General features: G+C 38.3%; 1 protein-coding gene and 1 long non-coding RNA gene across 5 annotated transcripts; one reads left to right on the top strand and one right to left on the bottom strand.

The window, feature by feature from the left end:
* The first annotated feature begins 10,029 nt into the window (after positions 1–10,029).
* LOC310738339 (uncharacterized protein) lies at positions 10,030–49,085 on the top strand. Of its 4 annotated transcripts, none has more exons than XM_083563263.1 (2): positions 10,030–10,329; positions 30,863–32,642. In XM_083563263.1, the coding sequence occupies exons 1-2, from the start codon at positions 10,210–10,212 to the stop codon at positions 32,276–32,278; spliced, it is 1,536 nt and encodes a 511-aa protein (XP_083419389.1). In that variant the 5' UTR covers positions 10,030–10,209; the 3' UTR covers positions 32,279–32,642. The 4 variants fall into 4 exon arrangements, with proteins under 4 accessions (XP_083419389.1, XP_083419387.1, XP_083419388.1 ...); XM_083563261.1 differs by lacking the exon at positions 30,863–32,642 and adding an exon at positions 47,101–49,085 and having other exon boundaries at positions 10,059–10,329; XM_083563262.1 differs by lacking the exon at positions 30,863–32,642 and adding an exon at positions 14,039–18,113 and having other exon boundaries at positions 10,139–10,329.
* Positions 49,086–51,571: 2,486 nt separating this feature from the next.
* On the bottom strand, positions 51,572–51,828 carry LOC310739322. Its single transcript, XR_014537347.1, has 2 exons — positions 51,721–51,828; positions 51,572–51,655 (listed from the first exon to the last, which is right to left on the bottom strand). It is a non-coding gene; the product is annotated as an uncharacterized lncRNA (long non-coding RNA).
* Between the last annotated feature and the right edge of the window lie 18,934 nt (positions 51,829–70,762).

The following is a 70,762-nucleotide window of genomic DNA, read 5'->3' as shown; positions in this document are numbered from 1 at the left end:
CCGGCTTTTTTTGATGCTGCTTGTTCTGGTATTTTATGTTTTACATTATGGTTTCCACAGAATAAGGATGTAAACACACCCTGATCCATCTAGTGGTTCTGTTCGAGCATGGAGGAAATGTTGGGCTCTATGACCCTCTACTGGTCAGAAACTGTTCTTACATCTACAGCTTTCTCAGCTTTCCATAACTAATTCCTGATATACAGCATCCTATGTCCAGTATGTACAGGATATACATGTGTATACTATTGTATATTAATATACAGGATATTACTGAAATTATATAATTTTAGATTTACATCTTTATTTTTTGGCCTCTTGCGTGCAGATGCAATAATATACTTTTTATTATTATTTGTTTGATAATTATTTGAATTCCCTACAGAATTAATGCTGGCTGAGTGTACTTGAGATAAATGTCATTAAAAATAAATAGTTTGTTGTTAATACTAAAAGGTGTGAGCAGTTTATCAAAACAATCGATACTACAGATATTCATAACAGTTTTTATGGGAATATATATGAGGTTTATAAAAAGACTGCATCTTATCAAGTTAATCTTTTAGAGGATTCGTCCCATCCCATGCAAATCCCACTCTCAATTCAAGTAGCTGCCTTTAAGGAGACGCTTTAAACAAATAAATGTGCATCGATTCTCATTTGTGCAAACTACTGTTAAAATATAAAGACAGTATATATATATATATATATATATATATATATATATATATATATATATATATATACATATATCCAAACAGTAACTATTCCTACCCCTTACACCAGACTTAATAATAACAATATTTCCAAATCTAACTCCATATCTGTTCCAGACCATAACCGAACTTAACCTTAATCATAACAGCAACATTGAAACTAATTAAAACACAAACCCTATCACCAACCCTGACCATACCTCTAACCAAACCCTATCACCAACCCTGACCATACCTTTAACCAAACATTATCACCAACCCTGACCATACCTCTAACCATAACCCTATCACCAACCCTGACCATACCTCTAACCAAACCCTATCACCAACCCTGACCATACCTCTAACCAAACCCTATCACCAACCCTGACCATACCTCTAACCAAACCCTATCACCAACCCTGACCCTACCTCTAACCATAACCCTATCACCAACCCTGACTCTGACCCTACCTCTAACCATAACCCTATCACCAACCCTAACCCTGACCCTACCTCTAACCATAACCCTATCACCAACCCTAACCCTACCTCTAACCATAACCCTATTACCAAACATGACCCTACCTCTAACCATAACCCTATCACCAACCCTGACTCTGACCCTACCTCTAACCATAACCCTATCACCAACCCTGACCATACCTCTAACCATAACCCTATCACCAACCCTGACTCTGACCCTACCTCTAACCATAACCCTATCACCAACCCTGACCCTACCTCTAACCATAACCCTATCACCAACCCTGACTCTGACCCTACCTCTAACCATAACCCTATCACCAACCCTGACCATACCTCTAACCAAACCCTATCACCAACCCTGACTCTGACCCTACCTCTAACCATAACCCTATTACCAAACATGACCCTACCTCTAACCATAACCCTATCACCAACCCTGACCCTGACCCTACCTCTAACCATAACCGTTTTACCAACCCTGACCCTACCTCTAACCATAACCCTATCACCAACCCTGATCCTACCTCTAACCATAACCCTATCACCAACCCTGACCCTACCTCTAACCATAACCCTATCACCAACCCTGACCCTACCTATAACCATAACCCTATCACCAACCCTGACCCTACCTCTAACCATAACCCTATCACCAACCCTGACTCTGACCCTACCTCTAACCATAACCCTATCACCAACCCTGACCCTACCTCTAACCATAACCCTATCACCAACCCTGACTCTGACCCTACCTCTAACCATAACCCTATCACCAACCCTGACCCTACCTCTAACCATAACCCTATTACATACCCTGACCCTGACCCTACCTCTAACCAAACCCTATCACCAACCCTGACCCTACCGCTAACCTACCTCGATCCCATACCCATGTCCAGGGTTTAGGGTTAGGGTTACACACACTACACACACACACACTACCACCACCAAAAAAAACACTGGAGATTACAGTAAAAAATTCAAGCAAATATAACACCTAAATCTGTCACCTTTTGACCATAGAGATGATCAGCAGTAGACTGACATGAATGTCCATATGCTTTAGTTTAAAAAAAGAGACAGCCTTCAAATTTCTCATGCTAAACACGTTCATGGAGACCCCACCTCCTAATTTACAGGACATTAAGAATCTGCTGTAATGTTTTGGTGCCAAGCACCAAACACCGTCAGAGGTCTTGTTAAGTCAAGCTTACAATAAATCACAACTCAGAATATTATCAGGGTTATATAAATGCTTTGGCATATATCCTCTGCATGTCAACATATTTATATCTTGACTCTGTTTCATCCACAGTAAAATGAATATATTTTATATTTTAACATTAATGTGAACACTAGTATAATATTATAGACATCAGTACGTGAACCTGACCATAAGGTTGGTGTGCACTTTTTAAACATTCCATTCTACACTCCCTTTTTTGCTGTTATATTTATGTACACTCTTCTGGGAAGATGTTGCACTAGATTTTTTGGAGTGTGCTTTTGGAGTGTGCCACACTCATTCTTTCGGGTGTTCTAAAGGGTTGGGATCAGAGATCTACAGCAGGTCACTAAGGATCTTCCACTCCAAACAATGTAATGCAAATCATGGTTCATTGTAATGCTAAAACAGGTTTGGATCTCCAAGTGAAAGGAAACTGTAATCCAAAGACAATTATGCAGATTCAAGTTTGTTCTAACAGTTTGAAATAGTCATACGCATGCCCTAAAGAGAACAACACGTAATCTGGAGAGAAAATGGAGGAAAACTAAATTGGAGGTATTTAGAATTGCGTATAAAGACAGTATGCTTAGCTACAGACAGGCGCTAAAAGCTGCTAGAGCTAAACACCTGAGCAAACTCATAGAAAATAACAAAAACAACCCCAGGTTCCTTTTCAGTACAGTCGCTAAATTAACAACAAATCAGGGATCTGAAAAATGTGTTCCATCACAGTTTAGTAGTGAAGACTTAATGAATTTCTTCACTGAAAAAATAGATAACATTCGAAAAACAATTGTGGCAGTTCAACCTCTGACAGCATCTCCCGACACAATCGTACTTACAACCCCACAACTACACTGTTTTACATGTATAGGACAGGAAGAGCTGTATGAGCTATTAAGAGCTATTATGAAAGCTAAATCAACAGCATGTCAGTTAGATCCAATTCCCACTAAACTACTAAAGGAAGTGTTATATACAGCTGGTGAGCCTCTTTTAAATATTATTAACTCCTCACTATCGTTAGGTCATGTCCCTAAATCCCTCAAGTTAGCAGTTATTAAGCCCCTCATTAAAAAACCTAATCTGGATCCAAGCACGCTATCGAATTACAGACCAATTTCAAATCTCCCATTTATGTCTAAGATTTTAGAAAAGATTGTCGCTGCCCAGCTATGTAACCACTTGCAGGAGAACAATATCTTTGAAGAGTTTCAGTCAGGTTTTAGGCCCCATCATAGCACAGAAACTGCTCTAGTTAAAATCACTAACGACCTGTTTTTAGCTTCAGACCAAGGCTACATCTCCCTATTAGTTTTACTAGATCTTAGTGCTGCGTTCGACACTATAGATCATGATCTTCTCCTCGATCGCTTACAGAATTACATCGGTATTCAGGGACAGGCATTAAGCTGGTTTAAATCCTACCTGTCCAATCGTTACCATTTCGTAGATTTAAATGGAGAGCTATCCAGGATAATGCTAGTAAATTATGGCGTGCCACAAGGGTCAGTTCTGGGACCCCTGCTTTTTACAATATACATGCTTCCATTAGGAAATATTATTAGAAGGCATGGAATTAGCTTCCATTGTTATGCTGATGATACCCAGCTATATATTTCATCCAAACCAGGCGATACAGCTCAATTAGCTCGCATAACTGAGTGTGTTGAAGAAATAAGAGATTGGATGACCCATAACTTTCTGATATTAAATTCTGATAAAACGGAGATTTTGCTCATTGGCCCAAAAAATAGTACACAGAAGCTCCAGCATCTCAGCCTGCATTTAGACGGTTGTTCTGTAACTACTAGTTCAACGGTAAAAGACCTGGGAGTTATTTTAGACAGCAACTTATCTTTCAAAAATCACATCAATCAAGTTACAAAAACAGCCTTCTTTCACCTTAGAAATATTTCTAAGCTAAGAAATATGTTATCTATATCTGATGCAGAGAAGCTCGTCCATGCGTTTATGACCTCTAGAATAGACTACTGTAATGCATTACTAGGTGGATGTCCTGCATCATTAATAAACAAGCTTCAGTTAGTTCAGAATGCCGCAGCAAGAGTTCTTACTAGGTCAAGAAAATATGATCATATAACCCCAATCTTATCGTCCCTACATTGGCTTCCTATTAAGTTTCGAATAGACTACAAACTACTGCTACTCACTTATAAAGCACTAAATGGTTTGGCTCCCATGTATCTATCCAGTCTCTTAACACACTACAATCCGTCACGCTCCCTGAGATCTCAAAACTCTGGGCTTCTAGTAGTTCCTAGAATAGCAAAGTCCACTAAAGGCGGTAGAGCATTTTCACATTTAGCTCCTAAACTCTGGAATAGTCTTCCTGACAGTGTTCGGGGTTAAGATACACTCTCCCAGTTTAAGTGCAGATTAAAAACATATCTTTTTAGCAAAGCCTACACATAACACACATCACACACATCACATCATAACCTTGTGCTCCAGAACATCTGATCACATGCACATTATCAACTTGTGCTGTTAATATCATGAACAGCAGCTATGCTAATTCCTCTCCACTGCTTCTCTTTCTCTCCCCATCCCGAGGCATCCTGAGGTTTGGCCAGCTCCAGTCACGTCCCACCTCGTGAAGATTATGGACCTATGGATGATCATGGAGAAGTAGATGCCGAGTGTTTAAAGGCCCTGGCATGGAGAAGCTGATGCTGGATCTATGATGATCACAAATTGTTCTGTATTGTTGAAAGATTTATGACCAAACTTTTGATGTCACCCATATGAGGATGGGTTCCCCTTTGAGTCTGGTTCCTCTCAAGGTTTCTTCCTCATATCATCTAAGGGAGTTTTTCCTTGCCACTGTCGCCACGGCTTGCTCATCAGGGACAAACGCACACCATTCACCTTCACTGTTGTTTTCTGTAAAGCTGCTTTGAGACAATGTCTGTTGTGAAAAGCGCTATACAAATAAACTTGACTTGACTTGACTTGACTTTGAGAAAGAACCACATACTGCTGTAAAGAGCTGCTGTGTCTGTCTTTGGACGTAGAGAGTGTCTCTCATATGTCCTTCTATGTCCTTCTATCCTTCTGACATTTTGAATAATAAGTGAAGGACAATGACAGGAAATGATGCACATGTTATGGAACCTGCTGACAGTTAAATCTTACAAAACATCTCTGCTTCCTGTGAGATTGTGTGAATGTGGAAACTGTTCTCAGACTGTTGAAGCCGCATGCACTGTTCACCTCTGCACTAACCGCAGGTCAATAAGAGCATTAGGAAATACTATATTTAATAGGACATTACGGAAAGCACAAGCAAGTACAAGTACAGTTATCTTATTCATACAACTGAGCAACCTGGGATTAAGGGCCTTGCTCAGGGGCCCAGCAGTGCCAGCTTGATGTGGCTAGGATTTAAATCCACAACCTTCAGAGCCATAGTCCAAAGCCTCAACCACTAACCACCACCTCCCCACAATAATTGTATATTTTCAACCAAATATTATAAACTGTTGTCCAGCTGTTTTATTTTTCATTTTATAACAATTATAGAGTAGAACTACAATCCTTGAAATATGATTCTAAACACAAATATTTTACCTCCAGTCCAACAAAGGGGCACCTTTTATAAATCCTGCAACTCTTTTTTGTTTACTTACTCAATTTTGCTTTTTGATGTTTTTTGTTCAACATAAGGTCGAGATGCATTTTAAAGACGAGGATATGGATGATATCAAAGCTGATGCTCATATTAAAATTTTTTTTGTGTTTTAGTTTTATATTCCATAGTATATTTTCGGAACCCATGATTTAAATTATTGGTCAATGCTAATATTAAATATTGCATTGTTTTATTCATTTGTTTTAAAGAATGACTCAACATTATTACTGAATTTAAACAAACTTTGAACAGAATATAACCCATCATACAAACTAGCCAAATTGTCAGGTAAAATTTTCTTATTTCTTCCCCATAATACGCTTTAGTGAAGGAAAAAATAGGAAAAATGCAAAGGTCAAGATGACACAGCGATCCTGAGATACACTGTAAAAACAAAATCGGACGAAAGATTGTAGGTGAATTGAAGACACAATTGTCTTCACTTGAACTAGGAAACACAAATGTGTTCCAGCATGACAATGCATTGTACATTGTTTGGATTGAAAGATCTTGACAAGCCTGTAATAAAACTATAGCCTTAATCCTTTTGAACACATTTGGAAGAATGTGAACACACCCCAGGCCTCCTCACCTCAGCTACAACAGTATCTGACCTTACTAACGTCCATGGGCATAAATCCCGGGGGGGACGGAGGGGACATGCCCCCCCATCCGAAGATTGTCCCTCCCAAACAATTATTAAAAAAATATCGCACTCTATTGTGAAAAATATATGTATGCATACCTAAATAATTGTGTAAGTAAAAAAAACAAATGCAAAAACTGCATTTAGAAACAGGTGCGTTCCCCCTCCTCTTCCTCACAGTGGTTTGACCCACTGCCTGCTTTTCCAGTTCATCTCACCTACTCTACACACACAAGTCAGGTGTGTGTCTGCGGCCCAATTAATGTTCAACTCCATTAACTAGGGTATTTTATTCACTTTAAATAAAGCGATTCTCTTTAATGTAGTTGATGCAGACTCATTCATAAATTAGTTGCGGCAGAAATGCTGATTAGCGATGTAATTTTCCATGAATCTGCTCTATTAGCGATTAAAATATGACTTATCTAGTGAACGTTAGCTTGTTTACAATATCTTGTAGCATAGTGCACTGACACTAACACGCCAAAGCTGTTTCCCATGCAGTGTTTTATTTAGGGCGACTTGGCATAATGTTAACTTAACAATAACAGCCACAATTAGCATATTGTTTATCTGTGCATTTACTAAATGAGCACTGTGCTACGTCTGAACTGACCCCACTGTATTTTTATAATCAATTTTTATTCTGTTCTTAAGTGTCTTAATTGATTTTAAGTAACAATTGTAAACCTTTTTTTAATTCCTTGTTTTGCGTTGTCATTAAACCTGAGAAAAACTTTATGAAAATAACCATAATGACGCAGTCTCCATGCTACAATAATACTGATAAAAGCAAAGTTTTTCACTGTGGGGACACTGTGTCTTTATAAGTACAATTTGACTGTATTTTTGGTGTCCCCTTAAAAAATTGCTCATGAGAAATTGTATATTTATTGTTCCCCCCCCCTACTGTTAAATGAAATTTACGTCCATGCTAATGTCCTTTTGGCTGAATGAGGACAAATCTCCACCAGAACACTCGAAAATCCAGTAGAACATCTTCCTAGAAGAGTGAAGGTTATTATAACAGCAAGTGTAAACTAAATGTGGAATCAAAAAGCAAATACCATTCTTGTCGTCTAGTGTCCACAAACCTTTGTCTGTATAGTTTATTATTGTAGTCTCCAATAAAAGGAGCCAATGAAGGTGCAGAGAGCCATAAACACCACCATTAACCGCATAACAGACTACATGTTTTTGATTTGTCGGCTTTTATAAATGATGCGATTCCTGTTTTTTTTTCCCCTTCGGTTCCACTTATCAGACTTGCTGACTCGTCTCTCTCCATGCTCATTATTTCTTTTTCCAGTAATGGATAAATGTTTTTGTGGTATTTAATTTTTAGTAGTTGACACTTTCCACAGCGCTGTTGGAAAGTGGGATGTTCTGTACAAAGTTTTGTTTTCTTGCTTCTCAAATTCCTGTTTGGGATTCTGTCATGACTCAGAAGTGTGTAGCTCACCCTCATCATCTGATAAGATACGGGTCTTACACACTCCTGCCAGGAAGAGCAGAAGAGCATATCATTCCATAATTTCCAGAAATGATTTGGTTAAACTGGCCGGGAATGTAGGACAGCTGAATCATTGTTGGATGCATATATTTTGCAATATCTGACAACTGACAACTTTGCTACTAGAGCAAATTGTTGTATTACTCTTATATAATTTAACAGCAATTTAACAATAACATTTCTTTCTTTATTAAAGAGAATTATGCCAAATTTTGTCTTTTTTTTGGCATTTATTTATTTATTGATCCTGGACTTGGACTGAAAGTTTGACTTCTGATTAGAAAGCTCTTCAAATCCCAGCATATTCCTTTTGGGCCCTTGAGCAGGGCCCTTAACCCTTGACTGCTCAGTTGTAAGTCGCTCTGGATAAGGGCGTCTGCCAGATGTGATAAATGTAATGTAATGTTAATGTAAAAAAAACTACAAAATATAAACTGCTCTGTCCTGATCAAAAATGATTGCAATGCACTGACAGTAGGACTCATTCCATATATATTACAAATGCATCATCCTACATAAAAATGTACCATACCAGTGGCTAAAGATTATTAGGAGTGTTTGGTAACATAAAACCCACAAACTTGTATTGTTGCTACTCTAAAGCTGATTGTTCTTCTACTAGAACAAAATCGCAAAGTTTTTTATTTCATTCATACCACAGCAATTTGCCAACGATAATAATTCTGTATTTATTAAAGATCATGAAATACTTTTATTAGTTTACACCAGTTAGTTAGTTACACCCACAGCTTGCCATGATACTAACAAAAGTCTATTAACTGTCCTATTCAAGCCCATCTTTTTTTTTATTACATCCAATTATGTTACTGACCTGCTGCCAATAAGTTAATTAGCTAACTAGTTGTCAAATGTTCCTGTTTTCTATTTAAGTTACACTTAGTTTTGCAGCCTTTCTTTGCCCTGTCCAAACTTTTTAAAGATGTATTGCAGTCATCAAATTCAAAATTACCTTATTTTTTTTTTTTCAATATTTATTTTATTTTTTTTTTTTTATTAACTTCACTTTTATAAAATTGGGGTTGTATAAAAACATGGTATCAGAGCAAATATATTGCTGCTGTAAAAGTTTTTAAATCTTCAACAGAATCAGAATCAAGAATTCAACAATGCAGTTGTTATTGTGCCATTTTTTTTACAGAAGTAAGTAAGTTTTACAGAAGCCTTTAAATAACAACAACAACAACAAAAAAGACATACTTCTTCCTTTTCATCTTTCGGCTTCTCCCATTAGGGGGCGCTACAGCAAATTATCTGTCTCCATACTCCCCTGTTCTCTACATCTGTCTCTTTCAAACCAACTACCTGCATGTCTTACCTCACTACAATCATAAACCTCCTCCTTGGCCTTCCTCTTTTCCTCCTTCCTGGAGCATTCTCCTACTGATATACGCCATGTCCCTCCTCTGCACATGTCCAAACCATCTCAATCTCACCTCCCTCACCTTGTCTCCAAAACGTCCAACATGCGCTGTCCCTCTAATAAACTCATTTCTAATCCTGTGCATTGTCGTTACTTCCAACGAAAACCTCAACATCTTCAGCTCTGCTACCTCCAGCTCTACCTTCTGTCTTTTAAAAAAGACATTACTGATAAAAAAATAAAATAAAATTGTGCATGTTTGTCCAGTTTTAAAAAACCCTTCATAATTGAAGATTATACACGTCCCACTAATCCCAGTTCACTCAGCCTCGCCCTGCTTTCGCAACAGAGAACTTCATACAAATCTGGAATCCGGATTTTAATTACTCACCAGGCTTGACGTACCACATCTGCTTGGTTACAAGCATTTTATTTTAGCCTGTTTACCAATAAAAGCCTTCACCAATCCATGTCTTCAAAGCCCTGTGAAACAGGTAGGGACTCAACTCAGAATTTCCCCCGAGTCATTTTGAAATTATGTGGGTGGGTCTGCGAGAGGGTTCTTTTAAAAAGTCTGCCACTGATGATATACAGATGTGGGAATGACTGTGGAAGTCTGTAGATGGAATCTGGAGGAAACTTATCTTGTTAAGGAAAAAAGAACGACGCATTCCACAGAAGAAGAGAGGAACACGTATTTTTTAAACAGTCTTCTGCCAAAGGTAAGGTTCTGTTTAGTTGAAATGAAGGATATTAAGCAGAATTAAATGGTATTATACCACAAAAACATGATTTCAGTTAATAAGCAGGATGAGGTTTTTAGCTATTTTGTTCAGGATTTTCACTGATCACTCGCATTCGAATCACATTGTCAAGGGTCTTATCACCTGAATACAGTCTCACCTCATCAAATGGTTATTTCTTGTCTTCTTGTTTTTTGCAAGTGTGTTTTGAGTGTACCTGAAGAATCAATTCCTACAACCGCCTTTCATCATTACATGATGAGTTGAAATCATTGGGAAAACAAAGCGTGTCCTATAAATCCTTAGGTGATAAAAATCTTCCAAGTCATATCAGATCTGAAACTAATTCAGTTTTTGTAAATTTGATTACAGATGTTATCATTAGCATATTGTATTTTATATCCACAACTGCTTTAAAAATGAATTGCCAATTTAGCTTTAATTCCTTTCTTCAAGAAAAAAATACCAAAACTAAACTAAAGGCTTAAAATAGATGTTTGATGTGATGTCTGTAAATACAATTGAGGAAATGCTCTGTCTATGCACTTGATAGCAATCAGATTAGTTTCCTGTTTGCTTTACAGTATTTACCATGGAAACACTTAACTTTTTTCCCTTTTTTTACTGTACTAGTTAGTTTGTAAATTGGAAGGTGAAATAAGTAATAATACATTTTACATTATAAAATAAAGACAGTAGCTTGAAGTTCAGATTGAAAGGTCATAAGTTCAAATCTGCTGATTGATTCCACTGCTGGGCCCTTAAATGAGGCCCTTAATCCTAACCTGCTCAGTGTAGACATGACATAAACGTAAATAAAATTGGACAAGGGCATCTGTTACATACTGTATTAAATGTAAAGTCAAGAAGCTTTTATTGTTATTTTAAACATACATAGCTGACGTAGTACACAGTGAAATGAGACATTTCTCCAGAAATCTGGTGCTACATAAACAACATAGAGCTTCATTACACAACATCCATCCATCCAAACTAATGAAAGTGCTGAAGCTCCTACAGGAAAGAAGTGCAGGGGAAATGTTCAAATATTAAGCACATGTATAGAATTTCCATTTGTTATGAGTTAAATGTTTTCTCCATATTAACCTTCTCAATCAAAAAAAAATGCTATGAGATAAGAAGTAGTTTCTACAGTAAATCCAATTATTATATTTATGTTTTTTTAATCAGGGTAAATAGTCATTCCAGTTGTCACCCATTGTGTAGTTTTATTCAATTTGTGTTTTTTTATATACAGTCTGACAAGAGACATTGATATATATATATATATATATATATATATATATATATATATATATATATATATATATATATATATATATATATATACAAAGTGAATAGAATATTATATTTAGCTTACAGCAAAATGTTCACCATTACAAGTTTAAAGTCACCAATTCCAATATGACTCGAGTAAAAGTATCTGATTTGAACAGTACTTAAGTATATGACCCTTGAGCATCCTCATCACCAAGGCACATGTTAGTGAAAAGCCAAAAACAGTTAATTTGTGAAGTTTTATTTTCCTAAAATACAAATCAAATTGCGCACCACAATACTACATTTACAAAGATCAACACAAGCCAGAACGAAACAAAGATCAATCAAAAAAGACAAAATAGTAAAGCAATCTTTCAAAAAGGGATCTTCAATCAACAAATAAAATGCCAACATCTTCACAAAGTAGAAGTACCATAAGTATTCAATAAACAAATACAATTAAAGCAAATCATTTTAGATGAAGTAAAACCACATATTCAGCACTGGCTGCAATTTGATGCAGCTGTCAGTCTCAAATAGGATCAATTGTTGCATTTAACTTCAACAAAAGCTGTTTTTTAAAGTATTCGGATTATTATTATTTTTTTTTCGAGCATTGTTTGGACTGAAAATGAGGCCAGGGAGCAGATGCTAGGGGAGTGTTCAGCCTTAACGACATCTTTAACAGAGGGGTTATACAATATAATTGGTATCGGTGATTGTCAAATAAAATATAGTGGAGTAAAAAGTACAACTATTGAATCATAAATGTAGTTGAGTGGAGAGTAAATGTTGCTTATATTTTTTATTTTCAGTAAAACTAGAAGTTATTAATCGCACATTTTTATCTATTATTTTCAAAATTTGCCTTCAATTATTACTTTTCAGGTTGTTAATACTCTAATCAACATAAGCATGGACAAATATTGATGCTTTATGCAAGTGTATGTTTATTATTAGTGAAATCAAACATAGAGCATGAAGACAAAATATTCTTGTAAATGTTTTAAAGTAATAATAATTTAATCGAATTACTTAAATCATCAGGACACCAAACAAAACCTTTGCTATGTTTCCACACGGACGGTTTTAATTGCCGAATTTGTGCGTCATGGCCGATCTTGGTGCTATATTTAAGAAATTAAACTAAAACAAATGTTAGGGATTAAAATTAAAGTGGAGGTTTTTTTTTTATATCTAAATAAAGAAAGGTTTTAATTTTGCTTCTTTATTGTTTATTTATTTATATTTGCAATATAAATGGTCAAAGAGAAATGCACGATACCTTAATTGAGTGTTAATAAAATTAGTGCTGTTAAAATGAATTTGTATTCATGCGTATTAATATTCAATTCAATTCAATTCATTTTTATTTGTATAGCGCTTTTAACAATGAACATTGTCTCAAAGCAGCTTTACACAGATAATGCGGTGATTAAAAATTAATATGTTCTTTATGAGTAAGTTTGTCCCTGATGAGCAAGCCGGTGGCGACTGGCGACTGTGGCAAGGAAAAACTCCCCGAGATGGCATAAGGAAGAAACCTTGAGAGGAACCAGACTCAAGAGGGAACCCATCCTCATCTGGGTTACACCGAATGTCCATTTGTGGCGGGTATACAATGTTGCGGGGTGCAGTGATGATGATCAAAAGCGAAGTGTATTTCTGAGTCAGTGTAGGAGACTGTTGACATCAACTACAGTCCAATCCAGGCAGGCCTGGATGAAGTGGGAAGATTCACGGGGGGGAGAGGGGCAGGAACAGTGGTCACTGGAGCCTCAGGAGCATGTTTAACTCGACCGAGAGAGAGAGAGAGAGAGAGAGAGAGAGAGAGAGAGAGAGAAGAGGGTGACAGGAAGAGAAGGATATGGATTATTAAGTGTACCTATTGTTGCATGAGAGTTAAAGTCACTGTGCAGTTTGGACTCCGGCAAGACTCGCTATAGCAGCATAACTAAAAGGGAGAACCAGAAGGCAACACAGACATGAGGGATCTCTGGGATAAGAGACGGCCCACCACACCACCATCAACAAACCTGAGTGAACACGTGAATGTGAGGGGACGACAGCGTACAAATATCCCAGTTCACCAAACACTCTATATCAATGTTCCCTCCAGATCTGAGCCTTTACCTGAGAAAAAATCTACCGATTAAAGGCTTGACTGAATAAATATGTTTTCAACCTCGACTTGAACACTGAGACTGTGTCTGAGTCCCGAACACTGGTTGGAAGGCTGTTCCATAACTGCGGGGCTTTATAAGAGAAAGATCTGCCCCCTGCTGTAATCTTCATTATTGGAGGAACCAACAGATAGCCTGCACCTTTTGATCTAAGTAGGCATATATAATATATATATATATATGCACAAACAAATCACTTAAATTTCTTCCTTCTTCTTTTTCAGGACTCCATGGATCTTGTCCAGTTTCTAATCCTCTGCATTTGTGCTGTAAATGCAGTTGTTTCTGAAGGTCCAAATCATTGCACGTGCAATGAAACCGAGGTTTTCTGTACTGGATATACAATAACAGATTTTCCATCCCCCATTCCCACGAATACAGAATCTCTAGAGATTACCCGTTCTAGCATCACCTCACTTGAACCAGATCATTTCGATGCATTCTCTGAGACTCTCGCAGTGTTGACCATAACTGATGCAAAAATAACGGAGGTGCAACCTCACACCTTTAACCAGACACACAAGCTAACCAGCTTAACACTTTCAGGAACCAAGCTATCTTCTTTACCCCCATCCCTCCTTACTCCTCTTCAAAACCTGAATATCTTAGACCTGAGGAGAAATTTGCTGACTTCTATTCCAGAGGAGGCATTTCAGGGTCTGAGTCGCCTGGGGACCCTCATATTGCAGGAAAACAGCATCACAAATCTGCACCCAGGGACCTTCCGAGGACTTGGAAGTCTAAAGGTCTTGTCCCTAAAAAAGAACAAATTGGAGGTGATTCCAGATCATATCTTTGACCCCCTGGTGAACCTGAACGACTTGCATCTGCAGAACAATGTCATCACACGGATACCTGCTGAACTTTTCACCAGTCAGCAGAAGCTGAAAAAGCTCTATCTCTCCAACAATTTGCTAACTGTTCTTCCTAAAGGTATCTTTCTGAACTTGCCTAATCTACAATATATTTCACTTTTCAACAACCAGCTGCACACACTGTCTCCCAACACCTTCGGCCCCATGCCCATGCTCCAGGAGCTATGGCTGTATGACAATAAGTTAACTCGCCTCGAGGACAACGTGTTCAGCAATTTGACTCATTTAAAACTTCTAGTGATCAGCAGGAATCAGATCTCATACATCTCCCCTGGTGCCTTCAATGGATTGATTGGGCTGAAAGAAATTTCTTTACAAACCAACAACCTGACGAGCCTTGAGGAAGGAGTGTTTAGAGGTCTTCCTATTTTGGCTAACATATCACTGAGAAACAATCAGATTCAACACCTTCCTGGGAAGCTTCTTGATGGTCTCTCTCACTTAACCACAGTGGAGCTTCAAAATAACTCTCTACTCAATTTACCAGAAGACCTTTTAGTTTCGCTAACCAACGCTCAAAATCTAGTGCTGTCTCAAAATCCCTGGAGGTGCGACCATCAAATTTTACCCTTTCGAGACTGGCTAGTAAAGCACCAAGATAAAGTACCCAGTGACTCCAGCATCAAGTGCTTCACTCCCTCCTGGTTGTTGAACAGCAGTATTTTAAACTTTCAAAATGATCAGTTACTAACACCTTCCCAAATTTCTCCTACTCTTCTGTCTTTATACTCCTCCACCCCCGTACCTGCAGATCACACCACATCTGTCAGGGAGAACAAAGACCATACAGATGATCGATGGAAAACACACACACTCATTATTGCTTCGGTTTGTGCTGCAGTTATTGTGACTATCGGCCTCTGTGCTGTTTGCTGGAACAGAAACAAACGACGGGGCAGTCAAAATATAAACTAGTGACCTTTTAAGGGTGTAAATTATAAGAGCGGGAATTTCAGCACAGAAAATTCAAATAACGAGGTAGAAGTTTTAAGCAGCCACTGGCAGAAAAGACAAGTACCTAAGTACCAGAATTTAAAAGTCTGTGGTCTTAATTCCAGAAGGTAGATTTATAAAAATAATAATAATGAAAAAAATAATAATAATTCAATCAGTTCCACAGAATTTCCCAGATTCACAGTCTGTGCCTGGTTTTTATACTCTATTTCATCACTTTATTAACACCCATTTCTCTATTTCTATTATTATCAACTTCTCATTCACCACCAATATATTCTACCCAAACTGGTGAAGAAAGAGAGAAAGCGTCAGTTGTTCCACCAAAATAATAAATCTCACATGTTCTGGCATGATTTCATCCAGGATCTTGACCAGAAGATAACACACTGTATATGGACAGAATAATATTAGACAAACCAATCATCAGCACTGAGTTTCAGTATAAAAAAAAAATAATAATTCAATAATTCAAATGATTCACAAAAACAATTAATTAATTATTTCTCTGTATTTTAATTCATCTAATCTAATGGTAAGATTCACCAATTCATTTTTAACATATTTACTTCTGTAAAAATCGATTTATGTCTTTATAATTATTATTAGGTGTGTTATATTTTTATTATATAGAAAGTGAACAATAATTTGTGACTAATATTTCATATGTAGGATGATTTTTCGTCGCTAAACTGTTTCTGGAGCGCGTTCTCTCAGCGCTGCTGCTGCTACGTGAATATGACGTATCACAACATTGTGAAAAACTCTCTTGTCCTGAGAGTTACATAGAATACAGATTAACATGGCAGAGGTAGAGCTGTAACCTCCTGGAGACAGAACAGGAAAAGAACATCTGGTTTTATTTAATCTTTTTCTTTTGATTTTATTTTGCACAACAAAGGCCTGTTTGTAAAAGGGTCATGCGCTAAAAGTCTAGAAGTCAGACGGCACTTAAGTAAATGTATGATTTTCTGTTTGTACGAATAAAGGGGAAAAAAGCATACTATCTTTACCTTTCCTAAATTGCATAGCATCATAATCTTTTTTTCATTGCATCATGTTGCATTAAATTGAATCTAAATCGGATCGCACTGCATTGTAAAAGTGGTGAATCGTATCGCATCCTATCAGTAGCTGCTTTATATAAATATATTTAATGTATCGTATTGTTGGCTATGCATCGAGATGTGACTTGCATTGGCCTAATTTACGAAGATGGACAACCCTACTATATGGGTTTAGCATTTAAAGTTTAAGGACCTTGCTTAAGAGCCCAGCAGTGGCAGCTTGTTGGTGCTGGAATTTGAACTCACAACCTTCTGATCCAAAGTCTAACACATGAACCACTGAGCCACCTTTTCCCATTATACTCTTGAAAGCCCAATCACCTTTCCTTTTACATTATTCTTTTCATCTTCAGGTTCTTGCTGGAACATTGCCACACTCTCACTTTCTGTAATCAGTTTGGAATTCACTACTGTGGAAAACATTCTTCTAATGACTACTAACTTTCAGGGTCATGTCAAAGGAGAACTGAAATACACTACTCTTTCACTTTGACTGGCACCAGTATTCAAGTTCCAGATATCTCGTCTCTCACATAGTCTCATTTACAGTCTGTATTATTTGCTGAGGGTTTGTTTTTTGGTGTCATAATTTTAGCCGTTGCTTCTGGATTTTTCACAATTTAAATCCACACAAACATTCGCTTGCCTATGAAATATGTGACACAATTATAAAACACTATATGGACAAAAGTTTGTAGATACCTGACCATAAGATTGGTATAGAATTTGTGGAGATTCTGGAGATTCTTTCAGCCACGAGGGTGTTAGTTAAGTCAGGTACAGATGTACATGAGGTGAGGAGGCCTGGGGTGCAGTCAACATGAAGAATTCATTCCAAAGGTGTTCAATAGGGTTGGAGTTCAATATCTTCCACTCCAACCCATATGTTCAGGGAGCTGGCTTTGTGCATAGGGGGAATGTCATGCTGGAAAGGGTTTGGGTCTCCTAGTTTAAGGAAATAATACATTTTATTCTACCAAATCCCTCCACAAGCATCATGTACAATTGTGTGGCTCCAACTTGGTGGAAACAGTTTGGGGAAGAACCACATATGAGTGGAAAAGTCAGGTGTCCCAATACGTTTGTCCATAGAGTGTAGCTGTAATATACATTAGTTTTATATTTTTTTTATCATAAGTGCATGTACTGTGAAAGTCATCACACATATCGCCATGTCTTACAAAAACCAAACAATACATTTTAATAAATCATTGATTGGATGACTATAGGTAACAGTATTTGTTGTGTACTTCCTTTTTTTGTGTTCTTTTGGTTGTAAATACTTCTTTGTATTTGAGTGTGTGATATTGTACCATTGCATTTATTTCTCTTTGAGCCTGATTATTGCCGGTCAGCTGGTTAAAATTATTTTCTATTTCTTAAAATAAAGTTCTCATGATTCACTTGTGTGGTGTAGAACGTTCTCTTTTCCAGCGTGTGACCCAGAGTGTGCGATTTGTCATTTAACCACTTCCTTCATTGAGGTTTCTCTTCCCTTTAGTCATCTTCCACCCAGATTTCCACATTTCTTTTCCACAAGATGTTCATTCTGTTTAAACAATATCTATTTTTAACATGTAAAAACTGCTGAAGGAACAATAATGAAATGCAGTATATACAGTAATCCCCTGAATTCAAGGAAGCATCATTAGAAGTGATAAAAGTGATGATGATGTTAGAACTTTAAGATGCACATGGAATTTAGATTGTTTTTTGAACATACCATTTCGCACTTAGTCTCCACTAGAAGATTCTCCACTAGATTTTGAAGATTTGTACTCATTCAGCTACAAGAGTGTTAGTAAAGGCCATGATGTATATGAGGTGAGGAGACCTGGGGTGCAGTCAACATTCACATTGATGGTTTAGTAGAGGTCAGAGCTCTCAGGCAGAAGATCTTCAACTCCAACCCATGGAAAGCATTTATTTGTGTAGACAGGGCATTATCATGATGAAGCAGGTTTGAGTCTCCTAGCTGAAGTGAAGGGAAGATTTCATGCTACTACATTCAAAGACATCTCATACAATTGTGTGTGTCCAGATTTGTGGAAACCTGAAATATGGCTGGAAAAGTCAGGTCTCCCAGTACTTTTGGTTCTCTTCAATCATAGATCACTCTATGCAGCTAAGGATGGTTCCACATGAACGACCTAAATATCCATTACTTAGTTACTGAGCAACTCAAGAACTTTAAGGATGGATTTGGACTGTAATTAATCACCAGTCTGACACAATGGTCTAGGACCACAGTTTGCATGAACAGTTCTGTATTTAATAATCTATCACAACAGCAAACCTCAACAATGATGAAACTGTAGGCACTAGAAATATACATTCTTTATACTGTATAATTGGTTTATCTCTGTTAATCTTCGTCCTTGACTGCCTTTAAATTTTTTTCTTATTTGGAATCCAAAATTTGCATCAGTCGGCGTTTTGGGGGAATTTTAACTATTAAAAATAAAATAGTTGAATTCAATTTACGTTAAATGAACAAAATCTATCCAATAAGACCCAATCAGTAAAAATTATCCGACCATAAGACTGAAGCTGAAAGGTCTTTGTCGCCCTCTTGTGGCTGAATGCAGTACAATTTAGGTTTTTACATCCCAGTTGACCTTGCTATGTCTCCATGTATACACTGATCAGGCATACCCTTTTGACCAACTGCCTTATATTGTGTCTTTAAAATGTTTGATAGATAGATATTTTTTCGCAAGTCATTATCACTTTATTTGGTATATTTTAGTGGAAAGTTCTAGACTGTCATTGAATGGTCGTTGTTTGCATCAGCCACATGGTGTCACTGTTGCGTTTGGTTGTAAATATTTATTTTTATGTTTGAGTGTACAATAAATTGCATCATTGCTGCAGTTCCTTCTTGAGCCCGATGATCCACTTTTGCCTGGAAAAAAATATTTTTTTATTTCTTCATATAACTCTCATGATTAATTTTTGTGCTTTGGGAAACTTTTATTTTTCCAGTGTATGACCCCAGTGTGTGTGATTTATCATTAAACCACTTCCTTTATTGAGGTTTCTCTTGAGTAATCATCCTCCAGCAAGATTTCATCATATTTTCCCCCACGATGTACATTCTATCTGAACAATATAGAGTTTTAACAAAAAATTGTTAAAGAAAAAAATATATAATGTATGCAGTAATCCCCTGATATCAAGGAAGTGTAATTATTATGATTTAGCCCATCCCATATGGAAAATCTCATTCCACATTAATCAACATTTCCTGTTATAATAAGCTCCACCCTTCTGGGAAGATGTTCCACTAGATTGTGTAGTGTGCTTGTGGAGACTTGTCGAAATGCATTCTGCCACCAGGGCATTTCTTATGCATGAGTGTTTTAAGTACACATCTGTAGTGAAGTAATTCACCCTTCAGTGATTGGTATTTGAGTGTAGACCAGTCAAAAATCATTTAAAAGATTGGTATATGAACAGATGATGGGGGATAGTTTTTAAATGTCTGACAACATGTTGTCTCCTAATGTCCCTTCACAGATTCATAGATGGAAGAGGTAAACCATTCGAGCTCCTATCAGACAATCAAATCAAATCAAATCGAATTCGATTTGTCACATACACATACATACAGAGTACGACATGCAGTGAAATGTTTTTTACGACTGTCTAACATTTAAGCTTAAAAAAATAAATAGAATTTAAGGATAAACAAAGAAGCTCCTCCTCATTCTCTGAACGCAACAAACAAAATAGTCCATGGTTGGGATGCCTGAGATCCTTTCACAAGCTTTCTGGCTCTGGTCCGCCACCGCGTGCTGAAGATGTCCTGCAGGTTAGAACCTTCAGCTGAACGCACCACCCTCTGGAGGGCTCGCCTGTCCTGCATGGTGCTGTTCCTGAACCAGGAAGTGATGCTACCCAACAGAACGCTCTCAATGGTGCAGGTGTAAAAGGTTCTTACCACCTGAGAGGGTAGTTTAAAGTCCCTTAAGCGTCTCAGATGGTACAGACGCTGTCGGGCTTCTTCACCAGGGTGTTATTGTGACAGGACCAAGACAGGTCCAATGGTAACTACTTTGTGGGAGGAGACAGAGAGATGAGAGTAGCCTATGAACTCATGGCACCTTAGTTAAGGGAGCAGCTCGCAGAACAACAGATTTTATTCAGATTTATCCCCACTGGTGCCCCTTATGTTAAGGGGGCTTGAGAACAGGAGGATAAATCAGTTAAACAGGTCTTAAAGTTAATATTAAAGGATCATACAGTAACTGAGACTGTGCTCTGTGCTGTTTTAACTGAGGAACAGAGCATCCTAAATGCTAAGCCTCTGGGATATGTGTTCCAATTACACCCAACTGGGACCCAGTTACACCCAACATCACTCATCACAAGTGATCTACCATTCAAGTAATATTTTCGGATGAAGAAAATGGAAACATAGTCAATAAGGAAAAAATATTAATCCGGACAAGGTGGTACTCATAGTGGACCCAGAACATCCACAAGCATGTTGGCCAGTAGGTAAAGTGACTAATACTTTCCCTGGACCTGATGGACCAACCAGAACAGTTAAAATTCAGGTACACAATCGTACAGATGTGAGTCCTGTACCCCGTATAGTCACACTCCCCAAACTCCCTGAGTATCACGCTATTGATCCTAACATGTATTTATGGTTTCTCACTTTATCTAATGCGCTTACACACTTTTGCGGGCGGCTTTGTGAGAAAACCCTAACCACGCCCCCTGAGCTGGCAGACTCCGCATCTGAGCAACAGCTGGAATAGCGGCACTTTTTATTGATTTTTATATATATATTTCTTGTATGATCGATTCCAGGTGAGTCTCGTGCACACTTGTTTTGATCTTCGGTTGTTGTTGTGAATGCTGATATTTATCGGAATTAAACACACGTTAATCTGCAACACTGAGAAAAGCAAAGTGTCCTACACACTGTACAGTAAAGATGCGTACAGAAGAAATGGAGGATATTAAGCAGAATTAAATGGTATTTTATCACCAAAACATGATTTTAACTTTATAAGAGTAGAATAAGGGACTACGGTACTGAAAGCCAAATGCGCTTCTTTTATTCTCCGCTTTTTCACTGATACTCGCATTTAAATCACATTGTGATGAAAACAGTCCCATCTCATCATATACTCTTTATTTCTCATCATATACTCTTTATTTCTCATCATATACTCTTTATTTCTCATCATATACTCTTTATTTCTCATCATATACTCCTTATTTCTCATCATATACTCTTTATTTCTCATCATATACTCCTTATTTCTCATCATATACTCTTTATTTCTCATCATATACTCTTTATTTCTCATCATATACTCTTTATTTCTCATCATATACTCCTTATTTCTCATCATATACTCTTTATTTCTCATCATATACTCTTTATTTCTCATCATATACTCCTTATTTCTCATCATATACTCTTTATTTCTCATCATATACTCTTTATTTCTCATCATATACTCCTTATTTCTCATCATATACTCCTTATTTCTCATCATATACTCCTTATTTCTCATCATATACTCTTTATTTCTCATCATATACTCTTTATTTCTCATCATATACTCCTTATTTCTCATCATATACTCTTTATTTCTCATCATATACTCCTTATTTCTCATCATATACTCCTTATTTCTCATCATATACTCCTTATTTCTCATCATATACTCTTTATTTCTCATCATATACTCCTTATTTCTCATCATATACTCTTTATTTCTCATCATATACTCCTTATTTCTCATCATATACTCTTTATTTCTCATCATATACTCTTTATTTCTTATCATATACTCTTTATTTCTCGTCATATACTCCTTATTTCTCATCATATACTCCTTATTTCTCATCATATACTCTTTATTTCTCATCATATACTCCTTATTTCTCATCATATACTCTTTATTTCTCATCATATACTCCTTATTTCTCATCATATACTCTTTATTTCTCATCATATACTCCTTATTTCTCATCATATATTCTTTATTTCTCATCATATACTCCTTATTTCTCATCATATACTCCTTATTTCTCATCATATACTCTTTATTTCTCGTCATATACTCTTTATTTCTCGTCATATACTCTATTTCTTCATGCTTGTTGGTCTACTCTACATGTTATGGTTTTCTAGTCTTGTTTCTTGTGAGTGTGTTTTCAGTGCACGTGCAGAATCAATACCTGCATCACACCCGCCTTTCATCAGTACATGATGAGTTCAAATCCCTGGGAAAACAAAGTGTGTTCTATAATTCCTTAAGTGATAAAAATCCTCCAAGTCATATGAGAAATGAAAATGAAATGATTTTGAGAACAGATGTTATCATTAGCATATTGTATTCGCTTTATTAAATTTACATATTTATATCCTCACCTGCTTTGAAATTATTTGCCAATTAATTTTTAATTCCTTTCTGAAGAAAACAAAAAAAATCTAAATCAAACTAAAGACTGAAAATAGATGATTTGATGTCTGTTATCTTAGGGAAGGAAACTACTTGAGTGCAATCAGGTTAGTTTCCTGTTTGCTATACAGTATTTATGGCAACATCTTTTTTTGTTTTAAACTGTACTAGTTAGTTTGTAAATTAGAAGACGAAAGTGGTAACATAATACACTTTATTTAATAAAATGAAGACAGTAGATTAAAGTTCAGATTGGAAGGTAATGAGTTCAAATCCCAGCACTGCCGATTGATTCCACTGCAGGGCCCTTTAGTGAGGCCCCTACCCCTAAACTGATCAGTGTAGAAATGACATAAATTTAAATAAAACTGGACAAGGGCATCTGTCAGATGCTGTATCAAATGTAAATTTAAGTCAATAAGCTTTTTAAAATTTTATTTCAACCAAATATATCTGAAGTAGTACACAGTGAAATGAGACAGAGTTTCTCCTGAACCCTGGTGCTGCAAAAACAACATAGAGCTTCAACAGACAACATACATCCATACAAACTGATTGATGAGCCAGGACGAAACAAAGATCAAACAAATAGACAAAGTAGTGAATCGTTCAAAAAGTGACCTTCAATTAACAAATAAAATGACAGTATCATGTCACAAAGCAGAAGAACCAGTAGTATTCAGTGAACAAATCAAGTCAAGTCACGAGGCTGTTGTTGTCATTTCTAATATTCACAGTGTAACACAGTACACAGCAAAAATGAGGGAATGTTCATCCAGAACCTTGGTGCTAAACTAATAAACATAGAGCTACAACACACAACATAAAGCTACATAAAGTGCATCGAGTACAACCTAGTGCAAACAGTGCAGACAAAAAACAGTGCAGACAGACAACACAAGACAGTGTGGGACAATACACATAACACAAAATAGCGCTGACCAGTAAACCTTCTGTATACTCTGAATATACAATACTGTGCAAAGAGGAATTTTGCCGGGAATTTTGTTTGTATCGGTGTTTTACATTTTTTACAGTTCGTTTTTTATCGCTTTCATCGCTTTAAAATATCAAAATTTCGTTTTGATTTCCTGCATCCTTCACTTTCCGTTGGCTCCATCTCGTCTATTTTTTTTGCTTTCGGAAGAGCGCTTTTTTCCCTGTTTGAGGGTTTAAAAGCAGTGAGGACATTTCACAAGTCTGGATGCCCTAGGTGAAGGTAATATTCCCCCGACTCCGGCATTAGAGCCCTCGCAGCGGGGCGAATGGCTGACGACTCGGCGGCATGCTCGCAAAGCCAAAGCTAACGCTAAGGCTCGCCCACGGGAGCACCATTCCTCTCCGCTTCATATGTCCAACAGGTTTGCTCTCCTCAGTAAAGCACCCGCTGAGAAACCTTAAAGAGCTCTGGTTTTAGGAGACTCCATTCTGAGGCACGTGAAATTAGCTAGACCTTTAGGGGCACCAGCAGCACAGGTTATGTGTATACCGGGAGCCAGGGCGCCGGACATAGCAGGTCAGCTTAGATTCTTAGGAAAGCACAGGTTTTCTTAGATACTTTTTCACACAGGAGCTAATGATATACGCCTTCGACAGTCAGAGGTTACTAAGAGTAATATTATAGAGGTGTGTAAATTAGCGAAGGCAATGTCCGATGCAGTAACATGCTCTGGCCCCATCCCAATGCGGCGTGGCGATGTAGCCTACAGCAGGTTATGGTCGCTGCACTGCTGGATTTCCGAGTGGTGCTTCAAAAACAATGGGCTTCATTAATAATTGGAGCATTTTTGAGGGCAAGGCTGGCCTGTTAGGGCGGGACGGTATCCATCCAAGGTGCTGCTCTCATTTCTTGTAGTATAGGTAATAGTCTCAGAACAGCACTAGTTAACAAGTGACTGTCTAGAGCCAAGGCCAGGGAGCAGACAGACAGGCTAAACCGACCGTCTGCTAGCTGCACAAAATCGTCACTCAGGATCCACCATATTGAGACTGTGTCTGTGCAAAACCAAAATATAGGAATTATGAGAAAGTCTGTTTTAGTAACCTGATTAACATTAAATTAAATAGGACTAAACGCACAGCCAGCACCTCTGATCTAAAAATAGGATTGTTGAACATTAGATCTCTCACGTCAAAAGCGCTTACTATAAACGAAATTATTACGACCAGGAGTTTAATATAATGTGTTTGACAGAAACATGGATTAAATCGAATGAATATGTAGCATTAAATGAAGCGAGTCCTCCTGGATATAGTTACAGACACCAACCCCATCTAAATGGCAGAGGAGGTGGAGTCGCAGCTATTTATAATAATAATCTAAGCGTCACACAAAAGACTAAACACAAATGTAAAACATTTGAAGTTCTTTACACCAACATAAAATATTCAGTGTCCGAAAGCAGGTCCAGGCAGTCATTTCCACTAATTATTATTTATAGACCCCCTGGGCCCTACTCTGATTTTCTCATAGAATTTACAGATTTCATCACAAATTTAGTTACTTCTTTAGACAAAGCATTAATTATTGGTGACTTTAATATTCATTTTGATAATCAGGAAGACTCCTTAAGAGCAGCAGTTGTGTCCATTCTAGTCAGTTGGAATTAATCAGAATGGTATGGGACCCACTCATAGTGTTGGACACTCTTTCAATTTGTTGTTAACATTTGAATTAAAAATAAAAAACTTAGTCTTAATTCCACAGTCTGAAGCTATTTCAGACCATTATCTAATCTCTTTTAAAATCTGCCTCAGTCATTGCATTTCTACCTCACCACGTTACCGTATTAAGCGTGCTTTCACGTCAGCTACAGCAGCGCGTTTTATCAATAATCTTCCAGAAATTGCGATATTAGATAGATCTCCGTCAGACCCCGCAGAGCTCGACTGGGCCACTGAACACCTAGAATCAACGTTACGTTATACTCTAGATGATGTAGCTTCCCTTAAGACCAAAAGGGTCAGGGAGTAAAAATTTGCACAGTGGTATAATGATCATACGCGCACCTTAAAACAGACCACTTGAAAATTAGAATGTAAATGGCATCAAACAAAATTAACAGTATTTCAAATAGCATGGAAAGAGAGCCTCCTAAATTATAGAAAATCTCTTAGTGCTGCTAGATCAGCATATTTCTCCACCCTCATAGAAAATAACAAGCATAATCCTAGATTTTTATTCTGCACGGTAGCAAAATTACCAGGGAATAAAAGCACTGCACTCACATGCACACCATCATTCGGTAGTAATGATTTCATGAACTTTTTTAATAATAAAATTGAAAACATCAGGCAAGAAATCCAGATGTTAATATAAATCCAAATTATTTTACAAGTAACCCTGTAGACAGCAGCATAATTATAGCAGACAATCAACTACAAAGCTTCACTCCTATTCATGAGAATGACTTAATTTCATTAATTTCCTCATCAAAATCATCAATCTGCATTCTCGATCCCTTGCCTACAAGTTTCTTTAAACAGATAACTCCAGAGGTAATTGAAACTGTTTTAAAAATATTAAACTATTCCATTAGCACTGGTTATGTACCAAAATCCTTCAAACTGGCAGTTATCCATCCCCTTATTAAGAAACCTGACCTTGATCCATGTCAGTTGTCCAACTATAGACCAATATCAAATCTCTCCTTTATATCCAACATTTTAGAAAAGGTTGTAGCACAGCAATTATGCTCACACCTACTTATGAATAACATTTTTTAAATGTATCAGTCAGGATTTCGGCCTCATCATAGCACAGAGACGGCGCTAGTTAAGGGGGTAAATGACCTGTTATTGGCCTCTAATCAGGGTTTTTTCTCCGTACTTGTTTTGCTCGACCTCAGTGCAGCTTTTGACACCATTGATCACACTATACTACTTGCTAGACTTGAGAACGTTGTTGGAATAAAGGGAACAGCTTTCTCTTGGCTCAGGTCTTATTTGACTGATCGCTATCAGTTTGTTGATGTAAATGGTGAGTTCTCCACACTCTATGAGGTAAAGTTTGGTGTTCCTCAAGGATCTGTCTTAGGCCCACTGCTTTTCTCTTTATATATGCTGCCTTTTGGTGAAATAATTCATAAACATGGTATTCACGTCCATTGCTATGCTGATGACACACAGCTGTATATTTCAGCAAAGCCAGATGAGAGAGATCAGCTTAACAATGTTGAAAAGTGTGTAAAGGACATTAGACAGTGGATGCTTAATAACTTTCTTCTGCTCAACTCAGATAAGACGGAAGTACTTTTACTAGGAACACATGCAGCTCGAAGTAAACTTTCCGATTACGTAAGCATCTTTGTATGGTGTTTCTGTTTCAGCATGTACGGCTGTCAAAGACCTTGGTGTGATTATTGACCCTAGTCTTTCCTTTGAGTCTCACGTGAATAATATCACCAGGATTGCCTTCTTTCACCTTAGAAATATTGCTAAAATTAGAAATATGATGTCGTTACAGGATGCAGAAAAACTAGTTCATGCTTTTGTTACTTCTAGATTAGACTACTGTAATGCTTTACTGTCTGGGTGTGCGAGTAAGTGCATAAATAAGCTTCAGTTAGTTCAGAATGCAGCAGCAAGAGTCCTCACTAGATCTAGGAAATATGACCACATCACCCCTGTTTTAATCAATCTACACTGGCTCCCAATTAAATCTCGCATTGATTATAAAATACTACTACTGACGTATAAAGCACTTAACGGTCTCGCACCGTAGTATCTGAGTGAACTTCTGTACCAGTATGATCCTCAAATAATGAAGACTACAGCAGGGGGCAGATCTTTCTCTTATAAAGCCCCATAGTTATGGAACAGCCTTCCAACCAGTGTTCGGGACTTAGACACAGTCTCAGTGTTCAAGTCGAGGTTGAAAACGTATTTATTTAGTCAAACCTTTGATCAGTAGATTTTTTTCTTTGGTAAAGGCTCAGATCTGGAGGGAACATGGATATAGAGTGTTTGGTGAACTGGGATATTTGTATGCTGTCGTCCCCTCACATTCACACGTTCACTCAGGTTTGTTGACGGTGGTGTGGTGGGTCGTCTCTTATCCCAGAGATCCCTCATGTCTGTGTTCTCCCTTTTAGAACCTTCTGGTTCTCCCTTTTAGTTATGCTGCCATAGCTAGTCTTGCCGGAGTCCAAACTGCACAGTGATATTAACTTTCATACAACAATAAGGACGCTTAATAATCCATATCCTTCTCTTCCTGTCACCCCTCTTCTCTCTCTCGCTCTCTCTCTCTCTCTCTCTCGTTCTCGCTCTCTCTCGGGCGAGTTAAACATGCTCCTGAGGCTCCAGTGACCACTGTTCCTGCCCCTCTCCCCTCCGTGGATCTTCCCACTTCGTCCAGGCCTGCCTCTGGATAGTGTTCTCTTCGACTGGAGGCCACTCTGTGCAGCTTGGGACGGTTTCTCATCAACACCTTGGGTGGTTCCATGAAATTCCGGAGTAAGAACGGGCGCTTTGAGGATGGATTGGACTGTAGTTAATGTCAGCAGTCTGCTCAGGATACAGTTTGCTTCTGATCATCATCACTGTACCCCGCAACATTGTGTATCTGCTTCAAACTGACATTCGGTGCAACCCAGATGAGGATGGGTTCCCTCTTGAGTCTGGTTCCTCTCAAGGTTTCTTCCTTATGCCGTCTCTGGGAGTTTTTCCTTGCCACAGTTGCTCATCAGGGACAAACGTACTTACAAAGAACATATTTACTTTTAATCACCACATTATCTGTGTAAAGCTGCTTTGAGACAATGTTCATTGTTAAAAGCGCTATACAAATAAAAATGAATTGAATTGAATTGAACTATAAAAGACTATGAAGTTTATGAGTATATGTAAAAAAACACAATGCAGTGCAAAAACAGCAGTTGCAGCCAAGGAATTTGATTGAGGTCTTGAGGATCCATCAATAATCAATGGAGAATGGCCGCTCTGTGCTCTCCTCAAGTTCACAACCATCTCTTTGGTTTTGTCAATGTTCAGAGACAGGTTGTTTGCTCCACACCAGACTGTTAACTATTCCTTCTCTCTGTATGCTGACTCGTCGTTCTTGCTTATGTGACCCACCATGGTTGTGTTCTCAGCAAACTTGGTGATGTGGTTCGAGCTGTGCATTGCTACACATAGCTTAAGTCTATGAACAACATTTGTACGAACTTGTGGTTGTTGTCCAGGTGGGTGAAGGCCAAATAGAGTGTTGTGGAGATTCATGGACGGTTTGGGCTATACCAAACTGCATGGGGTAAAGTGAGGGTGAAAAGTGAGGGTGAAAGCTGGGTCTTAATGTGCTTCATGATGAGCCTCTCTAAGCACTTCATCATGATGGGTGTGAGAAGGATGTCGTGCCACCGCCCGGCCACCACAAGGATGTCGTGCCGCCGCCCGGCTGCCAAATAGATGTCGTGCCGCCGCTTGGCCGAGAAGGGAGCGTCATAGGGGACTTGGTACCGCCGCCCGGCCGCGAAGGGGACTTGGTACCGCCGCCCGGCCGCGAAAGGAACTTTGTACCGCCGGCAGGCCGCGAAGGGAACTTTGTAACGCCACCCGGCTGCAAAGGGAACTTCGTACCGCCGCCTGGCCATGAGGAGGACGTTACACTGCCACCAGGCCACAAAACGGAAGGCGTATTGCGGCCAGAGCGTGACACGAACAGGACGTTGTCGCCAAACCTCTCCAGATGGCCCATCTCGCCTCCAAGTACCTCTAAAGGTGACGTATCGCCTCCAAGTCCCTCCGAAGGCAACGTCGCTCTGCCTCCGGACTCTGCCGTGGACATTGCCTGGCCTAGGGTCTCCACCGAGGAGGTCGCTCAGCCTCCGGTCTTTGCAAATGGCTTCGCTCCGTTCCGGGTCACCGTGGTGGACATCGCTCCATTCCAGACCTTCAGGGTGGATGTCACTCTGCTCCAGACCTCCGTAGGAGGCGTCGCTCTGCTCCGGGCCTCCGCAGAGGGCATCGACCCGCCTCAGGTCCTTCTCGGTTTTCCACGGTTTCGCGGCGATGCCGAATGGGCCTCCTCCTACCCTGGACGGATGGCAAGGCCCTCCTCCGAGTGCCCTGGCCCACCAAGCGTGGGTGGGTTTGGGGCGTCAGGTGCCACCCCTGGGTGGGGATAATCTCAGGGATTATATATGTATATATTATTTTTTTATTTATTTTATTTTTACATCTAATCATGTTACTGACTTGCTGCCAATAAACCAAAATGAGTTGTAAAATAGTAACATTTGGTTCTCCAGCTTTTAGTTTCTCCGTCCAAACTTTATTATGATGTGTTGCAGCCATCAAATTCAAAATGACCTTATTTATTATAACAGAAAATCTCCAAAATCAGAATAAAAAATTCAACAGTGCAGTTGTTACTGTGACATTTTCTGAAAAGCGCTATCACAGATCAATAAACATTACCGATTACATTTTTTACCTGCAAGTCTGTCCAGATTTAAACAACCGTTCTTAATTGTGTGATAAGATTATGGACAGCACACCACACAGATACTGGTTCACTCAGTCAGAATCCGGATTTCAACCCATTAATTACTAGCAGGCTTGGTGTACCACATCTGCTTGTTTACAAGCATTTCATTTTAGCCTGTCTACCAATAGAAGCCTTCACCATTCCATTGATATATTGTGTATATATGATATTCATTTGTGTTTTTTTTCCCAAAATACAAAAAATCTTAAATATGTTCCTGTTTCTTTTTCAGGACTTCATGGATCTTGTCCAGTTTCTAATCCTCTGCATTTTTGCTGTAAATGCAGTTGTCTGCGGGTGTCCATACCATTGCAGGTGCAATAAAACCGCGGTTTCTTGTACAGGATATACAATAACAGATTTTCCATCAAACATTCCCTCAAATACAGAATCTCTAGAGATTACCCATTCTTGCATCAGCTCACTTAAACCTGATCATTTCAAAGCATTCTATAAAAATCTCGCAGTGTTGAACATAACTGATGCAAGAATATGGGTGGTGCAACCTCACACCTTTGACCAGACACACAACCTACTCAGCTTAACACTTTCAACAACCAAGCTATATTCTTTACCCCCATCCCTCCTTACTCCTCTTCAAAACCTGAAAACCTTAGACCTGAGTAAAAATATGCTGACTTGCATTCCAAAAGAGGCGTTTCAGGGTCTGACTCGCCTGAGGACCCTCATATTGCAGGAAAACAGCATCACAAATCTGCATCCAGGGACCTTCCGAGGACTTCGAAGTCTAAAGGTCTTGTCCATAAAACAGAACAAATTGAAGGTGATTCCATGTCATATTTTTGACCACCTGGTGAACCTGAAGGAATTGCATCTGCGGAACAATGTCCTCAGGTGCATACCTGCTGAACTTTTCGCCAATCAGCAGAAGCTGGAAAAGCTCTATCTGCAGAACAATGTCCTCAGGTGGATACCTGCTGTACTTTTCACCAATCAGAAGAAGCTGAAAGAGCTTGATCTCTCCAACAATTTGCTAACTGTTCTTCCTAAAGGTATCTTTCTGAACTTGCCTAGTCTACAGAATATCTCACTTTCCAACAACCAGCTGCACACACTGTCTCCCAACACCTTCGGCCCCATGCCCATGCTCCAGGAGCTATGTCTGAATGACAATAAGTTAACTCGCCTCGAGGACAATGTGTTCAGCAATTTGACTCATTTAAACCTTCTAGAGATCAACAGGAATCAGATCTTGTACATCTCCCCTGGTGCCTTCAGTGGATTGTTTGGGTTGAAAGAAATTTCTTTACAGACTAACAACCTGACGAGCCTTCAGGAAGGAGTGTTTAGAGGTCTTAATAATTTGGCTAAAATATCACTGAGTAACAACCAGATTCGGAACCTTCCTGGGAAGCTCCTCTATGGTCTCTCGCACTTAACCACACTGGAGCTTCAAAATAACTTTCTACTCTATTTACCAGAAGACCTTTTAATCTTACTAACTGACCTTCAAAATCTAGTGCTGTCTGAAAATCCCTGGAGGTGCACCTGTCAAATCTTACCCTTTCGAGACTGGCTAGTAAAGCACCAAGATAAAGTACCCAGTGCCTCCAGCATCAAGTGCTTCACTCCCTCCTGGTTGAAGAACTGCAGAATTATAAACCTTGAAAAAACTATTCTTTGCTAACACCTTCACAAATTTCTCTTACTCTTCTTTTCTTTTACTCCTCCACCCCTGTACCTGCAGATCACACCACATCTGTCTGGGAGAACAAAGACCATACAGATGATCGATGGAAAACACAATCATTATTGCTTTGGTTTGTGCTGCAGTTATTGTGACTATAGGCCTCTGTGCTGTTTGCTGGATCAGAAACAAATGAGTGGACAGTCAAAATATAAACTTGTGGCCTTTTGAAGGTGTTATCAAAGGAAGATTTTTGGGGAAAATTCAAATAATGAGGTAGAAGTTTCAAGCAGCCAGTGTCAGAAAAGACAATTACCTAAGTGGCAGAATTTCAATGTCTTAATGCCAGAAGGTAGAATTATATATATATATATATATATATATATATATATATATATATATATATATATATATATATATATATATATATATATATATATATATATATATAATTTCCTCATTTTTATATGTTGCTTCTGGATCATTCAATCTTACATTATTAGTCCACCCCAAACAACCAGATCATGTTCTTGCCTGTGAACCATGTGACACTAACATTAGACACGTGATTATTCCACATTTAGTCTATTATGCTGTTATACTAATCTCCACTAGATTTTATGGAAATTAATTCCACCACAAGTGTGTTAACTGATGTATTGATGTAAATGATGTGAGGAGGCCTGGGATGCAGTTAGCATTCACATTTATACCAAATGTGTAGCTGTAATATCGCCTAAAACTCTTTACTATATTATTTTTCCACGTTCTTTCTTTCAGCAGTGGTTGTTTTTTGATTGTTATCACACATATAATATTGTCATGTCTTACCAGTGGTGGACGGTAAGAAAGTAAATAAAATTCATCCCTGTACATAAGTAGCATTTTCACATATCTGTACCGTACTGAAGTATTTCCATTTGGGGACACTTTAACTTCACCAAGTCACCAATTAGGGACGAGCTCATGTTTTAAACTTGATTAGATTGGTCCTTGGTGTGTCTACTGTACTGATCACCAACATACAGTTCATTGTTAATAAAAGAAGGAAGTAACTCCTGCATGTTTTTCTTTAAGTGGTTGAAAAGAATTTTTTGCTAATGATAATTTTTATGGATATCAAACAGTAATTGAGTGTTGAGTCTTCAGATAAACTGAGTTGATTAAGCAAAAGAGTCTTGTGTCAAAAATGATAATAGGAACATTATATCCATAATAAATCATAGCACTTTGGATACTTACAGTAATTACATTTGAAGGCAAATTATTTTGTACTTTTACTTGAATTAAAGTTCAATGGGAGCATTTTTACTTTTACTGGAGTCATATTTTACACTGAATCCCTAACTCAAGTACATGGTTTGTGTACTTTGGCCACCACTTACAAAAACTTAACAATACACTATGAAAGTTTGAAAAAAAGTTATATGTAATTTGTTGTTTGTTTTGTACTTCTTTTTTGTTATGTGTTCTTTTGTTTGTAATTTTTTTTTGGATTTGAGTGTTCTGATATTGTATCAATGCTGCATTTCCTCCTTGACCCTGATGATCCGCTGTAATTTGGAAATATTTTCTGTTTTTTAAAATAAAATTCTCATTGTGTGCTGTTGAAAACTTTCTCTTTTTCAGCGTGTGACCCCAGTGTGCACAGTGTTGTCATTAAAACATGTCCTTTATCAAGGTTTCTTTTGAGTAATCATGCTCCACCCATATTTCAACATTATTTTCCCCACAAGATGTTCATTCTAACTGACATATCATGATATTCTATATACCATTTCTCATCCACAAGTGCGTACTGAAGAGTGGAGCTTTGCGATGGACACTTCGACTTCATAAGAGTTTTAAATACATGTCAGGGTCTGGACTTTTTTTTTTATGTTTTTGCCGTGGCCACCAGATGCCGCCACTGGGCCCCTATCCCCTACTCCCTAGCCCCTAACTGTTTAATTTCTACCACATGCTCTAGTGTTGTCTATTTAAGTTGCCCCTTTTGCCTTGGTCTTTGTTGGTTCATTATATTTGTCCTCACTTTTGTTGCAGTACAGTTGTCATTGTATTTGACTTTATTTTTGTTGTGGTATCTTCTTTCTTAATATTGGTCTTGGTACCACATAGCAATTTTTCTCCGGCCCAGCTCCGGCCCACACAACCAGCTTTTGCTTGGCCCATATACTGCAATGAATTACGGTCCTAGTGTGGACCAAGTCTGGATTCCAGACAAGGGTAACTGGCCCAAGTCTCAGCCAAGTTAAATACCCATAACTGGTCCTAAATGACATCTGGCCCATGTCTTGTGAGCTGCCTTAAAAACGGTACCACCTCTGCCAAACCGGGCCATGTTTGGCCCACATGCTGTATGCCAGTGCCGGATGATTGCCAGCTGTGCCAGATGAATGCCAAATCTGGGCCAGATTTGTTTGCTGACTGGGGTATTTCTCTGTCTTGATACTTGTATTTGAAACTGGATATGTGTGGGTTTGTTGTGTTCTGTTTGGTATTTCTATTGTGTTTGATTTCTTTGCTGTTTTCTCGAGTTTTCCCAAGCCTCCTGGTTCCACCTGTCTTCCCGAGTCTCCCCCAGCGTCTACTGTCTTCTCTGGTCTCCTGAGTCTTCCCGAGTCTCCTGGGATTTCTGTTCTCCCGAGTTTTCCCCAAGCCTCCAGTCTTCTTGAGTCTCTGGTTACCTCCTGTCTTCATTAAATTCCTCATCCTGTTTAGTCATCATTAATTTGTATTTGTCTTGTGTTTATTTTGTATTGATAAACCCACTCTGTCTATCTGTTATATATATATATATATATATATATATATATATATATATTTTTTTTTTTTTTTTTTTTCTCGAGCTTATTGTTTTCATTAAAGAATCGTGCCATTGCACATCTCGATTGTGTCTCTGCAGTTGGGTACCTACGCCTCCCCATAGCATGACAGAATGTCTGCCACTCGCTTTAGGGACCCAGGTTTGAGACACGCTCTCGAACCTGACGGTACACATCAGTATTTAGAAGTAATTCACCCTTCGGTGATTGGGACTTGAGTAAACCAGTACTTCAAACGTAATTTTAAAGACTGGGCATCCTAAAGCCTCTGGGATATGTGTCTTTGGATGTGGCAGATCCAAAACCATCTGCATCAACACTTCTGGTTGAAAGGGCACACTTGCGCGTTTTGGCTGCCGCTCCTTTCCCCCATTTATTTCTATTTTAGTAGTTGTTGTTTTTTTCGTGATGTGGATTCATGCTTTGCCTGTTGGATCACTGTTTTTATTTCTGAGTGCTGTTTACCGGATTTTACTGTTTGGTTGCCTGGTCCAGGACGTACACTGCCTACACCGCTGTAAGGCTGCTGTTGGTGTGGACCCTCCTCAAATGGCTTTCAGGTACACAGCGTACCAGTTGTTGAACCTGAACAGACATTACGATTTGGCGAAAGATGTACGTGTTCTCTGCAGTCATGTTGGAATATTGCGATCTAAGCGTTACATACATCGCTCGTCAAGGCGGAGCTGTGTGAGCTAAACATCTAAACCTGTCGCTTGTCCGAGATTTCTGCAAAAAACCCATAGACTGCTATTTAGACCTGACAGTCTTCTTTTTAATGAACTAACACCTGCTGGCTATGGATTATTTGACCTTCCTGATTTCTGTAAAGCTGCTTTGAGACAATGTCTGTTGTGAAAAGCGCTATACAAATAAACTTGACTTGACTTGACTTCCGCGTTTTTCTGGCAGAGGTGGGGGTATTATTGTGTTACACAATCAACAGATCAACATGCGTCTGGTGGCTGCCCCCAAATTTGACTCATTTGAGTGCCTTGTTTTGAGTGTTTCTGAACCCCATTCTACTGCAGTGGCTACAGTCTACAGGCCTCCTAAGTCAAATAAAGACTTTTAATCTGAATTATTAGATATGATGTCTTTTCTCTGCCTCAGATTTGAAAGAATTCTTCTCCTGGGTGATTTCAACATCCATATGAATGTAAAAGACTCCATAATAACTAAAGACTTTTTGTCCATATTGGAGTGCTTTGAATTAGACCAACTCCTGGACTGTCCTACGCATGACAAAGGCCACACTTAAGACCTTGTGATTTCCAACGGGTTATTTGTGTCTCATTTGTCAACTTCTGTTTTAGGTCTGTCTGAGCCACTTCAGTCTGGTTTCCGTAAACTCCACAGCACTGAAACGGCGTTAGTTAAGGTCATTAATGACTTGTTAATGGCTTCTGATTACGGCCGTCTATCGATACTGATTCTTCTTGATCTTAGTGCAGCTTTTGACACTATAGATCACGCAATTTTGATTAGCCACTTAGAGATCTTTGGGGTCTCTGAATCGGCTTTAGAGTGGTTTAAGTCCTACCTTTCAAACCGTAAGCAGTTTGTTGTGATGGGTGATTGCAAGACTAAGGTTGGTGTGGTGCAATCTGGTGTTCCTCAGGGATCAGTTTTGGGCCCGTTACTTTTTAGTATTTACATTTATCCGTTTGGCCAGCTTTTAAGATCACTTGGTCTTAACTATCACTTTTATGCCGATGACACCCAGATCTATATACATTCTAAACCTGATGTCACAATGTCTTTTCTCTCTCAATGTTTTACTGAGATTAAGAAATGGATGTCTAAAAATTATCTTTGTCTGAACAGTGACAAGACTGAAGTCATGCTTATTGGTTCACCTCATCAGTTGTGTAAAGCAGAGTCCGTAACCTTAAGTTTGGATGGCTCTGCTTTACAATTTCATACTAAACTTAAAAATTTGGGGGTGATATTTGACGGCAATTTAACATTTGACCATCATGTTCGTAGCACTGTCAAAGCATAATTTTTTCATCTCAGAAACACTGCCTAATTACGTCCCATGCCGACTTTCTCTGTGGCTGAAAAGCTGATCAACACGTTTGTATTTTCACGTCTTGACTACTGTAATGCTTTGCTGGCTGGAGTTCCTAAAGCTACCCTAAGTAAATTACAGTTGGTACAAAATTCAGCTGCTAGAATTCTGACTAGGACCAGTGCAAGGGAACACATCACACCTATCCTGGAAAAATTGCACTGGCTTCCTGTTAGTTTTCGTAATAAGTTAAAAATTCTCATGCTCACTTATAAGCCCTTGAATAATTTGGCCCCTCAATATCTGTGTGAGCCGTTGACCCCCTACACACCTTCACGTGCTCTACGCTCCTCTGAAGCTGGTCTTTTAACTACCCGAAAAACACTTCTTTGGCTCCCAAACTGTGAAATTCCCTGCCCTCAGAGATTAGGAATGCAGAATCCCTGGGTGTTTTTAAATCATATCGTAAAACGTACTTTTTTAGGGTAGCTTTTATGTGACTTCTTTGTTTGTTATTTATTGGGTTTTTATTTTGTTTGGTTAGTTTTAGTTCTGTAATATGTGTTTCTTATAATTTTATCTTTTATGTCAAGCGCTTTGAGAAATTTCTTTTAAAGGCGCTATACAAAATAAAGTTTATTATTATTATTATTATTATTATTATTATTATTATTATTATTATTATTATTTACATCCAACATCCTCCTAATAGTCCTCCATGATTCTTCACTCCCACAAGTGTTCTACAATCCAAGTTGGGAACAAGAAAATAGGAACATAGTCAAGAAGGAAAAAATATTAATCTAGACCAGGTGGTACTCATAGTGGACCCACAACTTCCACGAACATGTTGGCTAGTAGGTAAAGTTACTAATACTTTCCCTGGACCTGATGGACAAACCAGAACAGTTGAAGTTCAGGTACACAATCGTACAGATGTGAGGCCTGTATCCCGAATAGTCACACTCCCCAAACTCACTATTGATCTGTTGATATGTATAATCGATTACAGGTGAGTCTCTTGCACACTTTGCTTTGTTCTTTGGTTATTGTTACGAATGCTGATATTTATTGGGAATCGAACACCTTCAACTGCTCCCTGAGAAAAGCTAAAGTGTCCTATGCACTAGTACAGTAAGGTTGCAGGCAGGGTGGAGTGGGTGGAGAAGAGTGATAGCAGGAGTGATTTGTGATAGAAGGGTATCTTTGAGTGTGAAGGGGAAAGTGGTGAGACCTGAGATGTTGTATGGTTTAGAGACAGTGGCATTGAGTAAAAGGCAGGAGGCGGAGATGGAGGTAGCAGAGCTGAAGGTGTTAAGTTTTCATTGGGAGTGACGACGATGGACAAGATTAGAAATTAGTTTATTAGAGGGACAGCGCATGTAGGACGGTTTGGAGACAAGGTGAGGGAGGTATGATTGAGATGGTTTGGACATGTGCAGAGGAGAGACATGGGGTATATGCTGAGAATGCTGAGGATGGAGCCACCAGGAAGGAGTAAAAGAGGAAGACCAAGAAGGAGGTTTATAGATGTGGTAAAGGAAGACATGCAGGTGGATAATTTGAAAGAGGCAGATGAAGAGAACATGGTCGTATGGAGATAAATGTTAACTGTGGGGACCCCTAATGGGTGCAGCCAAAAGAAGATGAAGAACAATAACCTGTCTCTATACTCTGAAATAACTAAGTACTTTTTAGAAATTGTATTATAGTCTTCAATCTCCTTATAAATTCAAATGTTCTGTTACTGTTAGCTGCTGTTCACTATTCCTCTGTAGTTTACCAATTAGTTTAGTAAATGCACCATTATGCACAAATCCGGCAATTAAAACCATACGTGTGGAAACATAGCAAAAGTTCCATTTGGTGTCCTGGTGATTTTATGTCATTTTTCATGTTTTACATCATATTTTATGACACAAGAATATTTTTTCTTCATGCTCAATGTTGATTTTGGTTTCACTAATAATGAACATGCACTTGCATACATTTTTCCATGTTGATTAGACTTTTACAAACTTGAAAAGTATTAGTTTATGGTACATTAAGAACAGATAAATGTGTATTAATAGCGATTTTATATTTATTTGTATATATATATATATATATATATATATATATATATATATATATATATATATATATATATATATATATATACATATTACATTTTTTTATTTTATTTTTTTTCTTATAAAATTGGTCAAACAGAAACATGCACTGCATTAATTATGCAATAAAATAAAATAAAAATTCATTTGCATTAATGCGTTATTAACATGTTGATTTTGACAACCTTAATATATACACACACACACACACATATATACATATACATACATACATACATATATATATATATATATATATATATATATATATATATATATATATATATATATATATATATATATATATATATATATATATATATATCTCACTAAAAATCTGTTCCTTCTTCTTTTTCAGGATTTCATGGATCTTGTCCAGTTTCTAATCCTCTGCATTTGTGCTGTAAATGCAGTTGTTTTTGAGTGTCCAAATCATTGCAGGTGAAATAAAACTGGGGTTTCCTGTACTGGATATACAATAACAGATTTTTCATCGCCCATCCCCCCAAATACAGAATCTCTTGAGAGTGATCTCTTGCAGTGTTGAACATTACTGATGCAAGAATAATGGAGGTGCAACCTCACACCTTTGACCAGACACAAAATCTAAACTTGATTAAGCAAAAGAGTCTCGTGTCAAAAATGATAAACATTATATCCATAATAAATCATAGCACTTTGGATACTTAATTCAATTTGAAGGCAAATACGTTTGTAATTTTACTTAAGTGAAAGTTTAATGGGAGCATTTTTACTTTTACTGGAGTCATATTTTACACTGTATCTCTACTTTAACTCAAATACATAGTTTGTGTATTTTGTCCACCACTTAACAATAAAAACTTAACAATACACTATCAAAATGCTACGTGTTGTTTGTTGTGTACTTTCTGTTTGTTATGTGTTTTTTTGGTTGTTATTTGATCATACTGTATATTGTATCGACGCAGCATTTCTGGGAAAGCCCTAATTAACCACGCCGCCTGAGCTGGCAGACTCCGCATCTGAGCAACAGCTGGAATAGCGGCACTTTTTATTGATTTTTATCTTTTTTTGTTTCTTGTATGATCGATTCCAGGTGAGTCTCGTGCACACTTTGTTTTGTTCTTTGGTTGTTGTTGTGAATGCTGATATTTATTGAAATTAAACACAAGTTAATCTGCAACACTGAGAAAAGCAAAGTGTCCTACACACTGTACAGTAAAGATGTGTACAGAAGAAATGGAGGATATTAAGCAGAATTAAATGGTATTTTATTACCAAAACATGATTTTAACCTTATAAGAGTAGAATAAGGGACTACGGTACTGAAAGCCAAATGCGCTTCTTTTATTCTCAACTTTTTCACTGATACTCGCATTTAAATCACATTGTGATGAATACAGTCCCATCTCATCATATACTCCTTATTTCTCATCATATACTCTTTATTTCTCATCAGATACTCTTTATTTCTCATCATATACTCTTTATTTCTCATCATATACTCTTTATTTCTCATCATATACTCTTTATTTCTCGTCATATACTCTTTATTTTTTGTGAGTGAGTTTTAAGTGCACGTCAAATCACTGGGAAAACAAAGTGTGGTGTATAATTCCTTAAGTGATAAAAATCATATGAGAAATAAAAGTAATTCAGTTCTGGGGATTTTGATTACAGATGTTATCATTAGCATATTGTCTTCGCTTTATTAAATGTACATATTTATATCCTCGACTGCTTTGAAATCAGTTTCAAGTCAGTTTTAATTCCTTTCTGAAGAAAAAACAAAGATCAAACAAAAGACTGAAAATACATGGTTTGATTTTATCATGAGGAAGGAAATGACTTGAGTGCAATCAAATTAGCGAAAATAGTTTCCTGTTTGCTAGACATGATTTACCATGGCAACACTGAACTTGTTTTTACTGTAGTTAGTTTGAAAATTAGATGAAGAAAGTTGTAACATTGGAAGGTCATGAGTTCAAATCCTGCTGGGCCCTTGAGTGAGGCCCCTACCCCTCAACTGCTCGGTGTAGAAATGACATAAATGTGAATAAAACTGGACAAGAGCTTTTGTCAGATGCTGTATTAAATTTAAAGTCAAGTCAATAAGCTTTTCGTCATTTGAACCAAATATATCTGACGTAGTACACAGTGAAATGAGACAGCATTTCTCCAGAACCCTGCTGCTGCATAAACAACATAGAGCTTCATCACACAAAATCTTTGGGCATACAAACTGATTGATGAATGTGCTGGGTCTCCTACAGGAGACCATATTTACCTTCTCAATTTGCGAATTCTTTGGGAAAATAAGTAGTTTCTAAATCCAATAATTATTTATATCTGTTTAATCAGGGTGAATGCCATCCCAGTTATCACCCACTGTGTTTAGTTCTATTCAGTTTGAGTTATCATATAGAGTCTTCAAAAAGGGACCTTGATATATAGATATATATATATGATATACAGCGATGTGAAAAAATTAGAACACCTTATGAAATCCTGTCTGTGTTTTAACATATTTGGACATATGGCTATTTAATATCAATTTTAACAATACTGAGAGATTCAAGTAATATAAACAATTAAACTGAAGAAAATAATTTTCAGACTTTCTGTAATATGTACTTAAAAAAATATTGTTGTGAGGAATAAATTTGAATATCCCCACATTTATTCTCCCTTAAAATGGCTAAAATCACACATTGGTGTATTACATCAGGTACACATGATTAGGTGCCCTATTTAAACCACAGATATTTAGTTTGGTGTGCTCCTGACTGTTGAAATGATCTTGAACACCATGGTGAGATCGAAAGAGCTGTCTGAGGCCTTTAGAAAGATGATTGTAGCAGCTTATGAATCTGGTAAGGGATTTAAAAAGATCTCAAAAGAATTTGATATCAGCCCTTCCACTGTCTGTAAAATAGACAGTCCACTGTCTAAAAAACCTTAAAATGTAATGACAGTACCTACAGCAGGCTCTTGCTACTGTTGATGTGAAAGTGCATGGCATGGTACATGTGCAAGTGGGAAAACCTTGCTCTCTAAGAAAAAAATTAAGGCCAGATTGAAGTTTGCCAGAGAAAACGTAGACAAAGACCAGTACTTCTGGAATAATGTTCTTTGGACAAATGAGTGTAAGATATAATAGTTTGGACACCAGAACAGAGGAGATGCAGCATCAAAACATCTCATAGCTGAAAGAATTCTGCGTTGAGGAATGGGGCAAACTTTCCTCAGACCAATATCAGAGACTGGGAGATGGCTACAAGGAGCATCTTACTGAAGTTATTTTAGCCAAAGGGGTTAACACAAGCTGTTAGGAAGTTTTCCTATCTAGCTCGAAGGACCATATAAGGATTCTCACTATCTGGTATGCGCTGATCAGGGGATTGTACTCGCCCCAGTGCGTCAGTAAAAACACGATACAGGATTCAGAACACTCTACTTTACGTCGTCCTATTATTCGTCGGCAGGGTATATCACTTGAGGTAAAGAACTGTCTGGCCCCCCCATGAGCAGAAGATTTGGGGTAACTGGGTCTAAATCTGCTACATTGGAGGAGACATAACCTAAAGGTTTGCTATTGAGGATTCCCTCTATCTCGATAAGTACCGTTTGAAGAACAACTTCTGTTACTGTTTGTGCACCTACTACTGTACGGAGGGCATTTTTAATATTTTAATCTCTCTTTCCCAGCTGCCACCTCGGTGAGGGGCATTAGGCAGGTTGAACCGAAATTCAATCCTTTGTTTGGCGAGATGCCGTTCCTGGCTGCAAATCTTTAAGGCATCTCTTAACTCTCTCTCTCTCTCTCCACCCTGGAAGTTAGTGCCTTGGTCAGATATCAGTTCTGAGGGGGTGCCTCTGTGTGCTATAAATCTCCTCAGAGCCATGAGGAAGGAATCAGTGTCTATAGCTGTGAGAAGCTCAATGTGTACACATCGTGTTGTAAGACCTTTAAAGATTATTCCCCATCTTTTCTCCAGATGTCTGCCTATTTTGATTGGGAAAGGTCCAAAACAATCCATACCAGTACTGTAGAAGGGTGGTGTGTGAAGTCTCAAGCGTGCTGGAGAAAGATCAGCCATTTTAGGGTCCTCAGGTTTAGCCTTCCTCTTACGACATTCCATGCAGTTATGTTGGGATTTTCGAATTGCTTCATGACCTCTTAGTATCCAGACACTTCTCCTCAATTTAGCAAATACTCGTTCTGGTCTTGGGTGACACAGCTTACTATCATAGTTTTGAATGACTAATTTGGTGGCTCGATGATGAGGGTCTAAGGGTAATGGGGTAAACTGTTTGGAGTTCTAAGCCTTTGGCCAACGTAGGCGTCCTCCTACCTGTATAAGATGACTGGCGTTGTCGAATTCTGGGGCTGAAGTGAGTAATATACTTGTGGTGGATACTGGCTTACCAGAGTTTAGTTGTTCGTATTCTTCTGGAAAACTGTATTGTTGAATGTTACGAAAAAGGAGATGTTCTGCTGTCACATAGTCCTTAGCTGTAGGTATACTAGGTTGATCTAAATTACTTTGACGGTGTTGAACTGTGGCTTCAACAAGGTCTTTCCTAGAATTGTACTCACTGGGATCTAAGGGCTTTGATGTTTGTGCAACATTGCAGAATATAGTGGCTCTACTTTTCACTTTATCTTTTGGGGTTTTAAGGGATGGCAGGATTGGCCAATTTGATTAATCTTGAAGTAAAAAGGGAGTCTCTCTGCATTCTGGGATAGTTCTTCCATTTGAGGAGTAATAGAGATATGTAAACATCGTTGAGGCTGTAGCTGTTGCTGCAAAAAGTGTGTTGGGCCTTGTAATGTCCAGCCTAGTCTAGTTCTTATAGCTGATGGACCTCCAGGGGGCCCTAGGCTAGAGGCTCAACGGGTGTTATAAGGTGAGGATGGTCTGCTCCTATTAAAAGGAGGGGTTGTAAAGGAATGTCCTTTAGGTGTTGGTATCTCTGCTGGAGTGTTGCAATGGGATAAGAGTGCTCTGCCATACCTAAGTGCTCAGAGGTAAAGGCATTCTGGATCCAGTAACTCTGTTGGGGCTGCGATATAGAGTGTACTCTAAAGGAAACTGCTGCCCCATTGAGTTTCTTGATATCTTGTCGAATAGTTCTTAATGTTAAATCTTCCTTCTGTCCTTGTAACCCTAGTTTCTTAACTGCAGCTGGGAGTAACATAGTACTTTCGGATCCGTCATCGAGTACTGCATAAGTGTTCAGGGCTCGATTGTTGTGTTGTAATACAACGGGAATCACTTTCAGCAGGACACACTTGGAACCTTGTGGCCTGTCTAGATACAGAGTTTTGTTCGTGGAACTCACTAAACAAGTACTCTCCTTTTGAGGTTGGCTATTAACCTCATGAAGGATTTGAAGATGTTTCCCACTGCATAGACGACAGAGCTTCTTTAGGGTACAGTCTTTGGCTAAGTGTGATCGCCCACATTTCCAACAACGCTTGTTGTCTTTGATCCATTTGATCATCTGCTCTGTACTAAAAGCCTGGAAAGTGGTACACTGGCTTAAATAATGTTCAGCACTGTTACAATATGGGCACAGAGGTCTGCTCTGTTCAGATCCCCGTGCTGGCTTGGACTGATGCGAGGGCGTCGGCACCCGAGTGATCGTCTCTGGGGGTCGGTCAGCTCCATGCAGGACAGAAGCGTGTTTATGCTTCACCACTGGGCCTGGTTTGGGCCGCATCATTCTACTTATCTGATCTTTCCCCAGATTTGATTGCTCAGAGTCTTGACACTGGGATTCAATCCAGAGCCACTCTGCCAGATCCGGTAGAGGGTAGGAATCTCGATGGAGCAGGTGTCGTTTGAATGCAGCACGCAAATCCGGGGGTAACTTGGTGAGTAAGCGGGCTGCATGTGAGGCGCAACTTAGTTTGCTTTTTCCCTTTGAACCTAATGAGTTCAGGAGACCCACCAGGGCCTGAATTTCGAGGGCGAACAGTTTGAAACTAGTTGTATCTCCTGTCTGTACATTAGGAGCATCCATGACTTCTGCTATCTTAACTAGGGGTAACTGGAAAGGTAGTCCGTATTGGCCATTAAGCATAGTCATAGTGTCTGTGTATGGCTGAGGGGAATTCAGGAATGAGTTTGCTATTAGGCAAGCCTCTCTAAATTTAAGGTGTCCTAAGAGAATCTGATATTTAAAGAGTTAATTTGCATCGGGAGGGAAGATATTATCAAGGGCTAACTTTAAATGAATGAATTCTCTGGGGTCTGGACTGGTGAAATCTGGAATTGTTGGATGCGGGCCCCTCTAAAACATGTCCGGAGATGTGGCACTCTGAAGCCGCCCCATCAAGGGAGGATATTGTGAATTAGGTAGATGGGCATGTGTATCTACTTCTGACTTTAAGGGACTCTTACTATTGGCACTTGTGGTGTATGAGGCACTGGCTCTGGCACCGCTGCCTCAGGTGGTTTATTTATAGTTGGGGGCAATGGGACTGGGGTCTCTCTGACCTGCCGTTGTCCGGGGCTAGCTGAGCTGCCTGCAAATTTACTAATAAATTCTGTATGTCCTTGACAAGGACCTTAAGTTCTCGGAGTTCCTCCAGGAGGGCCACTTTATCTTCACGGAGTTGCCTAATCTCCTTCTCCATTTAATGAATCTTTGACTTATGACTAACGGGTGTGAAGGCAGCCTCGTCCTCTTGTAAAGAAGGCTCCTCCTCTTCATCACTCTCGAAAGGCTGTGTGGTGAGCCACGGTCTATCTTGTTGTATGTCGACATCCGAATGCGGAGCGCCAGTAGCTCCCGCAGTTGCATCGATGTCATCAGTATGTGAACTTACAGAGAAAAGGAATCAGTATAATCAGGGAGTAGCACACTAGATTCATCTCTCATCGTGCTTAGCTGTGTTTCCTCTTCTTGTTCACGTGAACGCTGTGCATAGTATTTCACCTCATAGTCTTTAAGGTGGGATGGGCGCTGAGTTCTGCGTCGTGGATGCGAAAACTCGCTGGAGGGTTGTTCTGACATCCTTCTTCTGTGGTAAGCACACTTATCCAGCTCGAAGGACCAAATGTTAGGAAGTTTTCCTATCTAGCTCGAAAGACCATATAAGGATTCTCACTATCTGGTATGCGCTGATCAGGGGATTGTACTCGCCCCAGTGCGTCAGTAAAAACACGATACAGGATTCAGAACATTCTACTTTACTGGGTATAGAATTTATTGTATATGAGGTGATTCTTGCTGTCTTCAGCTAGCTGCTGTTTAGTGGGTTGCGTGATGCAGAATGCATGCCACGGCTCCGTGTTCTGGCCTTTTATACTCTCGATGGGGGGACGGTGCACTGTGATATCATAGATAGCTTGTCATTGCCTGGTAAACTGTATATCTGCCTCTAGTGGTGAAGCATGGAAATACAACTAAATAGGAATCCTTTCTTACACAAGCTATTAGGTTGTAGGGTGTCCTAACTTTTTCCTCAGTTAGAATATGCATTTTTGTTGATATCTATGTAATGTACAATTATAGAAACATTACAGCAAATGTACACCATTGCAAGTCACCAGTTCAATTATGACTTGAGTAAAAGTCTTACAGTATCTGATTTGAACAGTATTTGAGTATTTGACTCTTGAACATCCTCAACACCAAGGAACATGTTTATGAAAAGCCAAAAAGAGTTGAGTTGAGAGATTTTTTTTAATCTAAAATACAACCGAATGGTACACTTCAATACTACATTAACAAAGATCAACACAAATTTGCATGGAAAGCTTCCGCAAGGGTCAATTGCTTATACATTTATAAAAACTGTATTTACTTTAAACAATGTAGAGTAGAAACTGTCATTAACTTGGTTTTATATATAAACTGTTCCTTCTTCTTTTTCAGGACTTCATGGATCTTGTCCAGTTTCTAATCCTCTGCATTTGTGCTGTAAATGCAGTTGTTTCTGAATGTCCAAATCATTGCAGGTGCAATAAAACCAAAGTTTCCTGTACTGGAAATACAATTAGAGATTTTCCTTTCCCCATTCCCCCAAGAACAGAATCTTTAGAGATTACCCATACTAACATCACCTCACTTGAACCGGATCATTTTGAAGCATTCTATAAGAATCTCGCAGTGTTGAACATTACTGATGCAAGAATAACGGTGGTGCAACCTCACACCTTTAACCAGACACACAACCTACTCAGCTTAACACTTTCAACAACCGATCTATCTTCTTTACCCCAATCCCTGCTTACTCCTCTTCAAAACCTGAAAACCTTAGACCTGAGCAAAAATAAGCTGACTTCTATTTCAGAGGAGGCGTTTCAGGGTCTGACTCGCCTGGGGACCCTCATATTGGAGGAAAACAGCATCACAAATCTGCACCCAGGGACCTTCCGTGGACTTCGAAATCTAAAGGTCTTGTTCCTAAAACAGAACAAATTGAAGGTGATTCCACGTCATATTTTTGACCCAACGGTGACCCTGAAGGAATTGCATCTGCAGAACAATGTCATCAGGGAGATACCTGCTGAACTTTTCACCAATCAGCAGAAGCTGGAAAAGCTCTATCTGCAGAACAATGTCCTCACGCAGATACCTGCTGAACTTTTCACCAATCAGAAGAAGCTGAAGGAGCTCGATCTCTCCAACAATTTGCTTACTGTTCTTTCTAAAGGTATCTTCCTGAACTTGCCGAGTCTACAGAATATCTCACTTTTCAACAACCAGCTGCACACACTGTCTCCCAACACCTTCGGCCCCATGCCCATGCTCCAGAAGCTAAGTCTAAATGACAATAAGTTAACTCGCCTCGAGGACAACGTGTTCAGCAATTTGACTCAGTTAAAAATTCTAGAGATCAACAGGAATCAGCTCTCGTACATCTCCCCTGGTGCCTTCAATGGATTGATTGAGCTAAAAGAAATTTCTTTACAAACTAACAACCTGACGAGCCTTGAGGAAGGAGTGTTTAGCAGTCTTAATAATTTGGCTAAAATATCACTGAGTACCAACCATATTCCGAAACTTACTGGGAAGCTCCTCTATGGTGTCTCTCACTTAACCACAGTGGAGCTTCAGAATAATTCTCTACTCAATTTACCAGAAGACCTTTTAGTTTCGCTAACCAACGCTGAAAATCTAGTGCTGTCTCAAAATCCCTATAGGTGTAACCATACAATTTTACCCTTTCGAGACTGGCTAGTAAAGCACCAAGATAAAGTACCCAATGCCTCCAGCATCAAGTGCTTTACTCCCTCCTGGTTGATGAACATCAGTATTATAAACCTTAAAAATGATCAGTTACTAAAACCTTCCCAAATTTCTCCTACTCTTCTGTCTTTATACTCCTCCACCCCCGTACCTGCAGATCACACCACATCTGCCTGGAAGAACAAAGACCATACAGACGATCGAGGCAAAACACACAAAATCATTATTGCTTTGGTTTGTGCTGCAGTTATTGTGACTATCGGCCTCTGTGCTGTTTGCTGGATTAGAAACAAATCACAGTCTGATCGTGGTCTTTTATAACCATTTTCCAAGACTTAATTAACCCACATTTCTCTATTTCTATTATTATCAACTTCTCATTCACCACCACAATTTTCTAACCAAATCTGTGACGTAAGTTCTTTCCCAGTTTGTAACATCATGGTGGTGTAAGCAGTCCATATGTATCAGCAAAATAATCAGTCTTCTCACATGATCTCATCAATGTAGATAACACACTGTACTTGCACAATAGTGTTGGATAAACTATTAATCAGCACTGAAACAATGAATCAATTAACATTTATTAATTCACTGTATTTCACATAATATATATTTTATTCATTCATTTGCAATTGCTTTTGCTGTTTTGCACACACACACACATACATACATATATGAATATATATACGTATATATATATATATATATATATATATATATATATATATATATATATATATATATATATATATATATATATATACTTATTTTCCTCACTGTGTGTGTGTGTATATACAGTGAGGAAAATAAGTATTTGAACACCCTGCTATTTTGCAAGTTCTCCCACTTAGAAATCATGGAGGGGTCTGAAATTGTCATCGTAGGTGCATGTCCACTGTGAGAGACATAATCTAAAAAAAAAAAAATCCAGAAATCACAATGTATGATTTTTTTACTATTTATTTGTATGATACAGCTGCAAATAAGTATTTGAACACCTGAGAAAGTCAATGTTAATATTTGGTACCGGAGCCTTTGTTTGCAATTACAGAGGTCAAATGTTTCCTGTAGTTTTTCACCAGGTTTGCACACACTGCATGAGGAATTTTGGCCCACTCCTCCACACAGATCTTCTCTAGATCAGTCAGGTCTGGCCTGTCACTGAGAAACACGGAGTTTGAGCTCCCTCCAAAGATTCTCTATTGGGTTTAGGTCTGGAGATTGGTTAGGCCACGCCAAGAACCTTGATATGCTTCTTACAGAGCCACTCCTTGGTTATCCTGGCTGTGTGCTTCGGGTCATTGTCATGTTGGAAGACCCAGCCTCGACCCATCTTCAATGCTCTAACTGAGAGAAGGAGGTTGTTCCCTAAAATCTCGCAATACATGGACCCGATCATCCTCTCCTTAATACAGTGCAGTCGCCCTGTCCCATGTGCAGAAAAACACCCTCAAAGCATGATGCTACCACCCCCATGCTTCACAGCAGGGATGATGTTCTTGGGATGGTACTCATCATTCTTCTTCCTCCAAACACGTTTAGTGGAATTATGACCCAAAAGTTCTATTTTGGTCTCATCTGACCACATGACTTTCTCCCATGACTCCTCTGGATCATCCAAATGGTCATCGGCAAACTTAAGATTTGCCTGGACATGTGCTGGTTTAGGCAGGGGAACCTTCCGTGCCATGCATGATTTCAAACCATGACGTCTTAGTGTATTACCAACATTAACCTTGTAAACGGTGGTCCCAGCTCTTTTCAGGTCATTGACCAGCTCCTCCTGTGTAGTTCTGGGCTGATTTCTCACCTTCATTAGGATCATTGAGATAATTTTCTAATGATTGCTCCAACAGTGGACCTTTTTTCACCAAGCTGCTTGGCAATTTCCCCGTAGCCCTTTCCAGCCTTGTGGAGGTGTACAATTTTGTCTCTAGTGTCTTTGGACAGCTCTTTGGTCTTGGTCATGTTAGTAGTTGGATTCTTACTGATTGTATGGGGTGGACAGGTGTCTTTATGCAGCTAACGACCTTAAACAGGTGCATCTAATTTAGGATAATAAATATAGTGGAAGTGGACATTTTAAAGGCAGACTAACAGGTCTTTGAGGGTCAGAATTCTAGCTGATAGACAGGTGTTCAAATACTTATTTGCAGCTGTATCATACAAATAAATAGTTTAAAAATCACATATTGTGATTTCTGGATTTTTGTCCTTACAGTGGATTTTTGTCTCTCACAGTGGACATGCAGCTACGATGACAATTTCAGACCCCTCCATGATTTCTAAGTGGAAGAACTTGCAAAATAGCAGGGTGTTCAAATACTTATTTTCCTCACTGTATATATATATATTTCAGAAGTTTACTGATTAAATGAGTTTAGCAGCTGAAGGTTAAGGACTTTGCTCAGGGCAAAGCCCCATCATATTTCCTCTTACATCACATCAGTTATCACATTCACATTAATCACAAAGGTATTCAATATGGTTGGAACTCTATATCTTCCATATGCTCATGGAGCTGACTTTGTGCACAGGGGCAATGTCATGCTGGAACAGGTTTGGGTCTCTTGAGTTCAACTGAAGGGACAATTACATTTTACTAAATGTCTCCAAAAGCATCGTGTACAACTTTGTGGTAACAGTTCAGGGAAGAACATGCGGCTGGAAAAACAAGTGTAACAATACTTTTGTTTATAGAGTGTATCTAGAATATAGTCTCAAACTTTATTTTTCCAGGTTCTTTCTTTCAGCAGTGGTTGTTTTTTGATGCTTATTACACATATAATATTGTCATGTCTTACCAGTGGTGGACAGTAAGGAAGTAAATTAAATTCGTCCTGTACTTAAGTAGCATTTTCACATATCTGTACTTAACTAAAGTATTTTCATTTGGGGACACTTTAACTTCACTAAATTTTAAAGTTAAATATCTTACTTTTTACACAACTACATTTAGAAATATCAGTCGTTTGTTTTTGTTTCTGAGGATAAAAACTTAACTGGTCAAACACGCAGCAAGTCACCAATCAGGGACGAGCTCGTGATCTGTTTTAAACTTGTTTTGATTGGCGCTTGGTCTATCTACTCTACTGATCACCAACATACAGTTCAGTGTCAGTTCAACAGCAAGCAGAACATTTAGAGACGAATAAATGAAGGAAGAATCTGCAGTATTTTTTATAAATGAAGGAAGAATCTGCAGTATTTTTTATAAATGAAGGAAGAAACTGCACTATTTTTTTATAAATGAAGGAAGAAACTGCACTATTTTTTTATAAATGAAGGAAGAAACTGCACTATTTAATTTTAAATGGTTGAAATGAAGATTTTTCGCTCATGATATTTTTTTGAGATATCAATCTGTAATTAAGTGTTGAGTCTTTTCAGATAAACTGAGTTAATTAAGCAAAAGAGTCTTGTTTTAAAAAAGATAATAGGAACATTAGAGCCATAATAAATCATAGCACTATGGATACCTCATTACATTTGAAGGCAAATACTTTTGTACGTTTATTAAATTCAAAGCACTTTTACTGGAGTCATATTTTACAGTGTATCTCTACTTTAACTAAAATACATAGTTTGTGTATTTTGTCCTTTTTCTTACAAAAACTTAACGATACACTATGAAAGTTTAAAACAAGGCTATATGTAATTTGTTGTTTGTTGTGCACTTCCTGTTTGTTTTGTGTTCTTTTTGTTGTAATTTTTTTTTTGTATTTGATTATACTGTATATTGTATCGATGCTGCATTTCCTCCTTGACCCTGATGATCCACTGTCATTTGGAATTATTTTCTATTTCTTAAAATAAAACTCTAATTGTGTGCTGTGGAAAACTTTCCCTTTTCCAGTGTGTGTGCGATTTGTCATTTAAACACAATCTAAACCCTGTTCAATTGTGTTTCTCCAGTTTTGTTGGGTTTCCCAGTATTTGGTTGGTATATAACAATGGTTATACAGTGTATTAAGAAATATGACTGTTAAACCTTTTATTGCTATACTGCTTTTTTTAATGTACAAAGACCTTTAAATGTATCCCAATGAGCAGGCCAGTTGTCATGGCGATGAACACAACACAAGGAAAAAAACTTCAAGGGTATCGTATTCATCTGGATAAACAGGATACAGTGATTATTGGACATTGCTTATCCACAAGTGTGTACTGGAGAGTCGAGCACATTGCATATGAGTCTTTGCGAGTCATTTTCGATTTAATTTAAGAGATGAGACTTGAAAGTAAACTATTTATTTAGACGCCACTCTGGATGATTGAGTTGTCTCCGAGAATGATTAGTTCATACTGTGTGGAAAGACTCAGAAGGTGACCTAATCATTTCATGCATAGCGTCCACTACAGGGGACAGATATTTGTAAGCTAAACTTATAATTTTTTTTTATGCAACCTTTTAACCGGTTTATCGCTGTAAACCTGCTTTGGGTCAATGCCCATTATTTGCTATACAAATAAAAATAAATTGATTTGAATAGTTTTCTGGTAAATGATTAATGAATATTTTCTTTTTCTAATCATTTGTCTTTGGCTGCATTGTCATTTTTTTTTCTTATTGAAAATTGTATCCAAAATTTGCATAAGTCAGCGTGTTGGGGGAATTTGGGCTATAAAATTAAAACACTTACATTTTATTTAGTTAAAGTGAAACAAATCAATGAAATGACTTGAATAAAGATTTATTCACTTTAAGACCCTTCTTCTTCTTCTTCTTCTTCTTCTTCTTCTTCTTCTTCTTTCTGCTGTTCCCATTAGGGGTTGTCACAGCGGATCATCCGTCTCCATACCACCCTGTCCTCTACATCTGCCTCCTTCACACCAACTACCTGCATGTCTTCCCTCACCACATCCATAAACCTCCTTCTTGGCCTTCCTCTTTTCCTAAGACCCAATCAGTAAAAAATGATCTGAGCATAAAAGTGAAGCTGAAAAGACTTTGCCGCCCTCTAGTGGCTGACTGCATTACCGTTTCAGTCGTCAAAGTCTCAGTTAACCTTATCTCGCCATATACGCATTGTATGGACAAATGTTTTGGTACACCTGTCTTTTTCTTTTAGCCATATATTGTTCTAAATGAAACTGTTCCCAAAAAGTCACTTGAACAAGGACAAAATCCTGTTTCCTGTTTTTTTTTGTGTTATTAAACTGTGTTGGTAGGAGAATGCTGAAGATGGAGCCACCAGGCAGGAGTAAAATAGGAAAGCCAAAAAGGAGGTTTAAAGCTGTGGTAAATGTGTCTAAGGTAGATATGTGGTGACCACTAGGATGTGCTGTTGAAATATACATCATATGTTGATTTCATATAAAAGGAGCCCCATGTCTTTATTTTTAATTTCAACAGGTTATGGGCCCAGAATAGTTTACCAAGCAGAGCCGTCTTTATTTACTTTCATTTTCACCCACACACTCGTGGTTTGGGACGCCTCTCCTTCCCGACGTTCGCCGGCAGTCCCTCCCAGATCAGCAAAAGCAATTGACCTATTGCTGGGAACGACATATCCCCAGGGTCGCCTCTATCACCTGACTAGTTCTGAAAGAGAGGCTATGACTAATTACATCTGGGAGTCCCTCACATCTGGTATCATCTGCTCTTCCTCCTCCCCGGCTGGGGCAGGTTTCTTTTTTGTGGAAAAGAAGGACAAGAGACTACGCCTGTGCATTGACTACTGGAGACTTAACTCCATCACCATTAAGAATTGGTACCCCTTGCCCTTGATGTCTTCAGCCTTTGAGCTCCTCCAGTGGGCCACCATCTTTACCAAGCTTGGCCTCCGCAAGGTTTTCCACCTCGTACACATCTGGAGGGGGACGAATGGAAGACAGGCCACTATGAGTACTTAATCATGCCGTTTGGCCTCACTAATGCCCCAGCAGCCTTCGTTTTTGTGCTCGTCTACCTGGACAAAATTTTAATCTACTCACGCTGGAAGAACACCACTGCCATGTACGCGCTGTGCTCACCAATCTACTTCCAGTTGTATGTGAAGGCAGAGAAATGTGAGTTTCATGTGTCCAGCACATCTTTTCTGGGCTTCATCTTATCTGCGGGAAATGTGCAGATGGATCCTGCCCGGATCTGAAGAAGGCTGAAGAAAAGCTCATCTCCCTCCCCCCATCCTGTCCATGTTCTACAGGGGGATTATTAAGAGCATCCTAAACAGCTGCATTACTGCCTGGTTTGGAAATTGCACCGTCTCGGATCGCAAGACCCTACAGAGGATAGTGAGGACAGCTGAGAAGATCATCGGAGTCTCTCTCCCCTCTATCATGGACATTTACACTACACGCTGCATCCGCAAAGCACACAGCATTGTGGACGACCACACACACACGTCACACACACTCTTCACTCTCCTACCATCAGGAAAACAGATCCGAAGCATTCGGGCTTCTGAATACACAGAAATGAAACGGAACACACACACACACACACACACACACACACACACACACACACACACACACACACACACACACACACTCACTCAATGTGTGTACTGAACTGTACAACTTGGACTAAACACTTAACACACACTCATCTCAATCTATTCCACAACCATTCATTTATTTATTATTTATTATACTCGACCGTACTACACTCCTTAACTGCTGTTTTTTTGCACATTTATCACTATTATACTGTTTACATGCTGTTTTTGCTTCACCCTGTCCTACCATCCAGGCTCCAAAAATAGTTCCCGTGACGAGGAGGGAGGGGAAGAACCGAGCCACATCCTTCTTCTGTCAGTTTCCGTCCGAGGCCAATTGCTTGGACATTGAACGCAAGATGCACAGAGCCACTGCAAAAGAAGAGAGAAGACTCTATGTTTCAGACCAGCTCCGTTCTCTGGTCCTCCAGTGGTGCCACAGCTCTCGACTTTTCTGCCACCCCTTGCACCTTGGTCCACCTGCAGCAATGTTTTTGGTGGCCCACTATTAAGGAAGATGTTCACTAGTTTGTGGCCTCCTGTCCTATTTGAGCCCAGCACAAGAGCCCTAGAAACTCACTGGCAGGACTCCTTCATCCACTTCCCATTCCTCATCAACCGTGGTCCCATATAGCCTTAGGTTTTGTTTTACCGATCTACCCCCCTCAGCTGGCCATACCACTATTCTCTCAGTAATAAATCGGTTTTCCAAGCTGGCCCACTTCAGAACTCTTGGTCCATGGTCTCCCAAATAATATAGTTTTCACGCCTTCACTGTGCACCGTCTCCTGTGCTCAAGACGCAGAGGAAGGGGTTTACAATACCTTGTGGACTGGGAAGGCTACGGTCTTGAGGAACGCTAATGGGTACTTGCACGTCACATTTTTCCTGTTCCTTTTAAGACATTCCTGCCCCTCGTTTTGGTACCCGGATTCTTTTGTTTCAGTTTTGGGCCCTAACCCCACGTAGTGTACTAGTAAGTTTTCGGACGCTTTGTTTCTGTTTTTTTCTTACGTGGACTATCCAGCCTGTGGTCGTAAGATTTCGGACACTTTGGTTTTGTGTTTTTTCATACGTGGATTATTCAGCCTGTGGTCATATGTTTTTGGACTCTTTGGTTTTTTGCTTTTTATTCTGCTAGGACTTTGTGCTTTTGCTAGGACTTTGTGTTTTGCACAAAGTCCTATACACTTTGCTGGCGTCCTGCACTTGAGTCCAACTACCTGCATCCTGACAATTATATTGGATTGATAGTGAGCCATGCACTATTAATAGTTTCTGACAAATCTGGATTGTGGAGCAACCTGTCATATGTGTAATAACAAGAAACAATTTGTTGAATTTGATGGCCTAAAGTCTCCACAAGAAGTTACATTGGGAGGTCATTATTCTGTTGAAGCAACAGGATGTGGAATTGATCGGCTAAAAATGACACTGACTGATGATAAGACAAAGTATTATAAGCTTTATAATATGTTGTATGTTCATGTGATACAATTTACTGAGTGTGACGAAAGCAACACAGTCTGGAAAAATAGGTCAAGTTCATGTTACATCACAGAAGTAAATCAAAAGCTGATTGCTACTGCAACAAAAGAAGGCAGTCTCTATTATGTGTACTGTAGAAAAAGTGAACAGATGCATGTAATAGAAAATGTGAATGTGTATAAAGATACTAAGAACCAGATCTGGCATAGACGGCATGGCCACCTCATTGGCACACACAACATTTAAAGAGGCTGCATAATGAGTGTCTATTTGATGGTTTTGATCTTGATGTGTCACAAGACGTAGACTTTTGTGATTCATGTGCTTATGAAAAACATAATCGCAGTAAGTTCACAACACATGATCGTAAAAGAACTGTTAAACCACTTGACCTAGTGCACAGTAATGGATGCAAAGTCCTTAGTGTGTCTGAAAACTTTCAATAATGAAAATACTCATTATGTGTGGGTGCATGTTATTCAGTGGAAAGGTGAAGTTTTTCAGTTTCATTCATTCATTTTCTCCCGCTCATCCATAATTCGGGTCGCGGGGGCAGCAGTCTAAGCAGGCCCCGCCTTCGACTGCTGCCCAATCCTCACAGCACCATCCCTTACGGTCCCTCCTGCAGGTGGTGAGCCCACGGGAAGGCGGCCCCACGTCACTCCGACGTCACGGACCTTGATATTTACCTCGTAAGGGACCCCTGGAGCATAGAGGGTTAAGGGCCTTGCTCAAGGGCCCAAGAGTGGCAGCTTGGCGATACCAGGGCTTGAACCCCAGACCTTCCGATCGGCAACCCAGCGCCTTAACCGCTGGAGCCACCACTCCCCCTTATGTTTTCAGTTTCAGTTTTTCAAATTTATAGAATGGAATACAATGGCAGAAAAAATCCAAGACAGCTGAAAGCCTTATACACAGACAAGGGTGGATCATATCATCAGAGTTTAAAAATTTCCTACAAAATGACACTCGACATGAACACACAGTGCCAAAAACTCCTGAACAAAATGGAATAGCTGAAAAAATGAAGAAAACACTGATGAAGACCGTGAGATCAATGTTAACTGATAAAAAAAACAGGAGTCCTGGACAGAAGCACTCTCAACAGCTGTGTATCTGTGAAACAGAAGTCAAACAAAAACTGTAAAGGGTATGAATCCTTTTGAAGCCTGGACAGGTGAGAAACCAAATGCGTGTCAGAGACTTGGATGTAACTGGTTGCGTGAGGGACTGGATGGGAGAACCCGATTGCAGGGTAACTGGTTGCGTGAGGGACTGGATGGGAGAACCCGATTGCAGGATGCACACAGTTAGTAAGGAAAAAACAGGCTTTAATGGGGCACAGGCAAAAACACAGTCCAATAAACAGTCCAGGGTCAAAACATAGACGCGGCAAAAAATGCCAAGATGGCCGTTGATCCGGAATTGCACACCACGTTTCCGGAAGATCCTGACACGGCATATACACTGGTCCCCCGGTTATCGAACTTAATTCGTCCCTTAAAACCGTCCGAAATCCGAAATGTTCGAAAACCGGACCTAATTATCCCATAAGAAATAATGGAAAACCAATTAATCCGTTCCCGAACTCCACCAATACCCAATAATTAACCATTTTTTCCTGTTTTTAGCCATATTAATACTGTCAGGAATTCCCCTGCCACTCCCCCTTCGGTGCTGTTATACTTAAGCAGGACCAACAATGATGTTTGAGGATAATCAGTCTGATAGTCAGTCAGATAATCATACCAATTTATTCAGAGAAAAATTGCTGATGAAGTTGCAGATTTTAAGTATTGCAACACTGATAACATGGTTGCTGACATGTTCACCAAAGGACTGAGTGAAGAAAAATTCTGAAAAAGAAAGATGGCTGGGGTAAAACCAGTTAATTGATCATTCAGTTTCCACTGTTAAGTTTTTTTTTTTTTTTTTTGCTTGTTATTAAATAGTGTTTTATGTAGATAATATGTGCGACCACTAGGAGGTGCTGTTGATGAAAAATACATCGTATGTTGATTTCTTGTATTGATATTATCTGTCGGTTTTATGTGGGTTTTTTTTTAGTTAAAAGTTTGTTAGCAGCTCTGAGTCAAAAATAGCTTTTACATTTCAGCAAGATTATGTACAGGAAACCGGATTGAGTAGCTCGACTCTTTTACTCTCGAACCGAGTCGTTCATCAACTTTTATCACCTGACTCACTTACAATAAGTATGATAGTCACGTGACAAAAGAACAAAAGACATGGACGAGAAGATGTGATAGGTGAAGCTACTCATACTGTTTATCATAATTTAGCTGCATTTTCATATTGGCATTATTGGAACTAGAGACAAAGCAGGTGTATGTACACGTTTTGGAGGATCTGGTTATTGAAAAGGTACCATTTTATTTGATTTCTGATCAGAAGAACTAAATGACTAAAGAAAAAAAAAAAAAAAAAACATACAATGGAACTGCAATGAATGGACATTCGGTGCCACCCAGGTGAGGATGGGTTCCCTTTTGAGTCCTACCATCACATTTCCTTGCCATATTCGCCACTGGCTCATTATAGAACCTTATAACCTGTTTATCTGTGTAAAGCTACTTTGAGAAAATGTCCATTGTAAAAAGCGCTATACAAATCAAAAATAATTGAACTAAATTCTAAGTACCAATTTAATGAAATGATCCGATCTTCCCATCAGTAGTTGAGACACATTGAAGGATCTTTGATCAGCCACTTGGTGTCAGTGTTGCTGCAATAATGACACACTGGAAACGGTTTAGGAACGTCTCTTTATTATATAACAAACTAACTGGGGTTACAGTAAACGGTGACATTCAAGAACCATTAAAATGGTGTTGGATTATATTACAGTAATCAGTACTTCAATTACAGAACTCTATTAAATGAATATGATGAGGATGGTTCCTCACCTGGTTCTTCTCAAAGACCCTTATATCAACTCAGGGAGTTTTTTCCTCACCACTGTCATCATTGGCTTGCTCATTAGGGATAAAATTAATGAATTGAAAATGTATTATACTATCTATCTATCTATCTATCTATCTATCTATCTATCTATCTATCTATCTATCTATCTATCTATCTATCTATCTATCTATCTATCTATCTATCTAATGTTGAAGCACTTCTTCAGAAAAGTCAAAGTTGAATGTTTGGAAATAATTTTGTTTTTAAATATGTAAACTATAAAATCGTCTTAGTGCCTGACACCTGCAGGGGACGGAGGATCTGCTGATCCCCTAAAAAAATAAAAGACTTTTATCCCTTTTATGAATAAATTATACATTATTATCCAGATGGTTATTATTATATTAAATCACTAATTTAATTTCATAAATTTTATACAAATTTATTTGATGTTTTTTTTTTTTAAATAACAGGAAATCAGAAAATTAAAATATTGTTAAAAATACGTTAAAAACACGAGTAAAAGAAATAAATATAATACTTTAGATGTTTTTTTCTTTTGATTAAAAAGACCATTATATACATAAAGCTTATGTGGCATTATATACGCATGTAAATACCAGAATATATATATATATATATATATATATATATATATATATATATATATATATATATATATATATATATATATATATATATATAGAGAGAGAGAGAGAGAGAGAGAGAGAGAGAGACAGAGAGACAGACAGACAGACAGAGAGACAGAGAGAGAGAAAGACAGACAGACAGACAGACAGAGAGAGAGAGATAGAGAGAGAGAGAGAGAGAGAGAGAGAGACAGACAGAGACAGACAGACAGACAGACAGACAGACAGACAGACAGACAGACAGACAGAGACAGACAGACAGAGAGACAGACAGAGAGAGAGACAGACAGATAGACAGAGAGAGAGAGAGAGAGAGAGAGAGAGAGAGAGAGAGAGAGAGAGAGAGAGAGAGAGAGAGAGAGAGAGAGAGAGAGTCAAGTTTGTCTAGTCTTTTATGTATGTTTAATTTTATCTATGCAACTTGGTCATGTAATGTAATTTAGATTTCCTTTGATTAAACACATCTATAAATGCCCAGATGTTCCACTTTATTTTCAGTTTCATTTCTCCATACATTCAGCGTTAAAACTTTGCCATACCTCTTGTAAATCTTGTTCTGTAAAGATGTTCTTTACTAGCTGGAGATTTCTTTCTTGTGATCCACTTGATCCCAGAGCAGTTCAGCAGGATTTAGGAGCCATGCCTGGGCAGGTCAGTCCATGATTGATATCACTCCAGACTTTTGTTTGTTTGATATCTGTGTTGCTCTGTAAATAACGCTTAAAGAGCTCAGACGTACGCTTCGGCTCATCGTCTTGTTGAATGGTGAAGTCGGTTCCAATGAGCCGCAGTCCAGAAGGAATTGCATGGTGTTGAAATATGGAATGGTTGCCATGTTGGGTACTTTTACCCGGAATAAGGCTCCAACCCTCAAATCTTCTCTCCTGTTCTCCTTATACACGTTCTTCTGTCAGAAACAATAAATGTCTAATGGACTCTACAGAACATTTTTTACTCGTTCACTACATGTCATTCAATGCAAAAATCCACAAGACTCAGAATCAGCATCAGTATTTAATAATTATGCTTCAATCAACTCAATACTACGAGTTATGTATATAGTGCCTTTTGTAAGTAAGATGATAGATAGATAGATAGATAGATAGATAGATAGATAGATAGATAGATAGATAGATAGATAGATAGATAGATAGATAGATAGATAGATAGATAGATAGATAGATAGATTACGATTGATGAGTATCATATTTTCACTTTAGTTAAAAAAGGTGAATTATATTTTATTCTATTTTAATATGGAGCTTGGGGGAGAAGGAGTAGGCGTGTGCAACATTTGCAATGAAAATACTGACTGAATACTGAATCAGATCAATTCCAGGGGGTTGAATATTTTTGTATGTATGTATTTATATATGTATAAAGTTATTTAGACATTAAAGGCTGTATGTTGAGTTATTTTTAGAGGACAGTAAATCTGTACTGCTACACAAACTGCACATTGACTACACTATAATATATCCAAGATTCATTTCTATAGTATTGTTCCTTGAGAAAATATACTTAAATGGTTGGTGGGAGCGATTAGATACTGTATGTATATATATATATATATATATATATATATATATATATATATATTGAGCATGACAGTGTTTAAGGTAACAGGGTGGAAATACCTATGCAGGATTATCTCTGATGTCAGCAAAAGCAGTAATGGTGACAGTGACAAATATAAACACCAAAAAAATGCAAATTGAACTGCAAATGAAATATGAAGTCTTAATACAAAATAAATCGATGTGATGTGACAATAGAATCATACTGTGATTGATGAACATTTATTGGTGTGCGTAGTAGCTGCAAACATTTTGAAAAACACCAAATAGAACATTTTTGATATGATGCAACGCCTCGGAAAACACAGTGTATGTCATCAACTAAAGCATATCGCTTAGGAACTATATTTAAAATATCTAAGATGCTTTTTAAGATGTGTTTAATATTTTAATTGTATCGCCAGACCCTAGTATAAAAGTAGAAGTATGTAATGGAAAGTAATATTGTTAGACAAAAAAAAAAAAGACAAATAAATGACATTAAAAACAACGATTAACAGTACAGAGCTGAAATTAAAGGCTACCATTAGACTGGTTGTTTCAGCAATGGTTTAATGAGCATACATAATTATTTCTGAGCCTCTTTAGTAGAATACAACTGGAGAATGCAGGACATTTGCATGCAGTATTGAAAACAGCTTCTATAGGCAAACATGCCAAGTATTTAGTGAGATCTCCCTTATATATAGGAAGTATAGTGTGATATAGTATATAGTAGGAGTATAATGAATGTCAGGGTGTGTGTGTGTGTGTGTGTGTGTGTGTGTGTGTGTGTGTGTGTGTGTGTGTGTGTATTATTTTTTTGTTATTTTTATAGTTTAAATGAAAAAACTTCATACTTTGAATAATAAGATTAAGTAATAATAATAATAATAATAATAATAATAATAATAATAATATTAATAATAATATTAATAATAATAACAACAATGGAACCATGGAAATGTCAGATTCTTATTCTCTGTATGTTTTTATGTGCAACATCAGGAAAACACATTATATAACATTATGACATGGTAAATTGGTATATTTATTCAAAATGTAAAAATAAATAATAAATGAATGAAAATAGTAAGTAAAGATAAAATAGTAATGTAAAAGCAGTCTAATCTGTGCATTACTGTGAATATGAGATATTTTTCTCCAGCATTAAACACAACAGACGACCCAAAAATTACCCACAGAATCTAAGTGATCAGGACTCATTGAGATGTTTGTTTCGGTGTGAAGACAGCCATAATCTCCTATCCAGCAGTCACTGTGTTGATGAGAGCTGTTATTCAGTAGTCATGGGGAATCCTACGCCATGCCGCATATTTCATCCAGGCCTCCTGAAATGAAAAGAGACAAACGTTCCAGCACATCGGCTGCTTATATTTTGTGATGCAAATGACGAGCACAATGAGGCATCCAGAGATCCACAGGTCAAATTGATTAATTGAATTATTTCTGGTGCGTAAGGTCTGGTGTAGGAGGATATCGAAAACAGGGTGTCTGTGAATAAAAACATCAAGAAATAAACCTGATCAAATGGAGGATAAATTAAAGATAAGCACGATTAACAAAGCTTCATGTTTACAGATGTTCAATTGCTAAAACATTTTTTTTAAAGGCTAACATTCTGAATAAAATTCACAAAATGATAGCAGTTCAGTAGTTTGTGCACTCCTTTGGAAATGTGCTATGAATAGTGTCTAATAACCTGCATGTCCATCCAGCAAATAAACAAACAAACAAGCAAACAAACAAATAATTCCTAAATGAAAAATAAATAGATTAATTTGTGAATTTATTTTTATTTTATTTTATATCATTTTTGTATTCATTTCGTAATTTAAATAATAAATTAATTCATCCATAAAGCATGCAAACAAATAAACAAATAAATAAACAATGAAACAAATAAATATTTGAACCCGTCCAGTATTTTAATAAATAAATAAACAAACAACAGAGTCTATCGAGCATGCAAATGAATAAACAAAAAACAAAAGCAATAAACAAGTAAATAAATAAATCCAGTACATAAATTGGGAAAGGGAAAGTGGTAACCATCTATCAATTTAAGTTATATATAAGTTGCTCTTTTGCTAATAGATAGATAGACAGATAGATAGATAGATAGATAGATAGATAGATAGATAGATAGATAGATAGATAGATAGATAGATAGATAGATAGATAGATAGATAGATAGATGATTTAAACCACTGAAGACTTTCTGGCTTGCGACAAAATACACGCTAACTTATCATTACGTTTTCAAAGCATTGGCAAAAATCTTCTGTCCATGCCAAGATTGAAGATATTTAAGAGACATCATCAAGAGACAGAGACGTCATGAAACACACTGAAGGGAGACAGAATTCGAGAATGGTGTTAGGTCGATCTCAGTATTGAACCTGTCCTGCTTTTAACACTTAAGCTATTTAATTTAATGCCTGCCTAATTAACCAATTTACACTGCTAACTCTGATCCCCTGAGGAGAGGTTAAGGAGCAGGCACAGGAGCATGAGCAGGGCCTCCTTCTGGCTCTTCACCACCCTGTCTCAGAGCCTAAGGACTAATTGAGTTATCATATCAACAAATCTCTCATCAGGGGTCCATGCCTGACACCGGCAGAAAGAGAGGCCAGCCAACGACTAATTTCCGGCAGCAGGACGCTGCAGCTCGCCTGCTAGGAGGCACGAGGTGTACCTGCAATCTCCTCTCGAGCTCTACTCTCTATCGATCTGTCTCTCTATGTGACCCGCTGAGAAAGATCTCATGCTGAGGAACCACAGCCTGACGTGTTCACACCAGAGGGGGGGGGCTTGATGGTGTCCGTGATGAGTATTTCGGATCTGAAGCGCGCACAAAGAGGCAGTGAGCACAATGCAGTGGCCATGCTGGGTTCCGAGAGGAACACAGGGACCCCCTGGAGTCCAGAGAGGGGACTTGGGGTCAGGGGTTTTAGGGCTGAAGTGGTGCATCTCCGAGAAGGTTAATGTACTGGTAATGTGGGGTCAGAGGACAGACGGTGCGCCTGTACATCACTCATGACAGCGGCTCACAGCGGTAACCAAGGAAATGGGCTCTCGTGAGGAAGACTTTGAAGGTTTTTTACGAGGGTTTTTGTTACGTTTTTATCTCAATTTTCTTAGAAAAAGACATCATTGGAAGAAAAATCTGATAAACAAATTACTTAACGTGGGTGTTCATAAGGCTGCATAAGCCCTTCGTGACATGAACACGTGTCAAATCGGTTTCCAACAAGTCTCATCGTCTAAAGCAGTGGTCCCCAGTGGTCCGTGGGTCAATTGTTACCAGGCTGCACAGAAAGTATACATAATTTAAAAAATTTCCGTTTGATTTAGTATCTGATTCTGAACGATGCTTAATTTTGGAAAATGACCGGATTCTCTCCTCCACATCTGTCTATGACTCACTCTTGATGCATGTCATGATGCCTCGGTCACATGTCTTACCTCCATCTGCTACCTTCTTAAAGGGGCTCCGGCCGCTAACACATTATACATTACCGCTAAATTCAAACCCCCAAGCGAGCAAAATGAAAAAACAACAACACGGTGGATTCACGTTTATTATTATATTTAAAAAATATCATTTTATTTTGTTGTATTTATCCACCACACCTTAAAGGCCGGTCCGTGAAAATATTGTCTGACATTAATCCGGTCCGTGGTACAAAAAAGGTTGGGGACCGCTGATCTAATGAACTAATAAGGACACGTTTTCAAAATAAGAGTCGAGCGACATAAAGTTATAACATTGTGCTATAACTCCTTGTTGAATGTTGATATTAGAATATCATGACAACTGATTTTTGTTGCGCTTCTGTCATGTCTGATACATTACGGTGATCGCATAATGCATTTCTGGCTTGAGTTAATGAACAACACAGCTCGTTAGAGTCTCATAACATTGTTATAACTATTCCTCAAACAGAGGTGAAAAGAATACTTGAAAATCATACTTGAGTAAAAGTATAGAAATATTACTGTAAAACTTCATTACAAGTAAAAAATCAGCAATTCCAATATGACTTGAGTAAAAGACTTTGAGTATCTGATTTAAATAGTACTTGAGTATTTGACTTGTATTGAATGTAGGCTCAAAGATGCACTAATCCTCAACACCATGTTAGTAAAACAGTCGATTTGTGAGGTTTCATTTTTTTTAATCAAATGGGAAAACATTTAGCAAAACATGGCTTATAGAAAGTAGCCCAACAACTACTTAAGTACAGTAATGAAGTACATTCACTCAAATACTTTACACCACTGTCCTTAAGACACCTTTGATAAAACTTAATTTACTTAAGAGCGTCATATTATATACATAACCATGCCATAATGCAGTGGCACTGCTGTAATGATTAGCATTGTGTAATTCTGACAAGACAGCAGTATTCAGAGCGATGCTGTGCGACAGCTGTCGTTCAGTTTCAGCCTAGAAAATGACCTAACCGCCTTATGATACACTATAGCTATGACGTGCAAATCAATTGTCATGCATAAAAAATAAACCATTATAAATGTTAATCGGGGTTTATTACAGGTATGCGAAGCTTTCAAGCTTATTTGACGTTTACAAAAGGTTTATTAAATTTTTCATAGAAACTGTGCTTATAGAAGGGTTATGAAGCCCTATGAGCACTCATGGGTCAGGTGTTTTTAGAATTCTCAACTCTCTGTTTATCTTTTGTAGAACTATAACAGTTATGTGATGACCAGAAAGAGCATATAAAAGATTTATTAATCATTATAGGCACCATTCTTAAATTATTCCCACTTCTTTTCATGTTTATGCATGTTTATGTCACCCTGAAGAGTGGGAATTATGCAAGTCTAGGAATACCATAGTCATGTTCATCGAAGCCTGTCTTATGAAACAATATAACAGTTATAACCACTTGTGTGTATGCAGTGTAGCTTTATACCCACCGTTCCTAAGGTTTGTTCACTTAATTACGGTATATACAGAGTATGTTTTTCTCTATGTAGGTTTATGTCATTTGTATTTAGTTCTTATGCATATTCAGCAGTCGTGAAGCTTTATAAACAGCATGCCAAAGTGGATTTATACCTGACTTTACTGATGCCCTTATTGCTGTATGGTTTTATAAGAGCAAATGTGGTCTCAGTGTGAAATGGGTTGTCCAAAAGTTTATGTAGTGGTTATGTAGCTTTATGAACACCATTGTTATGTGATACACTTATTTTTATAGAAAGGACCAGGAATGAATATTTAGCATGCCAGTGGGGCAGTTTGCAAGGTATAAGCACTATAACAGAATAACACCCTGAGCAAACACCTACCCCAGAGAGGTTATGTCCTCTGCTTTGTTTGACTAATTCTGCAGATATTAATCAGAGACGCTCATCTATCTCCTGCATGGAGGACCGGGTGGTGTTTACGTTCCCCCGGCCAATGGTGCATGTGGGTACGTGGCTCGTGTGTTAACTGAGTGCAAAGCCAAAGATAAGAAGATAGCGACGTGCCCTAGAGCATGTCCAAATGTTTGACACAGCTTTTCATGAGCTGTCCTTTTCTCTATCAGTTAGAAATCCCACTGGTACCCACACGACTCCTTCTGACCTCCGGTGTGAGGGAAAAAAAAGATAAATATCATTCCTTTTTTTCACAATGATCCATCATTGGGATTAATGGTGTTGTGACATTATAGCTGTAAATATTTTAATTTCAGCACATAGCAGAAAGGGGTTGTTATGAGGTTGCCAGAATCGAACGTTTTAAAACTTTCACTTAAAAAGTGTCTCAAACTGTGGGTGAATTAGATGTAAAGTGCATCTCTTTCCTCTTTCCAACACATGGATGCAAGTAAAGGTATACGTTATATGTATACATATAATTAATGTATTGAAATAGAAGACTTTTAAGAATGTGATGCATCGATTTAAGAAAAAGTGTTACAAGTTTAACACAAGTTGGTATTTGTATAGCGATGCTGCTTAAGTAGATTCTCCTTGTTTCTCAAGCGCGGTCTCGCAGCACTACTAATGTTACAGTAGGTGAATACGACGTATCACAACACTCCGGAGACTAAGGAGAGAGTCACATAGAATACAGATTAACATGGCAGAGGTAGAGCTGCATCCTCCTTTAGACAGAACAGGAAAAGAACGTCAGGTTGAATTTATTTATTTTTGTTTGTTCACTCCAAAGGCCAGAAATCTCTGAAGTGAAAAAAATTTCAGGACAAATGTATGTACTGTTACAGCCCCATATACATATATATATATATATATAAATATGTGTGTGTGTGTTTTGTGTATATGTTTTGTATATATACCAGCATGCATAAAAACCATAAAGAATCCTTAACGCTAGCATTAGTCGCTAACCAGTAAGTGGCTACACTTTAGCGTTTAAAGTCCAACTTCAAAATTTTAAAGGAATGTAAAAGAACTTAAAAGGAGAAAATCCTAAAAATCGAAGCAGTGAATGAAGGAACACACACACACGCACGCACACACACACACACACACACACACACACACACACACACACACACACACACACACACACACACACACACACACACTTGTCTCTAACAAATGTAAAATATTTAGTTAAATTTTTTACATTTATTTAATGTAAATTGTTCCATTGTATTGATTAATCAATTGAAACGATATAATAAAAAGTCTATTGCATTAATTAGATTTATTCTATTTTTAATTTATAAATAATTTTATATATTATTTCAGCATGCAACAATTTTCTTAAAAATTTGTTACAAATTTAAACTGTTTGTAAATTGATCACAAATAATAATAATAATAAGAAGAAGAAGAAGAAGAAGAAGAAGAAGAAGAAGAAAAAGAAGAAGAAGAAGAAGAAGAAAAAGAAGAAGAAGAAGAAAAAGAAGAAGAAGAAGAAACTGCTTTAATAAAAAATGTTTTGCAAAATGAAAATTTTATCTTTTACATTTTATATATATATATAGTGAAAGCTTGGTTTGGGGTTGTGCAGAAAACAGCATGACCTTTAACCTTCTCACACACATTATTCCAGTTATATGGAGGTCAGTAGAGCAGCCGTGGCTGCCTGCTGCTTCCGACAATGCAACTCTTTCCATGAGCCACGTCTGGCAGAAAGACCCCCTGGAGCTCCAGTCTGCATTCGAAGGCCTTTCAGCAGAGCCACTACTAGGCCACAATGAAGGTTCACAGCTGGGGGAAGTAGGAGTGAGACTAGGCAATAAAGAAGTTAGCGCAGCAACGATGATTCCATCTTAATCTATAACAACATTGGAGCAAAAAACAAAAAAAAGAAACATTTTCAACCAAGTATTCACACTTATGTAGATATATTAAACATTTTAGGTTTTAGAAATGCTTACTGACAGTTATATACATATGCAAATGTATCCGGTCATATGATGCATTCAATCAGATAAAACACTGTTGTAATAGACTGCAGTAGTACAGGAAGTTATAACGCTTCATTAAGCAATTATTTGAGGTGTAATTGTTATGAATGTAACAAAAAAATATATTTTATGAACATTTTTACAGATTACACCATGTGTGCAATTTAAAAGTATTGGGACACCTGACATTTTAAGCTAAAGGTGGTTCTTTCCCAAGCAGTTTGCACAAAGTTGGAGGCACACAATTGCATTTTGCTTTGAAATTTTCCCTCAGCTAGAACTTTGAGACCCAAACCTGTTCCAGCATGATGATGCCTCTGGGCACAAAGCCAGCTCCATGAAGATATGCTTTACATGGGTTTTCATAGAGTTATGACCTCAACCCTATTGAACAGTAAACTACCTCAAAAAAGGTAAGAGGGGGTGCAAAAGCGGGAAATTAAGATTAACACATGCAGAAGATGCTCACATACATCCACGCATATCAGGTTCACATTTAAAAAATTTTTCTACACATGGAATGAACATAATAGGTTCCATACCTGTTCCACTTGCTATACATATATTTACATATTTATCTGCGCTCAGTTTCAGATTTAGAATCAGATTTATTGGCCAAATGTTGACACACACACACACACAAGGAATTTGGTTTCAGCTGCTGGTGACTCTCGAAAGTACCAACATAATGTTAAAAAAAAGTGAGTGCACTTCTCACATTTCAGCTGCCATTTTAGTATCTTCTCAAGGGAAAATACTACAGAAATGAAACAAATATATTTCGATGATGCATTCTCAGTCATTGCTGCAATGTTTCAAAGAGGCGAAAAGTAAATAAACGGCAGGCCGAAATTACGCGGGTCGAAGGGTCTTGTTTTTTTTTTATTTTTTTACAGGGACGTGACTGTTTTCAGACGTTTCAGTGCGGATGAGCAACTTTTGTGAAACGACTGAAAACGAAAGTGTGGACGCGAAGAGTTTTTAGCAAAAACAGCGTTTTCAAATTGATCTAGATTAGGGTCCGAACTGAAAATGTCATCTATTTATTTCTATAAAGCTACATTGTGACAAGGTTGATTGCTACGAATAGCATTGATTTGAACTGAACTTATAAAACACTTTATAAAAAAGTAGTGCCACTGTGGTTTACTGGGTAACTATTCAGATTCCTCCACATTTTTCATGAGATCCAAATGAAGCCCTCTGTCACAATTAGAAGCTTGTAAATGCTTGTCAAAACCTCAAGTATTAGAAACCCCTCCTGAAGCCCCCTTGGTGGCTGTTTTTTTCTTTAGCGTGCCAGTGAACCAGGTAGTAATGTTCATTACCCAAAGCCTGCACGAGAGAGAACCAGATTACTTCTGTCCACTCCAAAAGAAAACGAGAACTCTATTAGCGATGGCTGACCTGCGTTCAATGTTGGGTAGGTAAGCAGAGGAGCAGCCTGGCCTCTGAAAACCATAATCTCTCCATGTGATTTCTCTCCCTGTGGTGCTCCTCAGGTCTGTTTCTCTTTTGGCTGGATGACAAGAGCCGTAAGCTCCTTATCCTTATTCCAGGGCAATCAGATCTTTCTCTCTCTCTCTATTAGTGACCTCCTGTTCAGCCTCAGCCACTTCTGATGGAGTGCCTTTAATACGCATATAATCAATGTTTCATTGAGCTTCAATGGCTTTTCATTTAAGAGTTACTCACCACAGGTTTTTTTATTGCATTCTTGTTCACATAGATAAGAAGCTGCTAATGCTAATCTCTAATGAGCAGCACTACAAGGCAACTAATCACCTGAAAGAAATGCTATGGGGACGGACTATGAGCAAAACCAAATGCTTTAGTTTGGATATTAGAACCGAAAGAAGAAG

This window comes from Silurus aristotelis, assembly GCF_946808225.1.
Source record: "Silurus aristotelis genome assembly, chromosome: 2".
In the NCBI taxonomy this organism is placed as follows: Eukaryota; Metazoa; Chordata; class Actinopteri; order Siluriformes; family Siluridae; genus Silurus; species Silurus aristotelis.
This window is presented reverse-complemented; position numbering and strand designations above follow the sequence as displayed.

Excerpts from the sequence above, each read along its gene's own strand:
- LOC310738339 (XM_083563261.1), top strand. The coding sequence starts at position 10,210 with ATGACTGTGGAAGTCTGTAGATGGAATCTGGAGGAAACTTATCTTGTT. Across the intron at positions 10,330-47,100 it reads TAAACAGTCTTCTGCCAAAG|GACTTCATGGATCTTGTCCA; the intron begins GTAAGGTTCTGT and ends CTTCTTTTTCAG.